Source organism: Adiantum capillus-veneris, chromosome 8, assembly GCF_014529385.1.
Source record: "Adiantum capillus-veneris isolate H3 chromosome 8, ASM1452938v2, whole genome shotgun sequence".
NCBI lineage: Eukaryota > Viridiplantae > Streptophyta > Polypodiopsida > Polypodiales > Pteridaceae > Adiantum > Adiantum capillus-veneris.
In genome coordinates, this window is record NC_140938.1 from 4488654 (window position 1) to 4560742 (window position 72089).

The following is a 72089-nucleotide window of genomic DNA, read 5'->3' on the forward strand; positions in this document are numbered from 1 at the left end:
TGTCCACAGGATCTATGGAGTCCAGTAAATCACCATCAAAGAAGAAGAGGATGTCTGTAAAAGACATTATTGCGGCCAGTGAACCCTATACACTGCCAAAGGAAACACTCAAGCCCAACCAAGGCCTGGGTAGACACCCAAGGGCTGCAAAGATATGCAAACTCTACAACCAATACTTCCACGTTTGCAGCAAGAGGCCACAGAAATATACAACTCCTCCCCATGCAGTGGCAACAACTATAACCTAGGCTTTGAAAAGCAACATACCTAGAGAAGTGAACTACGACCAATACCTGCATGAAAAAGTGGTTGGCATGGGCATGGAAAATCCCAAGTACATTGGAGGAGGGGAAACCTTGACATAGATTGCATATGAGGAAATCGGAGCAAGAAGACATTGGCCAGAGACACCAACATAGAATGAGTGGTTCAAAGTGAAACTTGATATCAAAGATGAGCCGGTAAAAGCAATAGCTCCACCCATCACCACCAGTCTAAGAAGAAAGTTGAAAATAGTGCCTGAAGGCGAGCCTGTGGAGCCACCAAGGAAGAAAGGGAAAGCAACATTAGCCAGGGAATCCAGACCCAAGGAAACACACAGTCAAAAATCTTCTCGGATTGAAAGATTGATAGAAAATTTCATAGCAAAAAGAGCATTAAAAGGAGATTTTGAAGAATAGTGGGTGCCAGTCCCGGCCAAGGTTGGAGGAAGTTCCTCTAAACCACTAGAGGACCAGTTTGACCATTACATCTGGGCATATGAAGAGACGAAAAGGGTACTTGACATCAAAATTTAGAGCCTTTCACAATGGAGGAAGTGCAAAACATCAAACAAAAGTTGAAAGAAACATCAAAAACATAGGAGAAGAAGGATCAAGAGGAAGAGCAGAAGAAAGAGGAAACACCACCTTCTCCACCAAGTTCTCCCACACCTCCTCCGAGCCCAAAACCATCTACACCCAAACCCCAATCTTCACCAAAAACAACAGAATAGGCCACATCTACACACAGAGGTCAGGAAAAGGATGAAAGAAATACTTATGAAGATTTCATCCAACTGGATATACAATGGCAGAGGCTTCCACAGTGGTTTATGGTACTTCGAACCCACCATGGGCTGCAAGGAAAGAAGAAGAAAGACAAGAGCTCCCCGGAAACAAGGAAAGAGATGATGAAGCAGAAAACAAGAAGGTAGACAATGAGTCTCAACAAAGAACTCCAGATAGATACTCACAACAACCCGGAGTGCCGGGATGGTTCAAGTGCCCACAGTGCCTCAATGGAGACCCTTGGCTAACCCATTTCGAGCACCACCTGCAAGAGTATTTATTAGTGTGGGTTATCAGGCTCCATTGGTTGGTCCAATCAATAGACCCACAAATCGAAACCTTGTAATAGCAACTGAAGATGACATAATAGCCGCTTATCAAATACTGGATAGAGTCAGGACGCGGTCTCTTACCATTGCTGAAGAGAACAGCATGTTGCGTACCAGGGATGACAACATGCAAAGGGAGCACCAGAACCTCTCAGATTTGGTACAAGATACACACCTGCAGGCCCAAGAAGCAGAGAAAGAGCTCGACACTCTTACTGCAACACTAAGGAAATCTGAGCGCAAAAGAGACACCTCCTGCTAGAGATGAGTGAAGCCTCGAGAGTAATCAAGACTCTCCAAGAGCAAAAAGATAAAGTCTTGGATGACTTAGAAAGCGGCAAAAGATGAAGTCTTAGAGCTGAAGGAAAAGTTAGAGCTCCAGGACCAGACAATCAAAAGACTAAGGGCTACACCAAGGGCGGTAGGGGCAAGCGCATGAGCAGATGCCCAAGTTAGCCAAGCCCTAGAAGCACAAATCACCGCCCTCCAAAAGGAATTGCGGCTAGAGCAAAGATAGAGGATGCATATGGCAGAAGGATCTCTAGCCGTCGAGGAAAGAATAAGAGCAGAACACCAAGTTCTCCAGAAAGAACATGAAGAACTTCAAAAAATCTGAAAACAATGCAAGAAGAAATGGTTGACATGGCCAAGAAAGCTACTCAAAGAGACACATTGTCACAAGGACAGATCACTGACTTGCAAAAGGAGATAGAAGTTTTAAGGACACATGAACCAGAACCAGGGCCCAGTGAAACGGGGACAAATGCAAGACATGAGCCCATGGAAATTACCAAAGGTGCCGAAGACATACTGCACAAGGAAGAACACGAGGAGACAGTGGTCGAACAAACACAACCACTGACCGTAGAGGAGGAAACACGCCTCCAGATTCAGATAGAGAAGACAACAACAGAAGACCACAAGGTAGCCTTGGAATGGGAATCACGAATGCTCCATTTGGTAGGAGTCCAAGGGATGGCAGCAAATGTACTTAGGGAGGAATGGATGCAACCCACACTCCCATATCCTCTCCTAAAGTATGAGGTAATACTAATCAGGAAAATAGTCGAAGTAGAAGCCAGATAGCCGATCTTTGAAGGAGATGTCAAAAAGACAGAGGATATAGGTAGGGTGGGTGGACTCACAACCAAGATGGAGAAAAGCATGGCTCTTAAAGTACCTTGGATTTCTGAAATACTTGGTGGAGGCCCCGAAGATTATCATAGATGACCTCCTCTTTTGCCGAGTCCCTCGTTTTTGCACTTCAGCTAATCATTTCAGAATCCTGAAGGCTCATCCGAAATGGCTAAACTACCCATCTATGCCTGCACCCACGGAAGGAGAGAGAATATGTACCTCTTATATGGTGAAAATCCTGAAGGGCACCATTAAGATCTTCACGGGCTTTCCAGATTTTACGTGCATCATGATCAGGAAAATCTGCTGAACCTTGTTGGATGTCACTACAATGACATATGATCTGTAAAAACAACCATCTCCATAGGTTTTACATCTACTATATCAGAGAATCATGTTTCTGCCTAGCTATCACATGCAAGCTTTTGAAGAAGCTTTCCACACGGGGTTCTTTACTTATGATAGCAAGATATTTGGCCCAACGGTCACTTTGGGGAACATCCGATACGAATTGTACCTAAAGCTGCTAAAACCACCAAGCTTCCACTGACACAAGAGCAGCTCTCACTAAAGTAAGACCAATCATGTCAGGGACGACATGGACGCGGAAGGGGGGAGTGTTGACGGCGGAATACAAAAGGGGTTCCCCCCATTGTACTACTAGTTTTTGAAGCGAAATGCTACCTTTGTAATATTTGAGCTGCCATTAGACCTTGTGGGAACGAGCCTCTATGGAGAAATTTATATAAGTCGATTTTTGTAACCTAAGCCTAACTTTTGAATTAATCAAATCCGCCGGTTATCACTGTGCATGGTGTCTGAGAGAGAGAGAGAGAGAGAGAGAGAGAGAGAGAGAGAGAGAGAGAGAGAGAGAGAGAGAGAGAGAGAGAGTGAGTGAGAGTGTGACTTCTTCTCTTCCCTACACGCGCTACGGAAGGTCCATTGCTAAAGCGACACCACCATTGTTCTAGAAACGACAAGGGCTTCCATTCAACGCCAAGAGTATGTGATTCTGAGTACGACGTGAAGAGAGATCCTACAAGATTTTGGGTGAGTTTTCTTGCAAACCAGGTGTGCATTTGGTGAGTTCTTTGTACCTATGGGTTCACGACGAGAAGGACTACATATTAGGATCATATGCCACAAAAAATGGTAACTTTTATTTTGCTGCCTATCTTTATACGCGATTGTCGCAAGAGGTAGTTTGAGGTGGGTTATCAAGTCACAGTCAATAGGATATTGATCTCATGGCAAGGAGAGTGTATCTTGTGAGTCTCGTGACATTTTGAATGCATTTGACCTAGATTCGGTGAGCATTAGCGTTGTAGTGTGTTCTTGGATTCGATTTCCTTGATTAGAGATTATCTTAAAAGGTTGAGAAGTAGTTTCACAACCATCTTCTTGTTTCCATGTGCTTATGGGTTAAGCTTCGTCCTTGGCCGACATAGACTTATTGGTTTTGTTCTCGCTATGCTAGTGTCTGCTCACGACGTACTTGCCAAGGCACTCTATGGCCTCAAGCAGTTCAAGGTAGTGGTAAAATTCGACAAATTCATGCAGTCTCAGGGTTACATAAGAAGCCAAGAGGATCACTGCTTATACACAAAGAGGCTGAACAATGGTTCTTTAGTCATCTTGATCTTGTATGTAGATGATATGCTTATAGCAGGCAAATCAATTGATGAGATCAATCAGTTGAAAAAGATGCTAAGCACTCAATTTTCCATGAAAGATTTGGGAAATGTCAATCACTTTGCTGGTATGCAAATCAAGAGAGACAGGCAACGTGGAATTCTTGAATTATCTCAAGAAAATTTCATCCACAAACTTTTTAGTATGCAGGGAGGGAAGTCATTGAGTACCCCAATGCAAGCATACTCCAAACTTAGCAAGGATGATTCGCCCAAGACAGTTGCTGAGAAAGAGGAAATGGCGAAAGTGCCATATTCTTCAGCAGTTGGCAGTTTGATGTACGCTATGGTAGCCACAAGACCAGACATTGCACTTGCAGTGGGAGTGGTTAGTAGGTACATGGAAAACCCTGGCAAGAAGCATTGGGAAGCAGTGAAGAAAATCCTCAGATATTTGAAGGGTACAGCTAGCAAGTGTTTGCGCTTCAAAAACAACGATGCATTTATTGTAGGTTACACGGATGCAGATTATGCGGGTTGCGTGGATTGTAGAAGATCCGCATCTGGCTATGTGTTCATGTTTGATGGAGCAACTATCTCTTGGAGATTGTGTCTCCAAGATTGCACGTCTTCATCTACCACCACTGGGACAGAATATGTTGTTGCGGCTGATGCAAGCAAGGAAGCCATATGGTTAGCTTGTCTAGTGGGAGATTTGGGTATTCACGAGGTTCCAGTACTACATTGTGATAGTCAGAGTGCCATTACTTTGGCAAAGAATCCAGTGTTTCACTCAAAGCTGAAACACATAGAGGTCACATACCATGTCATAGGAGATGCATTGACTGGCAAAGTGCGTCGAGCTTGTCAAGGTTCACACTGACGACAACCCCGTTGATGCTCTCATGAAGAGCTAGCCTCGGAGAAATTTACACATTACATAGAACTGATGGATGTAGGATGAAGCCTAGGCGATGCTTCATCAACTTTGTATAGACTAACTATGTTGATGCCACTATTGGCCACCATGACCTTCAAGTGGGAGGTTGTTGGGGTGTAGGCCAGGTGGCCGTGGGAAACCACCCTGACTCACATTTTCTTCCTAATGAATATAGGGAGAGAAAGTGAGATAGTTAACTTCACTCTCTCACTTTCCTCTCCACTAACCCAACTCCCTATGCAGCTTTTGCTTCATCCCCTTCCCATTTCTCATTCCCTCTCTTGCACACTCCGCACACTCACACTCCGACCCCAATCATGTGTGTGTGTGTGTGTGTGTGTGTGTGTGTGTGTGTGTGTGTGTGTGTGTGTGTGTGTGTGTGTGAGAGAGAGAGAGAGAGAGAGAGAGAGAGAGAGAGAGAGAGCATCACACACACTCTCCCTCTCCATGCTCCTTGTAGCACTACAGAAGGCCTCAACCTGCTTTAAGCTCTCAATCACACACAGTGTTGAGCTTGCCCTTCAATTTCTCATTTCAATTGCGTGAGTTTCTTAGTCGATTACAAGTTTTTTTCAGCTTTGGCTTGCTCACATGCTCTGCAATACTAATCCTAGCACTTGCCGATTTTTGTTTGTCCTGATTCTGCAAGTGCAGTCGCTACTTTATTGCTTGAAAAATTCCACACTCTGAGGTTTCGATTTCAAGCTCTACCGTGCTTTATGAAAATGCTAGATGCCCCTTTTTCTCTCAAGCTTGGTCTATCTCCAGACTCTAGTGCTACCTAGGCTGCTTAGAAGATTCCAAGGCTCACTTCAGAGCTCCCCCTTTGCAATCAATTCATTAGATGGCCTTAATATAGGTGCTTTGTAGTTTTTGTGTGCTTCAAGATGTGAAGCAGTGATCCGAAACACGCGCTCGCTGCTGTTGTGAACTCCCTCCCCCTGCCCTCCCTCCCCCCCCCCCCCCCCCCCCCCCCCCAAGCGCTACCAGTTGCTGCCTTGCCATCCCGCTGGCTGCCTCCCCCCTCCCGCCTGCCCTCAGCCCCCGCTACCCCACCTCGCGCTGCCCCTGTCCCAGCCCTTCCGCACGCCCTCAGCCCCTGCTTTTTTTTGCTGCCTGCCCGCTTGCCCCAGCCCGCAAAATCCCCCCCCCCCCTCCCCCGCCCCTCGGCCCATTCGCCCGCCCGTTGGGTCCTTCTCCTCGGTTATTCCCTGCAGTTTGGCATTGTTTTAACCCCTTGGAGCAGTGTTGGTGCGCCCAATTGCAGCGCCCTCCCGTCGTCCCCTTCTTACGCCACAGCAGTAGACATAGATGGAGGCTTGAGCTTCACCACAGAGGGACTCACCAGAAGCCCCCTCGCCCGACCGCGCTGAGCCCACCATTCGACTTTCTCTCTCGCCTACAGAGCAAGCGAGCCTTGCCGCAGAGGTAGAGCGATTGCAGGCGACCGCGGTCATCTGCAAGATTCTCGGCACCCGACCTAGCAGAGGAGAGCTGCGAGACCTTCTCCAGGCCCGCCTTCTCGCAGAGGTGGGAAATATTTTGGATGTCCAGATTCTCGGACGGGTTTACTATCAGATCGAGTTTGAGTCCTCCGAGATGGCGTCCAAGGTCATAGCTATGAGTCCACTGGCCATCCGAGCATCACGTGCCTACTTTCGACAGTGGCGACATGGTTTTGACCCAGCTTCGGATGTTCTAGTAGAGGAGGCAGACATTCCCATCTCAGTCTGCTTTCCGGGTTTACGAAGGGAGTACCTACCACTTCTTTCCAAGATCGGTTCCGCCATTAGGACTGTCCTGGAGACACCTCGCACGGCAGCATCAGTAGCTGCCAAGGCGGCTGGCATTCCCTCAGTTCGAGTTTTGGTCAGAGATACCCACATGCTCCCGAAGGTTATCCTTTTACCTCGGGTTAGTGGGGGTTGGTTTCGACAGAGTGTGGAGTACTCGAGCCTCCCAAACTAGTGCTTCATTTGCCGACAGATGGGCCATCTAGAGAAGGCCTGTCCACGGAGGAGGCCGCGACCTGCACCACAGCCTCAGCCCCAGCCTGCCAGGGCTGGCCCGCAGCCACAGCCAGCGGCACAGCGTACAGATGCAGAGCCACCCTTCGAGCTTGGGGATCCAGCAAAGGAGGGGTGGGAGCAGGCCCGTGGCCGCCGACGCCAAGGGCCACAATGTCAGCCTGGCACTCAGAGTGGCCCTCAGGTGCCTACTCAGCAGCAGTGGGTTCCCACGGGGAACCGTTTTGGTCCTCTTGAGAAGGAGGAGATCCCTGCTTCAAGAAGGTCATGCCATAGCATATGAGAGCCGAAGGCTCAATATTGATGAACGAGTCTTGGGCATTTATGAGAAAGAGCTTTTAGCTGTTCTACATGCCCTAGACACATGGAAGCACTACCTATTGGGGACTCCATTTATCCTACGAACCGACCACCAAAGTCTCAAGTATTGTATGACGCAAACCAAGCTTTCCGACAAACAAATGAGGTGGGCAATTTTCTTTCGCAATTTAATTTCCATATTGCTCACATAGCTGGTAAGCACAATCAAGTGGCCGATGCACTTTCACGACGACCCAAAGTTAATGCGGTGTCTATAGCTACTCACAATGATCTATCCTCTATGATAGATGAGTATGCTACTGACCCTGACTTTAGAGACATAATGTCAGCCCTTGCTTTGGGAAAGAAACAGGAACCATTCACCTTGCAGGATGGTTATCTTCTCCACGGCAATAGGCTATGTGTTACCCATTCCATTCGTGAGAAAGTTATGTATGAATCCCATGCTCCTCCATATGCGGGGCATAGAGGTATTCAACCTACTCTCTGAGGAGTAGAGACGTACTTCTATTGGCCTACCATGAAAGTGGACATACAAGAGTATGTTTCAAAATGTGTAGTATGCCAAAAGACCAAGTATGATAGAGGGAAGCAACCTGGATTACTCCAGCCATTGCCTATCCCAAATTCACCATGGGAGAGTATATCGATGGATTTCATCTTTGTATTACCCAAGTCTATCCATGGGAATTCAGGAATATGGACAATAGTTGACAGGTTTAGCAAGCAAGCACATTTTATTCCTGTCAAAAAGACTATTAAGGCACATCAAATGGAAACTCTCTTCATATCTTAGATTTTCAAGCACCATGGATTACCCACATCCATCATGTCAGATAGAGATCCTAGAATGACCAGTAATTTTTGGAAAGGTCTCTTTGAAAATCTAGGAACAAGATTGAATTTCTCTTCGCCCTATCACCCACAAACGGATGGCCAAAGTGAGATAGCCAATCTTACGATACTCGATCTACTCAAGACTTATGTTACCGAAGTAGGTCAACGCTCACAATGGGAAAAGTATTTACCTCTTGTAGAGTATGCCTACAATAATATTGTACATACTTCTACGGGAAAAGCACCTTTTGAGATCATTGAGGGAAGACCTAAAAGTCCCTTGCTACTCAAAGTACATGGGAAGATCTTCGCCGCCGATGAGTATAGCCGTGACCTACAAGAATCTTTTCAAAAGATTAAGGAGGCTATATCCATCTCTCAACAAAGGCAAAAAGCTGCTGCTGATAAGCACAAAAGAGCCTTAATGTTCAAAGAAAATGATTGGGTCTTACTCAAGTTTCCTAAGGCTCGATTAAGGCAAACGACGGGCAAAAATCCTACGGGCCATCAAAAGTATTATGCTAAACTAGCAAAAAGATACTATGGTCCTTTCCAAATCTTGAAGCCCATCAATGAGACGGCTTATCAACTCAAGTTGCCCAACCATTGGCTCATACACAATGCCTTTCATGTAAGCCTACTTAAGCCCTATAAAGAAGATCCACCAACTGAACCAATTATTGAAGACCCTCCCAAAGTTGAAGACCAAGAAGAGGTGCTACAACCCGAAGCTGTCCTTCGGCATGAAGACAAGGTACTACGACATGGTAAGATTATCCGACGCTATCTTATTAAGTTCAAAAATTATCCTTTTGAAGATGCTAGTTGGATGCAAGGAATACAGCTTAAGGATAGTATGAACCTTGTCAATGCTTACAATGCTACATTAGAGTAAGCAAATGTACAAATTTCTTTTAAATGACTCATGTTTTTGTCTTATAAGACTAGTCCTCTTTTTAATTGTGCACAAATTTAACTAGTATGCATGCTTAGAATCATGTTTGTGATGACGACGTCTCTCAAACACCAAGTAGAATTTGTCACTCTACTTTGGGAGAATGAAATGGACTAAAGAGCAGACATGCTTGTGGCAGCTATGTCTCCCAAGCACCAAATGCATTAGTCATCCATCTTGGAAAGATGTCGTAGGGTAAAAAGGGATCCTCTACCCGCTAAGTAAAATTGACTAATGACTAAGGCTTTATCTCTTCTACCTCATAGTCAAGGACGACTATGATTTCAAGAGAGAGGTAATGTCATAAAATCTAATATCTAACCAACCCAAATGATTTTCTCATATTAAATTGATCACTTAATGTGGGAGAATAAACGGGAACAAGCGTTAAGATATAGACATGTGCTTATAGATCTATCTCAACACGGGGCCAATGGTAAAGGGGCCCAAATGAGAAATGATCTATCAAAGAGCAAGGCTAACAAATGGAGCATAAGACCTTAGGGTTAGCTTCATTGAAGACCTCCAATAATGTGTGTAAAAGGCCTTTGACCTTAGGTAAGCTAGGGCTGATCTTGAGGCGCAGGAACCCGACCCAGCTCGAGGTGCTTGTCCTGCTTGTTATGCTTGATGACTAAGGTGCTTGAGGTGCTTGAGATGCTTGAGGTGCTTAATTATTGAGATGCTTGAGGTGCTTGACATGCTTGAGATGCTAGGGTTGCACTTGAGGTGAGAACCCAGCCCAATCTTAAAGTGCTTATGAGCCAAGCTTGTGGTGGGAACTGGGCCTATGCATGGGGGGCTTGAGGTGTCAAAAAGTCAAAGATTCAATCCATACAAGGAGGGGGCGAGCTCTACATGAGGGGGGATGAGAGAGAACACCCACACACTCACAAAAGGTATGCATGGTACAAAGAAAGCAAAAGGGACACTTGTCAAGTTCCTCCTCATGTTGCCCTCATGGTGTGCCTGAAGCCTATTGGTTGGCTACCCAAGGGGTCCAATAATAATTTAGGAGATTTAATTAAATGATTTAGCATTTATCTAGCCCTGTCTCTCAAAGGGGAAAGGGGGACACTTGTCTCAAGGCTACCCTTGCTGCTTGTAATGCCTCCTGCTTGTGATTGGCTAGGCCTGGAGGGGTCCAATGAGCTTCAAGCATGAGCTACAAGGGGGGGTCGACCCAAGCAAGCTAGGGGGTTGCTTAGGGGGTATACTCACCCACACACACTCACAAAAACTCTCATTGTGTGCTATGCAAAGTGCAAGAGCTCCCTCTCCTTCTCCAAGCAAGTAGAGGTTGAGAGCCTACACCAACACTCTTGGATATGGAGCGCAAATCCAACCAAGAGCCATGCTTCAATGCTTAAGCTTGCCATCTCCTTCTTCTTCATTATTATGCTATTATGTATGCTAGCAACAAGAGTTATGATAAGTGAGGAACTAATTCTTTCTCCTACGAAATGTTTCTTCTTCCTCTTCCCTACCCTCATTCCCTGCTAGCTCTCTCCACCTTCGAAGGTGTTTGAGGTCTTGGGACTGAGGCTTGGGATAGTTAAAGCTTTCTTCAAGTTTATGTTATGTTCGTGATGCATGAAGCTTTCCATCTTCATTTCATCACCTATGTCACAAGGAACACAAAGATTGTATTGTAACAAGTCTCTCTTAATGGGATAAATCATAATACAAATGCCTATTGGAGGGGGGACCGGCTCCACATAAATCCGGTCCTCAATTGTTGTCATGTTCTCTAAATTCTCTCTCTTGCAAAAGTATTGTTCATGCCAAGTTAGCTAATTGCTATGATTATGTTGCTATCTTCAATTATGTTCACTCGCTATGCTCACAAAGTTATTTCTCAAAAGTACTCTCATTAATTTCCGCTACTCTCAAATTAAATAGGCCAAATCTATTACACAGCAGGTCCAGCGCTCTCTCTAGGTGACTGGCTAGAGTTCACAGGTTTGTCAGAGGAGGTGCAGGGTTTCCAACTGCAGGGCATGAGAGGTGTAGAGCATGTGTCAGGACATCTCAGAGTCACTTCTAGCAGAGTGGCTCACGCCTCTCGAGCTAGTAGCACCCCGGTGGATGGGAGGCTTCACACGACTGGAGGTTCTCATTTCAGTCACGGCCTGCTCAGAGACTGTCCCAGCATTGTTCTTCAAGCTTCAGGGTGGGGGACGATTACAACGACTTGCAGTAGAGGCCCCGCAGGTAGCAGAGTGCTGTTTTCAGAGGATCCGAGTTGTGGGCATCTGTGGGAGGACTTGCGTCATAGACCCTGACCCAGCAGCTCTTGAGACTGGACACTGGAGGCTATGGGCTTGGGAGTGTTGTCTACTCATACAAGTACAGTGGGATCCTGGTGAGTGGCTATGGAGGGACCCATTCTCTTCTGCAGACCACCCAGGAGTCCCCTTCTTTCAATACAGTGCTCGGCTTGGACGTCATATACTTGCAGCACAGAGAGAGGCCCGCCCCGCTGCTGCACGCCATTGGTAGGAGGAGGGCCTCACAGTCGAGTTCTTGGCAGCCTTTTGGCAGAGGCTGTGCGACTCCAGACAGCCGAGGCATGTCACTTTGTTTCAGTGGTCGGTTGCACACAGAGCTACAGCAGTAGGGAGCTGGCTTGTGCATAGTGGTCTCTCGGCCGCATGTGCAGCCTGTGAGGACCAGTTGGTGGAGAGTCAGCGTCATTTTCTTTGGGACTGTGCCTCGGCCCAGCAGGTGTGGCTAGTTCTTCGACTGATGCCTACTCTCTCCACGGCTAGACAATACACTTGGGGGATAGCGACTTGGTCCACTCTCACGGGCCCGACACTTCAGTTTGAGCTATCTTCCACCAGCAGGATGACATTGATACAGGGGGGGCGTCCTACACTCCAGCCCGCTACTACAGAGCTTACTCCACATGAGTGGTGCAATGAGAGAGAGGAGTGTTTGGAGCTCATCAGTGGCCTGAGACTGTGGTTCATCTGGCGGGCCCGCTGTTTCTGCATTTTTGAGGCCCGCTCTGTGCCGCCAGCAGAGACTGTTCGTGACTTTTGGCTAGAGCTGATCCATACTCTCAGAGGACAGCTTGAGGGACTACATGGCAGCTCCTACCGCATGCGGGAGCGCGCGAGGCTTTCCTTCGACTCTGGCACCCTGGGACTTTCTATACCATTGTCCAGAGTGTGCTCAGATGGCACTACTGACCACCTGTGTGTCTCTTCCCTCCTCCCATCCCTTGATTTAGCCTCATTGTATATATGTTGTTCTTTCATTGGGAGAGTCTCCCCATCATGTTTGGTGTAGCCCTCTCTTGCAGAGGTGGTTGTAGCCCTATGGGCAGCTTTCATTAACTAATAGAAGGATCTTTTCCTCGGAAAAAAAAAAGATGTGAAGTAGTGTGTGTGTGTGTGTGTGTGTGTGCACGTGCACACAACCACACACACTTGCTTCTTGGGAGCTCAATCGCCTTTTAAATAGTGCTCCCTGTTGCTCGACTCTAGCTACTAGTTGCTCCGATTTTGTCTTTAATGCTCGATTCTTCTCTACTTGACTCTCCCTATGTAGATCCTCGATTTCTCAACAGATACCATTCTTCTCTCAAGATTTCATCTCCTAAAGAGGGGGTGCACATGTCGAATCTCCGAGCTCCACCGATCTCCTCTGATCTGACTTGTCCTTAGCAGATCTGAGTTGAGCGCGATCTTGAAGCTCCCATAATTGTTGTCGAGGGCTCATCATGATTGCCACCACGGCTCTAATACGAGTTGAAAGAGTGCATGTGTGCGGATGCATGTGTGTGCAGTGCAGTGCAGTGCAGGAGAGGAGAAGAGTGCATTGTGTGGGTGGAGCACACCTCAAAGTGATGAGCTCCTTATTAGTGTATATAAAACTAATAAGGGGGTATGATGAGTGGGTGGCCGGATGACGGACATCCAGCCCCACACGAAGGCACAACGCCCTTACCCCAACATAAATGCATAGCTTTTACTATTGGCCAAATGTGGATCATCAACAAATGCATCCTTCTTCCACTCTAGCATGTCATGTATAGAAATTCCTACACCACGAAGTTCGTGAGTGAGATGCCGCTCTCCTTTTTCTAGGATGGGATCTTCCCAAGTTGATCTAGATGCTTTGTGATGGAACCGTGGTCCTTGATTGCTACCCTCACAACTCTCCTCTTTTTGGCTAAAGTGGATTGTGTCATTACAGCCCTTAAAATTGAACCATTTATATTTCTTACGATTTCCATAGGAGAAAAATCAATGGAGTACCTTGTTTTCCCTCTTAAGAAGGCTGGTTCATCTTCATTGAGCTCAATTTCCAGCTCCTTTTCAGTGCCTTCGTCTTGAAACATAAGTCTAGACCCATTAGCCATTTCTAAGGTGAACTCATCCTCTTGAGTAGTTCCCTAGAACATCCATTTTCATCCTCCTCTCTTATCATGATTCTAGAATGCTCTTCATCAAAATTCTACTACTTAAGCAATTGCTAGGTATGGATATTCTTTGAAGGAGAGATTTAGCAAAACGATGTGAGGATTTAGGAAGTAGCACACACATGCACGAAAGCATATGACAATTTGGTAGAAAATAGTGGAGAGAGAGAGAGAGAGAGAGAGAGAGAGAGAGAGAATTAGCAGATGTGCCCATACAACCATATACAACAATATATGCGAGCATGTAACTAATAGAACTTTCAAAATGTCAAAATCGTAGAGTATAGCCTACTTTTTTATATGAATATACTATTGTGCTTAGTTTTTGACTTGATTAACTTAAAGCTAACTTCTCCATTTTCCTCTTTGAGATGGATAGACCAGTACCTTCAACTACTAGTATGGCCGGCCGCCTCCGGCGGCCTCTCTCTCTCTCCCCCCCCCTTTATCACGTGTCTCCGCAACCTCTCTCTCTCTCTTGCCGCCAAGTGACTAAGGGGACCAAAATCCCTCTCTCCTAGTACAACAGCACCGTCTTCAGCATTGGGTTCAATGTAATCCCATATACAAATTCTAAGATTTACCTCTCAAATTTAAATTAAAATGTGAGGAAACCTACAAATTTTAGAGAAATTTAGTGCAAAAATTTTCAAATTTAGCCAAAGAAAATGAAAAAAAGTACTCTCTCTCTCTCTCTCTCTCTAGTGCGCTTTCATGTAATTTGGAAATGAACATTTAAAAAGATTTTGTTCAACCCTTTATGCAATGACTTATGTCCAAAACTATAGCATTACAAAGACCACTTCTTGCGTTTAAATTGCAAAGCTATATAACTGCAGCATTATGTTTCAAGTGCAAAACATACAATGCTATCACAATGTGATTTACACACTAACTATGCACTGACATATTCCAAATCGCTGCTATACCAAATTATTTATAGCATCCTTGAAAAGTTTGCATGGCAAGATATTGTTAATGATCTCTAAATACGCAATCAAAATGTCAAAATGTCCAAAATAATATCTATGCACAGTACATAGAGATGCAAGCTTTCTACATCCTAAAGCGCAACCTACGACATGCTCTACCACGGTATCGAACCACCCATGGTCCACGATGTAAGACACATCGACCAATCACTAGGGGGATAGACCCCAGAACAAAAATGCGTAGGGACCAACTACCATGGGTTAGACTTTGAGAAAACACAGCATTCATTGGGAGGGTTCTTCCGAGCTCTGCAATGGTGATACGTGCTCTGAATCCTCTACGGATAGAAATTTGTACGTAGCAGAGAAAACTTGGATCATATGAGGCCTCGAAAAATCCCACCAGCAAGAATTGTGGGTAATTTTGTAATCTATATCCAATCAAAAGTCTATTAGTATAAACAAAATAGAACCTGGTTACTTTACGACATCAACATTGTTACCTTACTACATCCAAAACCTCGAGCAGATGAATAACCTCCATGGCGCTGATAGGGCCCCTCCATAGTATTGGATCTAGAACATAATTGGTGATTGTGAGTTTCAAATTCTTGTGTGTGTGTGTGTGTGTGTGTGTGTGTGTGTGTGTGTGTGTGAGAGAGAGAGAGAGAGAGTAGCATCTTTTACCTTGGATGTGTCGAGGTCTCCTTCCTAGCGTATAGGTCACGGAGGCATTAGGATCCATCTTCATTCAAAAACAAAAAAAAAAATGAAGATCAAAGATTGGTGCTATGTATTTTGGGGAGAGAGAGAGAGAGAGAGAGAGAGAGAGAGAGAGAGAGAGAGAGAGAGAGAGAGACCAAAAATACATAGCACAATTATGGAGATCCCCTATCATGTCACTATATAAGGCCTCAAAATGTAATATTCCAAAGAAGACACCTCTCTGATATTTATGAGAAAATTGGTAAACTAAAAATGTACGTTTACAAAGCTTATAAATGAGATGGGTTCTTATATATTATATCTACATAGCTACTGCATAATCTAAATCTTGCAAGGCTGAATGGGTCTTTACACCTGCATTTCATTTCATAATGAGGTCAATTGCAACACTTCCTTGTAGACAATGTTAGAAGTGTATGTCCTTTGTTCTTCCCCTTCCCTCACACTTGTGTGGTGACCATCATCAACCACAACCTTGATGGCAGAAGACGATCTCACGCGAGACATTGCCACATACAATTGACCATGGGTGAAAACAGGTGCTGGGAGATACAATCCAAGCACTCCCAATGTTTGGCCTTGTGCTTTGTTGATCATCATCCCAAAAGCACATCTCAGGGGAAATTGTCGACGTTTCAACTCAAAAGGGAGGCCTTCTCTAGCTCCCATGAGAAAATAAATCCTTGGGATGAACACTGTATTTCCTGCATGTGACCCTGTAATGATTTCTGCTTCAATCACTTTGCTGTGGAATTGCTTACAAATCAAGCGTGTTCCATTACAAAGACCACTTCTTGGATCCAAATTGCGGAGCAACATAACTGGAGCATTTTGTTTCAAATGCAAAACATGCGGTGGAAAACCTCCTCCAAGATCTAAACTATTTAAGAACTCGGTTGTGAATCAAATGCTATCACAATCTGATTCACACACTAAGTCTGCACTGACATATTCCTTATAAGTACCAGGACATTTCTGCAATACCAAATTGTTTATAGCATCCACATCCTTGTTGCGAGGTGCCAAGATTCCCCTGTCCTTGAAAAAGGTTGCATGGCAAGAGAGTGTTTCAAGGTCTCCATATATGCAATCAATAAGACCTTGCAAACTATTTTGTGCTGGCATCATGCAGGGTGGCAAAGCTACATTATCATCTCTCTCCCCATCACAAACATTGCCATTCCCAATATCAAGTGTCCATTGCACAAATTCTCTTTCTCTAACATTATTGCAACAATTGACCACTCGCATGTTCTCTGTTAGACACAGAATTTCTGTACAACACCAAATGTATCAGCGGCACAAAGATGCATCAACAATGTCTGCCCTTCCACCTCTACGTACAACAGGCAAGATCTGTCTAAAATCACCACCAAGGAGGAAAACCTTTCCGCCAAACACCATGTTATTATGCATCACATCTCTTAGTGTCTTGTCAAGAGCCTCAAAAGCATGTCTATGAGTCATGGGAGCTTCATCCCATATGATCAATGAAGCCATTCGCAACAGCTCAGCAAGTTGGCTATTTACTTTAATAATGCATGTCGAGTCAGAAGTTATATCAATAGGGATCTTGAATCTAGAGTGTGCAGTCCTTCCATTGTCAAGAAGTTGTGCTGCAATACCAGATGATGCGCATGCCAAAGCAACTTTGCTCTCTCCACGTATGCGAGAGAGCAAGGCATTATAAAGATAGGTCTTTCCTGTTCCCCCTGGCCCATCCAAGAAGAACACAGTCCCACTATTCATGCCAATGGCTTCTAAAACTCGATTGTAAGCTTCCCTTTGTCCAGCATTCAAAGATGATTCATTTCGAGCAGATAGGCCTCTTTGTTCCTCCACATTATACATTAACTCTTCTGCAAGCACTCCATGATCACTCATTACTTGCAATGTGTGATCCACCTGGGGCATTCCAGAGTAATCTGAGAGCCTCTTTCCATATTGTTGAAGCATTGTCTCCAAGTTCGAAAATGCTTGGTTTTGTGCCATGCGTTCATAGATACGCTCATTAGTTGTGGAAGTCCTCATATGATATACATGGTCCTCAGAAAGCTCCTTACTGAAGTGATTCCATAATGCACCAGGACATATCGGCTCACAAAAAACCAAAATGATTATAAATAGTAGTCGTAATTGTTTTCCTGTTTGTTGAAATGAAGCTTCCTCTAAACAAAGAAACCATTCATCATCAACTTGCAATAATCCATGTGCATTGCATGCTTCTTTAAATGTTTCATATACTTGTCCATTGAAGGTCCGAATATCCTCAAAAGACCTACATCCTTTGCACTTGTTGAGTAACATGCGCAAATAGTATAACTCTCCGGCAGTGGGAACTATGTTGTACATTCTTCCAATCACGTCTCCTTTCTGTCTTGGAGTCCATGTTCTGCTTGTTGACTTCCACACCCACTTTGTTGGGAAGTCTATGTACAACAAATCATTGGCCTCTGGATATCTTTGATTTGCAACAAACCACTCAGTGAGTGTAGTCTTTCTGCTGGCCTCTCTCTCCACCACACTCTGTATAGTCGCTCTGTCATTAAAGAAGACTTGATTTTGATGAGGTAAATGAACATGGAGGCGTTGTATGTCAGGTTTCTCTTGATGCAAGTCAAACCCAAATATCCACCAGATAGTTTGTAACTTCATCTAAAATCCCTGCAATGTCTTGTAGAGCAATAGTCGCCCTCTCATGTCCCTTATACACATACTTGTAGAGATATTTCACAGCGGATAAAGTGGAGCAAACCTCGACATTGATATATGCATTGTACCTTACTGACAAAAATGGATTGTATGGAACAATCCATTTATTATTCATTTGTACATTCTTATAAATAGTGTGATTTCCATCATCCCTCCTCATGTATGTTGGGTATCCTTCCCTATCCACATTAGTCGATCCGTTGAAGCCTCGAGGGTATTTAAACCTGCACTTTCCCTCTACCATACATGGAGCATTTCTATTCAAGTTTCCACATGGACCATGTACATTACACCGACTGATAATGTCATACAATTGTGGAAACATCACCTTATTAGGAAGCTCCGCACACACCATCTTATCATAATGGGATGTCTCTGTTGGTTTGTGTTCAGGAGAAAGTATCAATAGAATGTGGGCATGGGGAAGGCCTCTCTTTTGGAACTCAATCACAGAAATGTGTCCAATGACCTTACCAAAAATCTCTCCCTTAATCAGCAAGCCCATCAAATCCTTGAACTTATGGTAGAAAACACGTGCAGTAAGGTCAGGACGATCGTTGGATGTTTGTCCAGGCAATAACGCGTCCTCTATCTCCTTCCAACCAGGATTGCATGTGAATGTTATGAAGAGATCAGGCTTCCCCCTTTTGCATCCAATTGCCATAGCATCCTGATAAAGTTGGTGCATATAGAGTGGACTACCAACATATGATGAAGGCAATACCACCCTCCTGCCAACATTAGCACCCAATAACTGTTCTCTGTCACCCCTTGTTCCATCTCTTGCTCCGATCATGTCAGCCAAACCTTGATACACCTCATTGCGTAGATCACTTTGATGATTGCGAACCCATAAAAGCCTCAACTCCTCCATACAACTGTATGCATCAACAATATATTGTTGCAGTAGCCTACCACCACGTAGAAGACATTGTGTTGTGTCATCCCTGATTTGCAATCTATACTTGTAGAAATCCATTGTAGAAATATACCTTGTATTCCCTCCCCCTTGCTCCCTGTTTTCCCGTGGCCTGTCTAATGCCTGTATGTAGGGATTCCAACCTTCTTCACCACTTGGAAATAGCAACACATATAAGAGAGGCATGCACGACCTGTGGCAATTTGAGATTCTTCTTAGACCACCACCAAAAAGATTCAACACAATATCTCAATGGCCAATGTTGCTCTCATCGCCTTGACCAGGCATGATTGCAGCAACTTCCGCACCTGTTGGAGCAAGGTACTGCCAGCCATTAGTACGTTTCTCAGTGATGACCATCCTTATGTCAGGAATATTGGAAGTTTGAACCATTGATGCAAACTGCCTGAAATCTTGAACGTACGGATTTACGCGATGCATCATTGATTGCAAGATTTCCAAAACATCTGGCCTGAGTTTAGAAACATGTTGCATCCTATTTTGCAACTCATTCTCAGTGTCAAAAAAATACAACTGAGCAAAGTGAGGGCTTTGAACTGGCTGTTCTTCAGGCATCAATGGACCAATTCTATGATAAACACACTATTGTATGCTCTAATATGTTTTAGAAATTTCTTGCTTCTAGTATTACCTCCGTGCATTAATTCTCTTTATTCTAAATGAGGTTCACATAATGGTGGCAAAGAAACACTCCCTGAGTTGCAACAACTTTTCCCCACAAATGTGCGAATGGTCTTCGCTTCTATCTTCCAAGCAAAAGCACCACAAAGGGAACATGAATGCTGGCAATCTTCCAAGCAAGCTACATTAATCAAATGTTGGAAATCTTCCAAGCAAGCTACATTAATCCCCCCTAGAGAGCGCCGAACTCTCTCTCTTGCTGCCTCACGTCGTGTAGCTCGAGAGGCTTGACAGATCCTACTACGCCTTGCATGTCCAGGAGACAACACCTTCGGACCAATAGCCATCTGTCCCAAAAAGAACTCTTATAAGTAATCTTAAATGTGGAGAATTAAGGAGAGAGTGGATCTTCTCTCATAGTCTCCATCCCTCACGTTTCATGTATGGAAACTATGAGAGAGAGAGAGAGAGAGAGAGAGAGAGAGAGAGAGAGAGAGATTACAGAGGGGGGAGGAGCTTGTGCACCAGATTAGAATGAATACTATGGAACAATAGTTGAGAGAGAGAGAGAGAGAGAGAGAGAGAGAGAGAGAGAGAGAGCTGGTGCATAACACAACTTTGGAGAACACCTCATTTAACATGTTATGGCCACAATTTTATAGAAGTAGAGAGAGGGGGGGGAGGGGGCTACTTCTCTTGCAAAGACCACTCCGAAAAGTAGCTGAGAGAGAGAGAGAGAGAGAGAGAGAGAGAGAGAGAGAGAGAGAGAGAGAGAGAGAGAGAGAGAGAGAGAGAGAGAGGATCTAAAAGAAAAGATAGAGAGAGAGAGCTCGTGCATAACACAACTTTCGATCACTTCTTTCAACATGTTATGGCCACAATTTTAGAGCGAGAGAGAGAGAGAGAGAGAGAGAGAGAGAGAGAGAGAGAGAGAGAGAGAGAGAGAGAGAGAGAGAGATCTTGAAAGAGGCGAATCTATACACCTTGAAAGAGGCGAGAGAGAGAAGGGGAGAGGAGTTTGTGCACCAAATTAACATGACCATTTAGAGAGAGAGAGAGAGAGAGAGAGAGAGAGAGAGAGAGAGAGAGAGAGAGAGAGAGAGAGAGAGAGAGAGAGAGAGAGATCTTGAAAGGGGCGAATCTATACACCTTGAAAGAGATGAGAGAGAGGAGGGAAGAGGACTCTGTGCACCAAATTAGCCTGACCACTTAGAGAGAGAGAGAGAGAGAGAGAGAGAGAGAGAGAGAGAGAGAGAGAGAGAGAGAGAGAGAGAGAGAGAGAAGGGGGGGGGGGGGTGACTCAAGAGACATAATGGCAAAAACACTTAGAAAAGAGAGCTCATCATCCATCCACTACATACATAAGATAGACCTTCCTCACGTAGATCCCCATAGTAGCCTAAAAATGAGAGAGAAGAACATGTAGATTCGCAAAGCCTATAAATGAGGAAGATGTGAGTATTATTACTCATCATCCATCCACTACAAAACGTAAATCCCCATAGTAGCCTATAAATGAGAGATAAGAACATGTAGATGTGCAAAGCATATAAATGAGGGAGACGTGAGTATTATCATCCACTACGTACTTCACTTCCTATGAGGGGCCCCCTGCTTTGAACTCGATGGAATATCTCCAGTCACATTAAGCCCCTTCTTGGGCCAATGGGTCGACACCAATGCATTGAGCTTGTTTGTGATAGACCTGACTTCAGATACACCTGTATTATGTTGTATTGCTACGGAAGTCAATTTGTTGGTGGTGCTTCTCAATTCAGACACAATGCTTTTTAAATCAATGCCATCCTTGTCAGGTTTGTTCTCAAGAAGAGACATTTCCAAGAGGCTCATGATTTTGTCCTGGTTGCTTTTTATCTCAGAAAGTTGTACTTGCACTATGTTTTGTTGCTGCAAAACATCATTGATCTGTACTTGCATCTGCACCTCTAAGCGGCGAAGATAAACCCCTTGCTGATGTTGTAAATGGCTCAACCCGTGAATGCTCTCTTTGTGTGATGCCTCCACTCTCTCACATGAGGCTTGAATGTTGGAGTACATTGTGCGGATGGCACCTAGCTCATCTGCAATCTGCCTCTTTGATGATCCATTTGTTATTTGCCTTTTTGAAGGTCCATTCCCCCCTCGTGCAACACGCTTGGCAGTTCGCACATTGTTGATTTGGTCTCTCTCTGGGGTAGAAAAGACCACCTCCAATGAATCTCCTCCAGAGGCAAGGGCTTGCTCCATTACTCTGAGAAAGTTAGGATAGGTTTTTAGGATAAGTTAGGACAGAGCGTGGAGCAAGATTGGCTCGATACTCTCTATCTCTCTCTCTCTCTCTCTCTCTCTCTCTCTCTCTCTCTCTCTCTCTACCTATCTCTCGATTTCCGTCTTTCTCTCCATTTCTCTCCCTATCCCTATTTGCGTCGGCTACTTCTCTCTCTATCCGCTATCCCCCCTTTTCTCTCCACCTATCTCTCGATTTTTTTAAACCACCGTTGTAAAGAATTTCCTCCCTCTCTCTCTCTCTCTCTAACTCTCTAGTGGGTGCAGTTATTGGGTGCCTATCTCTCTATCCCTACAAATCTCCACACCGGCTACTTCTCTCTCTATCCCTCTTTCTCTCCATTTCTCTCTCTATCCATATCACAATTTTTCATCTCTACCAATCTCTTGATTTCCCTCCTTCTCTCCTTATCCCTATCCGCGCCATTCTATAATGTCATTTTGACATTTTGGAGACGCCAATATTTCATTTCATTACATATCTCCCTCTCTCTCTCTCTCTTTCTCTCTCTCTCTCTCTCTCTAAATATTTTCCTCATCCTCTCTCTCCATCTCTATAAATCTCCGCGTCGGCTACTTCTCTATCTATCCTTCTTTCTCCATTTCTCTCCCTATCCCTATCGCGCTTCCTCCTTCTCTACCGATCTCTTGATTTCCCTCCTTCTCTCCTTATCCCTATCCGCACCATTTTATAATGCCATATTCACCTTTTGAAGACGTCAATATTTCATTTCATTACATATCTCTCCCCTCTCTCTCTCTCTCTCTCTCTCTCTCACACACACACACACACACACACACACACACACACACACACACACACACACACACACACACGCATAAAAAAACACACTCATAGGTCATTTTGACCTTTTGAAGACGTCAATATTTCATTTCATTACATCTATCTCTCTCTCTCTCTCTCTCTCTCTCTCTCTCTCACACACACACACACACACACACAAATTAACTCATAGGTGATTTTGACCTTTTGATGAAGACGTCAATATTTCATTACCTCTCTCTCTCTCTCTCTCTCTCTCTCACTCACACACACACACACATAAAAAAACACATGTCATTAATATATCATTTCCCCTCTCTCTCTCTCTCTCTCTCACACACACACACACACACACACACACACACACAAACCTAGGATAAATATATCATTTCCTTTCTCTCTCTCTCTCTCTCTCTCTCTCTCTCTCTCTCTCTCTCTTTGCCAGTTTGGTCCCACAGGTCATTTTTTACTTTTATTCCTCTCTTATGTGTGTGGACACGTGTTTCCTCTCTCTCTCTCTCTCTCTCTCTCTCTCTCTCTCTCTCTCTCTCTCTCTCTCTCTCTCTCTCTCTCTCTCTCTCTCTCTCTCTCGCGCGCGCGATGGGTTGACAGAGGGTGAGGAGAGTGTCTGCGGCTCGTCTGCAGCTCACGCACGGCGGGGCGACTGTACAGCGGATAGAAATGGGCGATTGCACAGCGGACAGAGAGGGTGCAACGACGGTGCAGCGAGGGTGGGGCAGGGGGGTCAGTGGCTGTTGGTTGATGACAACGCGTGTGCAACGAGGTGGCGACAGCGCGGGTGCAGCGAGGTGGCGACAGGGGGGTCAGGGGCTGCTGGGTGGCGACAGCGTGAGGGCGGGTTTGGAGTGCAGCCGGTTGACGACAACGCGGGCGGGCGACTGCACAGCATGCAGCGAGCTTTGTCAGCGGCTGCAGGTTGATGACAGCGAGGGTGGGGGAGGTTGGGTTGACAGAGGAGGGTGCAGCGAGGTGGCGACAAGGGGGTGAGCGGCTGCTGGGTGGCGACAGTGCGAGGGCGGGTTTGGAGTGCAGCCGGTTGACGACAGTGCGGGCGGGCGACTACACAGCATGCAGCGGGTTGACGACAGCGAGGGTGGGGGAGGTTGGGTTGACAGAGGAGGGTGCAGGTCAGGAGTAACTTGAACAACCACGAGAAGAAGTACCTGAGCCTGTGAGCAGCAGCCGACAAAGCCCGTAGAAGCAGGCGAGGAGGCCGTAGAATCAGCAACAGCGGCAGTCGAGGAGCCGTGTCTGCTTCTCTCTCTCTCTCTCTCTCTCTCTCACAGTCGAGCTGCCGGGTCTGCTCTCTCTCTCTCTCTCTCTCTCTCTCTCTCTCCCGCTCTTGCAGTTGTCTCTCTCTCTCTCACCCGCTCTCACAGGTGGCCGCTGTAGCAGTCTCTCCCTCTCTCTCTCTCTCGCAGGCAATGGACTTTCTCTCCCTCTTTCTCTTCCAGCGCTGACTCTCTCCCCCTCTTTCTCTTCCGGCACTGGTACCTCCTTCATTCAAGCTACTCGCGCACGACGTGAATGGGGCGGCTTCGGCTGTCAACTCCAAAGTTCAAATCCATCCGGCGGACCTCCAACCGGAGGCATGAGCTTGCGCCACATGGAAAGGGGGGGGGGGGCCTGAATCCCTCCCCGCTTTATATTAGTATAGATATACTATTGTGCTTAGTTTTTGACTTGATTAACTTAAAGCTAACTTCTCCATTTTCCTCTTCGAGATGGATAGACCAGTACCTTCAACTACATTGTTCCCATTAAGTGTGTAAGAGGCATCATTGGGCAATATTAGCACACACGAAAATCAAAGCTTCTCAATATAAGCCGTAAGCACTCATCTCGTCTCTTCTATATACAAACCCGCTTCCAACACTAGAAGCCCCAACCTGGCTCCTAACACTAGGAGTCCCCCTCACTAATGGAAAGAAGGGCACATCTTTCTGTGGTTAATTTACTAGGGGAGACGAGCACTACCTCCCCCGCACATTTGTCTAACAATTGTTTGTGCAGTATGTCCAATGTATGATCATTCGTAGTCTAAAATGTCCACAACTGCGACTTTCATTAGTGTCTTTTGATGGAAATGTTTACATTCATAAGTGCGTCATCTCCTTCTCTCTACTTATTTCCAAAATGTTGAATCGTTGAAGTGTTCGATGTTACCATGTTTACATGTAACTCTTACTTTCAAAACAACCACCCCATACATTTATATATAAATACTATATATTGCCTTCGATAAGGTTTTCACGTTATAGTATTTTGGGACAATAACTAATGTGTAACAAACATCTTGGCGAAGTTAAAGCAGCTTGCACGCTCTCGTCCTTGCTGCGAGGCATTGTTGTAATACTCTACTCTTTTAATACCAATTCCTGTTTTCTCAGAGAAAAAAAAAAAAAAGCCCGGGCGACAAACGATACTCAACATGTTTGCAGATAGTTTTATCGACACATGTCTTTTCTCCATTGGCCTCCCTCCAAGGCTTTACTAGTTTCTGTTGTATGAGAGTGATAGAAAGTTTCAATTGTAAAATTGTTCACTTTACAATGCAGTTGGAAAAGCCTTGGGCAGCAGGCCTCGATTTAAATGGACAGGGAAAAGGTTAAATTGTTTATGGAGGACTCTGGCTTTTGACCTTTATGTGTAAGAAGGCACGTCGCCTTTGACAGAATGTGTGCTAGTTAGTTTGGCTCTTTGTAAGAATAATAAAGTGTGAGGATGAGGAATCCGGGCACTTAGGTAATATGAAATGATTCCCAATACCATGAAAGATAAGAATAGATTATAGAACTTAGAAGCTATTTCATGCCGTGACGTCTCGACTCTGCGCACGCTTTTGACGTTGTTCTAGTTCTAGGAATCTAGGCTATACAATACACTCTGATGAAACTCAGAGAGAGAGAGAGAGAGAGAGAGAGGAGGCTGAGAAGGCGCCCATTAAGGCGGTGCTTTGCACTGTTTGCAGATCCCTCGCTGCTTTGGGGTTGGCAGCAAATTAGCATGTGTGTGAACTACACTAGAGTGCTTTTAGGCCTCGTTTGTGCGCTTACGTACGAGAAAGACTCTGTGATAGAGGGAGAGAGAGAGGGGGAGAGAGCGCTTGAGAGAGACAGATAAAAAGCGCGCGGGAGTCGGAGAGAGAGAGCGGGGTGTCGCGGGTGTTTCCTTACCATAACAGTTCAGTTGCGCGCCTTTATGGGCATCCAGACACCCTCATAGATACGGAATCTGATGTGCCCAAGCCCCGCCCCCCTGCTGCTGGCCTGCTAATTTGTTGTCTCCCCTCTTCTGCTCATGAGATACATTGGTCCAAGCTGGGCTTCCCCTTCAATCCGCCCCCCTCTCTGTTTCTCCTGCCATGGTCTCCTCCGAACAGAGGCTCGAACACACTGTCTTCGCCCGCCGATGGGTCGGCTTTGTTTCGGCCATCTGGCTCATGGCATTATCTGGCTCCTATGGGTTCGCCAACTATTCAACAGCTCTCAAGGATGTGCTCGGGCTTAATCAGAAGCAGCTGAATCGCCTCAGCGTAGGTAAGGACCTGGGTGACTCCAGCGGCATCCTGGCTGGCATCCTCTGTAACTATGTCTCTGCGTCCACCCTCCTCTGCATCGGTGCGGCAGTTAGCCTGGTCGGCAATGGCACTCAATGGCTCGTGGTCTCCCAAATAATCAGTCCTCCACCATACTGGATTGTAAGGTTCAAATCTCTCATCTTTCGTATGCCATCATGAGATTTGTGTAGTGCAAATCCTATTTGCAAATTTTACTAGGTGTTTGCCTCGACAATACCTGCTGCTCATGTTGTTCACAAGGAGCTTCCTATGTTGTTTGTTGTGTATCTAGGATGAAATGTTCCCATTTTTTTTGCATGACGAATGCCGCCTTCACTTGCGGCGGATGTCACTGTAACTGCTTATATTTTTTATCCTCTTTCTTTGAGATCCTTGGCACTGCGACATATGAATTTGTTCTTAATGACTCTTGGGCATGTGCCCTGCAGATGTTTATAGTGGCAGCAGTAGCAGGCAATACAATGTCATGGATGAATACATCTGTCTTCACTTTGTCAGTGCGCAATTTCCCTCGCAACCGTGGACCGGTGGCGGGACTCTTCAAGGCCTACATGGGATTATCAGCTGCAATATATTCTCATTGTTGCGATTATTTTTTTTCCAGCTCAGCCTCCAAGTACTTGCTGATGTTGGCGACAGTTCCCCCCACATTCTGCCTTATCACAGCTGTCTTCTTCCGGCCAGTACCGGCTTCAGAAACCGCTGAGGATGACAAGGTGGAGCAGCAGAGCCTTTTTATCTTCACCATAATGTCAATTGCCTTAGCGCTGTTGCTTGTTGTGAAAAGCCTTGTGCCCGGTCTTCAGGAAGGAATAGCCCAACCAGTGGTCACAGCCCTCCTCTTTGTTTTGCTAGCAGCACCAGCTCTTGTCCCAATAGTGCTGTTTTTTAAGGTAAAAAAGAAGGCTGCCGGTGCGTCATACCTGGATGAAGGTGGAGTTTCAGACAATAGCAACGAAACGTTAGATGTGAGTGTAAAGCCTATTGCAGAGGATGAATTGACAAAACCTTTACTGGATCAATCAGAAATTGATGTTGAGGGAGACATGAGCAGCCCTGCTGACCAGGAGAGTGGATGGCTATCGCGGTCTGTGCTTCGTCTCGGAGAAGATTGGTCCACACTCTCGCTTTTCAAGACCTGGCATTCTTATGTGCTCTATGCCACGCTGTTCTTCGGTACGGGCTCAGGCATGTCCTTTGCTAACAATCTTGGGCAAGTGGGCCAGTCGTTCGGGTTCAGTACAGTTACTCTCTTCACCTCCCTCTTCAGTCTCGGAAATTTCTTTGGCAGGATCACCTCTGGCAATGTTTCTGAGTATTTTCTGAAGTAAGTATTCCATTAATTTTCTCTTTCTTTTCAACATGCTACTCGCCTAGATATGTCATATGTTGATATGCTAGGTTCTAAATAAAAAGAAAAATCACGGTTTCACAATTGATTGATCATCTACTCAATGAATGCAGGACACTGAGCACACCAAGGCCAGCATGGATAGGGGTGGTAAAGCTCCCCATGATTGTGCTCTTCACATGGCTCTCTTTTGGATCAGGAGCATCCTTATATGCAGGCTCGTTGATCGTGGGCTTCTCGCATGGCTCCCTCATCACTCTCACGATTCCCACCATCTCGGAGTTCTATGGGCTCAAGTACTTTGGCACCAACTATATGGTTCTAAATACACATATTCTTGCAGGTTCCATCATTTTCTCGGGCATTATAGCTGGTTATTTATATGATCTACATGCCACCTATGAAGAGGGAGAGAGCTCACTAACCTGCTATGGGGCCTCCTGCTATGGCACCACCTTCCGCTTGTATGCGGGCTGCCTCGCTGTAGGTCTACTCCTTGATGTGCTTCTGAGTTTTGTAAGTAGGCATCTATATAGACGCTTCAAGGACATCAACACACATGTCAAAGACGGTGCAGTGCACAAACCCATCGAGAATGGGAAGTAGAAAATTTTTAAATTTTTTTTGGGGCCAGGAAGGACAGCTCCAGTTTATTCTTTGTTTGTTAAAATCTACAAAATTTCTATCAGGGTTTCAAGTGAAGGGGCTTAATCCATGATTGTCGTTGCACGGAAGAGAGCACAAAAGATTTACTCATTGCTGTTTGTATTCCCGTTTTTTGCTTTCTTGGAAAGACTGGGATTAATTATCCCATGTAGAGAGGGGAGTGTTTCTCATTATCTCAGGCAAGCCTATGGATGGGGTTGCCATGCATAGGCTTGTCAATGTTTTGAAGAATGTGGTTGATGAGGCCGGTTGCACAAATGCAGAGGGCATCTTGTTATGGGTTTACAATTGAAAATTGACAGAGCTACGGCAATGGCACATGATGTTGTGCATCTTCCTGGACAGATGCTATTGTCTTTGACAGATGGCAGAGTGAAGTACCTGGTTATCGTTGCTATTATGTAATTTTTGCTTGAGTTCTCAAGTCCTTATGTTTTCTTTTGGCATTGGTAACACGAGTTTAGTAACTGAACAGGACACGGAAGTGTGTTTTCAAGGTTTTGGAAATAAATCAGATACCCCTATCATATGTGTTTGTAGAAGGCCTTTCTTTAGCTCAAAGCTAATACCGCACTTTATGGGGGAAAAGTAAGTAACACCCGTATTATTTGGTTGTATGGTCATGAGGAGCTTTCAAAGCCAAAGGAGTGCTCAACTTGATCAAAGACGAGATATTTGCTAATTGAACCTTGTTCTACACAAGGTGCAAGAATCTCTAAATAGAGACCTTTTTAAAAAAAAACATGAATAAGTTCTTGACCAAAGACTATGCTCAAAATTTTTCTTTTGAACATAGAATTCAACTTTTAAAAGTGCATTTTGAACATTTTGTTGACCTATCGTTGGTGTCTATGCATATGCCTATCATTATCTTTATAAATGCTTCACTTTTCATACTTCCGTTTTTAATGGTCATGTTTAAGCACTAGAGGATCATAATGTGTCTACCTAAGACAATTTGGAACACACCTATGAAGTATTAAAATTACAGAAGTAAAAGAATTGGCTCCACAATGTGGCTTTCTGTGTGACACTTAAACCTATCAAGTTGCACCAAATTGAAATTGTACGTTTAAGTTTGGATCTAGGGCCCTTAGCTTGGTGTGGACAAGATGAGATGTGCCATAAGGATTCATAATTCTTATAATTCACTGCTTGATGGAGCCATCGCCTTGACTCAGCATGAGATACTTGTCGCGGCGAGTGGAAGGAACACTGTTTATTGAGTGAAATTGAGCAATTTGAAGACAACATAGTATTTGACTTAAAATGATTCTAATTTTGGTAGAATGGAAAATCATTGTGCATTTGTGTTGTTTGGTATTTTGGATATTAAGTGTCCCAAAAATCAAGGAAGAACAACGACAATGGGAACTCTTTAAACACACTCAAATTTTCCTTTTGCCTTTTGATTATGGAGACACTTTCAAAATGTTCATCAAAATGTAAATTTTATTAGCAAAATCAATACGGAGAAATTTTCCTAAGAAAGCCAGAGCTTCTAGCACATAACATAACCTTTCCTTTTATTAGAAGCATAACACCTTCTTGAGAACCACTTTAGAAGTCACTAAGCTATGTTTTAGGATGATCTAATCTAAAGTTCATGAAAATTGGTAAAAAACAACACATTCTTTTTTTAGTTAGGATTAAAAATGTTATTCACACCCAACTTTGAAGGTGGTATCACTAGCCCAAAAAAACTTCCGAGCTTTTTTCAGCTCATAAGCTAGTTTTGTGGATATAGAGCATTTTAGAACTACCTTGGCATCTAAGCAATACTTACTCTTTTTGCTTTTCCTTACTCTTTTCTTCTATATAGAACTACATTGGATTCTATTATGTGAATTGAATTAAATTTTGGGAAAGTCATTATTTCAAACCATCTTAAGAGAGAGAAATAAAAAACCTCATGACATTGGGCAGTCAAAAGACATTCTACTCTTTGAAGAGGTCTCTCACTTATATGCAATGTGCACATGTCTCTTTATATTGTACTATTTCTTTTTGTACCTTTCCCTAACGTTTTATTTTTGATAGATTTTTCGCTGTCTATGTATTCTTATTTCTTATATCTTACAAGTGCATACCAAGTTCTTGATAGAGTTTTCACTATCTATGTATTCATATATCTTACAAGTGCATACCAAGTCTAAAACAACAAGATGAAAATTCACATAAGACTATTGAGAAGAATTTCAATATAAAAGCCTTCTTTATGAAAAAGAAAAATAGAAAGTGACATTAGTATATTAAAACATTTGGTATCATAATAATTATTATGTTCTTTGAAAAAAAAAGTAGCAATGAACTATTTAGATTCCAATATATTCCAAAAACATAAAAAACTATGTTTGGCACAATATTCAGTGCCTCTCTCAAAAGACAGAGATACACAAATATCAACACCCTCTTACAAGGGCCTAACAAAATAATTTAAAAAAGTTTATTATCATTAGCTTTCCATGTGGCACTAATCCGCACGCTTTATCCAATGGTCCATAGATGCACCCAAAATCGAACCCTTTACTAAGGACTACTCATGTAGTCCAAAAAGCCCTAAGATTTGTATAAAGTTTTTCATTAATGGATATCTTACCAGATACCTCAGCTTGAAACATAAAACATACATAAAGCAAGTCAACCAGTGCAAGCATATGGTGGATAGAGGCAGTAGGGCAGAGGCGCAGAGGGGGAGCAGGACAAGGTTGGTGATGTCTGGCAGGCAACAACGAGAGACGGCACCAAACCTCTTTTTAAGTGCTCATCGCTCGCTCTGGGCACGTGTGTGTGTGTGTGTGGGGGGGGGGGGGGGGGGGGGGGGGGGGGGGGGGGGGGCAGAGAGAGAGAGAGAGAGAGAGAGAGAGAGAGAGAGAGAGAGATGGGAATGCCATGCATCGAGAGCAAGACGAAGAGAAAGGCATGCGCTCCAACTGGCCCATCTGGGAGAGAGAGAAAAATGGGGTGTAGAGCGTCACGAGCAATGCAGACAGAGAGCCAAAGTGCATAGCACATTCTAGGTGAACTTCGTGCGTTCGACAACTGTTGCAGCATGTTGATCATGAGTTTATTGATCTCCTGCTAACAACTCAATGCACAAACCAGTCTCAGGTCTGATTTGCAGCAGTGTCGCAACCTTCGACTGTCCTCTTCTCTCTCTCTCTGAGTACTTGGCCCCCTTCCCCCCGACACTTGATGGTCGGGAATAGTCCCTTGTAGACCATTCACCTGGAATCCATGCTCCCACACGGCTCCAAACCTCCCGCTAGTCTCCATGCAGTCGCTTGGACTCCTGGAAATGGTTAGCAAAGGACCAATCCTTTGCTCCTACCCTCTTGAGTTTTCTAAGCAGCTCAAATCTTGCCCCCATCCTTCATCTTTGCCAACAATCCCTCTTATTGCTCCAACCATTTGTATGAGCCCAATGCTCAACCTCACAACATCATCAAAGAGGGTAACATCCAGTTTGTCCTCAAAGACTCGAAGGTTCTTGGACTTCCATACCTGGTACATGTAGCAAAATCTGACCATTTTAGTGCACACCAATACACCCTAGGTTTGGATACCATGCCCTCCTAAGATGAAGTCATCCGTATAAAAGATTATCTTCCAAGTTCTTTGCACCCACTTGCAAAACCTAGCGGCAAGTCCCCGCGAAGTAGGGCACTTGTCGAACAGATGAAGGGGGTCTTCCGAGGCTGATTAGCAGCCAGAGCAAGTGTCAGATCCAATCCCTCTAGCTTGCACCTTAATCCCAGTGGGGAATGCTCCCCAGAGCACCTTCCAGATGAATACCTTTATGTAATCCGGCCCCATACTCTCCCATAAGGTAGTAACCCTCTTTTGCCAGCGTTCTTCTGACCAATCTTTCTTACAGATTCTGTTGAGTGGGGCAAAACCAATCCGCTTTGTATACCAGCACATTGTAGGTACTCCGGGTCTTGGAAAGCGAGAACACTTTGTCTTTTGGGCAATGCCACGCTCTCCAATCCATTTTTTATCCCTAGACCATCTTATTACTTTCCTTCACTTTTGCATTTCAAATTAATTTGTCTTAAAGTTTTCTTTGAAAATAACCAAAGTGTGACATGTGGATGCCTTCGCCTTTCTAAATTTTTTAAAGCTGCATTATATATAGTATACTAAACCATCTTACTACTTTTTGCATTTCAAATTAACCGTTTCTTAAACTTTTCTTTGAAAAACACCGAAGTCTGGCACGTGGATGCCTTCTCCTTCTCAAAAATTTTAAGCTGCATTCAAATTAAATGTTTCTTAAATTTTCTTTGAAAAAAACCAGAGTGTGACATGTGGATGCCTTCCCCTTTCTCAAAACATCTAAGTTGCATTATATATACTATAGTAGACCATCTTACTACTTTCCTTTCACTTTTTCATTTCAAATTAAATGTTTCTTAAAGTTTTCTTTGAAAAAAACCAGAGTGTGACACGTGGGTGCCTTTTCCTTTCTTAAAATTTTAAAGCTGCATTATATATAGTATAGATAGAAGAGGTTAGTCTTTAAAGAAGACATCTCTCGTGCATGCAACGTGCACGTGTCTTTATATTTTACTATGTGTTTCTTTATTGTTCTTGACATTTTCTTCTTGCTAGAGTTCTCATTATGAGGAGATACGTCTTACAAGTGCGTATCAAGTTTTTTTAGAAAGATCTTCTCCAAAAACTTTAAAGATGGAATTTAAAGTTTTTATCGCTGAAGTTTTTAACTCGGTATGAGTAATGAGTGCCTTTGGGATATAAAGATTACTCCAAAAATTTAAAGATGAATCTGCAGGTAAATTCATTCGTTGTCAGTACTGAATGCCATTGGGATATAAAGATTAGTTAACATTGTTTCTGATTTGTTTTATTTTTTTAAAGCCATACTCACAAATGTGAGTGATTAAATATTTCCCCTCGTCCACTAGACCTCAATGAATTGCATTGAGCACACAAGAAAAGGTAAAGGGGTGCCCTCACCTTCCATTGAAAATAGTCCAGTGCTTCCTCAACATACCCTTAGTAGTGCATTCCAAAAGACTGTACTATGGAGTATACCTTTCTTTGCATTCATTTAAGAGCTTCTTCATACCACCGTCTATGTTGGGCATATTGGGAAAGTTGTGAAGATCAACAGATTGCACTCCAATCAAGAATCTCATGAAGAATCTATTGTGATTTTGTCAACAGACCAAATATAGTATACATACCAACCAAAGAAGTGTCGAGCATGACATCCTTTCCCGGTAGCCTCTAATTGACAATTTCGTCGCAAATCTCTCTTCGTGTGTCAATTGCTTTTGCAATTCCACAAGCCTTCAAGGAAGAATCACTCTTCCCATGTCAATCACTCTCGCAATTGCACAAGCCTTTTGAGAGCAATTGTAAGTGATTGCAGTTGGGGAGAGTTGCTCTCTTCACATCCACCAAGGATTTACTATTTACGTTATTACCTAAAATTTTGTGTGATCACAAGGTCTTATTAACATATTTACATAATCACACTTAGCATGATCACGCTTAACATGATCACAAACAAACCAGTTGAGAGCAACCTGGAAACCCACAAAAAGCCTACCTATAAGATCCCCAATTTTGGGTCTCTTCTAAAAATAAGAAAAATAACTTTCAATATCTATTTCACCAAATTTTGATTAAAGATGCTTGATTGACAGTATTGGAAGGTTCTAAGTGAAAAGCAAGGTCGTTTCCATATTTCAGTAGGTTAGATGGATGTTTGGTTCAGTTTTGGAAAAATCCGCTATTTTTAGCTTTTTCATGCTTTTCGGCGTTTTTGAAAAACAATGTGCTTTTTATATGTTTTATAGTTTGTTTTGGTGAGTTGATTTAAATTATTAGATGGCCATAAACTTATGTGGGAGTATGTGGTTAAACATCCAGAACCGCATAGGCAGATATGAATAAAGTGACTTCCTTTTCGGGTTAACGTTTGTTGTGTGAGAACCATATAGTCAAAGTGATATGATGGAGTGAAAGTCTATATTATGGAGCTAAACTTGATGCATTGGTTTGAAGTTAAATACTTTCATTTTCATGTTTTGCATGCTCTCAAAAATGTCCAAACATTATTTTTGCATATGTGTGAAGTTATGGTTTATGGTTGACCTAAAGGTTAGAGTTGTTTTGTATCATTTTTATGGTGTTGGAATGTTATCATATGATGTATGGGAACTCATGGATTGATGTAGATGCCTCATATGCATGGTTATGACTGCTTTCCACCTTTTTAGGTCAAAACTAGCTCTATGTGCTAAAGAGGTGAAGTGCAGATGTGATGCATCAACTTTGCATGGTTGGATGTTGTCAAAATTGGATTTTTATATCATGATTAGTTGTTGGTAGTACTCTTTTTATGAATGAAAGAATCACTTCTTAAGGGTCACATGTGTGTAGACTCTGATTGATTGCAGGAGATGTATCAAACTCCAAGTGTGGGAGTTGGTTCAATGTGATTATGATTTATGGTTAAGGGCTGAGATTCCCTCATGGATTATGGTTGAAATTTTATGTGGCTTATGGTTTTTTTTCTAGATTTGGTTATGCTGCGAAATTTCTGCAGCCATGTTATGTTCTAAAGTGGTTATGCAGGATTGGTCGTGCCTCACCCAAGTAGGGTGGAGTGCTCACCCGTGTGATGTGATTAGATTATGGTTTATGGTTTTTTTTCATTGGATCATGAAGTGATCAAGATAGTTTATGGTAGACGTGTAAGGGTAGAGAAATTGTTTGGAAAAGGATTTTTTGTGCATCTGGGAAGTGCTATTGTGATTGGACTCATGTGTTATGTTTCTCATGGTAGCGTCGCTACAAGACTAGGATCACCTACATCGCTTAGCCTTAGACTAAAGGGTCACTGACCTGGGGCTTTGCTGGATCGGGGGTGTTGCCTAGGTCTTCTTCTTTTTGTTAGACTCATCTACACGGTTAGTGCATCGTGGGTTGAATGACCTACACGGCTAACGCATCGGGGATTTTGCCTTGGCTTTGCCTAAACACCCGGTGCTTGGCATCGAAGAGCTGTGGCGCCAAAATTGGTATGGTTGGTGTCGATACTCTACCACCTTCTGGTATTTGGGATCCCTCATCTTCCGCAGCATATCAAAACGTTGCCTCTGGGGGGCTAGGCCAGGTCGCAAGCTCAGCTTGTCAGCGAAAATAGCATTTCAAAACGCTCACTGTGGTGGCTGTTGCAAGGGCAATGGAGAACAACTTCTCAAAATGGTGGATGCTGCAAGGACAATGGAGAACAACTTCTCAAAACACAGGCATTTCTTGACAGTTTTCAACGAGCATTTCAAAATGCAATTACAAGGCAAGTTTTCCAAAAATTTGGTTGTGATGGTCATAGTTGTCAAGCTCCCATCAAAGGGTGAATTTGCTGGCAGTTTTTTGGCATGCTTATCAAAATGTTGTCTTGCAAAGACCATGGACAACACTCCTCATAGCATTTCAATATGCTATCCCCTTAGTCTCCTAGGTGATTTTGATGTCAACCCTTCACAGCACAGAGTATCAACGCACCGCAAAGACAATTGTTTGCAAATATTCTTGTTTCACGATGAGGATGTTGAAACTAACTTTAATCTACTGGTTAGCAACTTGGCCTTGGATGGTGATGCTAAAGAAAGCCTCGCAAAGACTCCAAAAATCAAAGCTTGTCGAGAAAGAAAGATAGTGGTGATTATTCAATGGTTTTACTTCAAGCTAGGTCTACGACATGCTCAAATACATCAACAAATGCTACACATCTCACAAGAAGATATCTTTCAGGTCAAAGACCAATACATGAAGAATTACTTCGAGATTGCAATACAAGTTTTCACAAATAATTTTACCCGTTAAGTGTCATAAGTTTTCTTTGTCAAATACTTTCCACTCAAAGCCTCTTTTTTATCTTTTGTCAGTTATTGTCATGCTTGTCAGTTGTCATCATGTCAAAATTGTATGGGTTATAGACACTGCCACACAAAAGTGGTAAGACCTCTGGATGCAGTCCGGCTCATGGCCTAAACTCCATGCTTGGTCAGGCGCTGAGAACTCCTCCCCTATGCAAATGCTTTCGCAACTTTGATGTATATTGAAAATTGTATAAAAGTATAAATTTTGTGCATAGACCCTGGGGAGGGTATCTCTCACCTGGTATCAGAGCCAATGCTGAAGGTTATGGGGTAGTCTAAAGCTTGATACTAGTCAGGTTAGTTATGCATCGTGCACGCATTCAATGCATGCTGTTTGAGAAGGATATTGTATTCATGGTGCATCTATAAGTAACATTGGTTGGTGGTACTTGTTTGACTTGTCTTCTTGCGTGGAAGTGTTGGATTGAGTTATGGTAAAGTGATTGAAGTGTTCAACAAGTGTATCAAGAATTTCTTTGAATGTTTGTTTTAGTAATGACCTTTGAGGGTGACTTCTAACGTCTCGTAACTAGATCTTGTCTTTCAATTGAGTGTAAATGACTACCCATTCCTTAGAAAATTATGGTTAAAAAATTTTCCCTCCCGCCCATCCTTTTTGACTCATAATGCGGGAAGATTAATATAATATATTGTTAATAAGATTTTGGATTTGACATGATGCAAAAATAGATTATGCCTCCTAGAGGAAATGGAGTTCCTGCTAAGCCAATATCCCTATTGCACCTCAATCGACTATCATTGATCGTGACATTGATGCTATGCTTTGAAAGTCACACCCTGGGAACTTTAATGAAGAAGACAAAGATGTAGACAAGGTTCTTCAGGACTGGATTGAGCGCATGGATGATTACTTTGATTTATCCCATTCATACGCAGAGAACAAGGCTATAATTGCTAAGTTTATACTAGAGAAAATAGCCAAGCGCTAATGGAGATACCATTGCACACAATGTTGATCCTAATGCTACAACTTGGAATTATGTTAAGACCCAATTTAAGAAGAACTATCAGAACAAAGTTTATCATTTAGACCGTATGAATGAGTTTCTTGATTGTACTCAAGGAACTAGAGATCTAGAATCATACTATCAACATTTCTTAATCCTTGTCAAGTATGCTGCAGTCGGGATGACTCAAGAAGTCAAAGTAGCACGATTCGTATCAGGCCTCCATAATCCTTTGACTTTCAGAGCTTACACCTTACAAATTTTGCAGATGGTCTTGATGCGGGTAAACCGATTGAGCTCAAAATAGCAAATGGTAATAAAAGACCTCGACCAGAGGATGAGTCTAGATCTTTATATCCTTAGACTTGAGAAGCCATATTACGTAGGAGGGCAATAAGAGATCACCTTTGCTTCAATTGTTTTGAGCCTAACCATGTGTCTCGGAATTGTCCATTTAATGATCTAGAAAATTATGAACTTGCAAGACAAAATGATGCTAGAAGTACGGACACTAACGGGAACCTTAGAGATTCACAGTCTGGACCTAATACAAACTAGAGACCACCACAAAACCAAGGGAATTTCAGACATGGGAATCCAATCTTGACAAGAAATGGAAAATTCAATAGACCAGCTTGTTCACGAGGAAATCAATAGCTTCAAGGAGGAACCAAAGCTAGTAGAACTCAGAATGCTCGAGGTGGAGGAAAGACATTAAATGTTCATGTCCATGCAGCTACTACAAACGAAGGAGAAAATGAAGAACTTTCGATGCCATTGAGACTTGCAAATGCTCCAGCATTATCTAATATTATGGTAACCGAAATCTCTCCAAGAGAGGATAATAATTGTGAAATAGGATATTCAATTTAGCATATATCTAGAGAAAAGTTTAGACTTGCTCATTTGTTATTCATGTCCACGTGAAGACACCTCAAATTTTTCAAGTGTGGGAGGATATAAGATTCCCAATTTTTGGGTCTCTTCTAAAAATAAGAAAAATAACTTTCAATATCTATTTCACCAAATTTTGATTTAAGATGCTTGATTGACATTATTGGAAGGTTCTAAAGTGAAAAGCAAGGGCGTTTCCATATTCTAGTAGGTTAGACGAAGGTTTGGTTCAGTTTTGGAAAAATCAAAATTTTAAAGTTTTTTCATGCTTTTCGGCATTTTTGAAATACAATGTGCTTTTTATGATGACCTAAATATAAAAATATTAATTTTATTCTCTATCAAATTGTAAAAACAACCACTCAAAGCAAAAACAGGACCAAACGGGATTTACGGGAAATGTTATATAAAAAGCGATACCGTAAATACACCGGAGCAGTACGAGAAAGTTATAATTATGTCGGGATATTACGGTGTGGCATAGTTTAGCTACGGTTTCCATTAGTTGGCCAAATACTGCTCCGATGGTCAATTTGCTGTAAAAATTGAATGGTAAGTGGGAGAGTTGATCACCAAAAAGCAAAGGCTTGTTTTTAGGAAAGAAAGAGTCTTCTTAAAAAAGAGAGGAGGAGTTTAGTTTAGAGCTCTTTTCTTGGAAGCCAAGCTTCTTCTTAGAGATTGAAATCACGCATTGAAATCCATGTCCGCAAGAAAGGAAAAATAAAAAATAAATAAAAAATCAAAAATAAAATTAAATAAATTGTTTTAATCAACCGCGAACGTGCGCGAGCTTATCTCTCTTTGCTCACTCTGTTCTTAGCTTGTGATTTTGGCCTTGAGAGCCTATAGAAAGAGCTCTCTTCCTTCACTTTGAATACACATAGATACACTCTTGGAGGCGGAAGCTCTCTTGCCTTGACGTCAGAATTACCTATTGGTGCAATTTCTTCATCACCATCTCCATAAGCTCTTCTCTCTCTCTCTCTCTCTCTCTCTCTCTCTCTCTCTCTCTCTCTCTTCAGGATACTCTCTCTCTCTCCTTGCTTATTACATTTTCTCTCGTTTCATGGTGTACGCACTCTCCAGAAGCTTTTGTCGTGGATATCTCTACATAGCTCTCATCACCGCTCTCTTGCGGCAAAGCAAGAATCCTTTCAACAACCCCAAATCGGTTCTAAAGCATGGTGAGAAACTCCATAGTCATCATCCCTCTCTCTCTCTCTCTCTCTCCCTCTCTCTCTCTCTCTCTCTCTCTCTCTCTCTCTCTCTCCCCCCCTCCCTATGTCGTTTTTCTGCGTAGTCACCCTCTCGATGATTGTGTTTTCGTATACGAGTGCATGTATGGATTAACCCAGTACATATGTTAACCCTCACGGCTCACGGACACCCATCACCTACGATGGACGCATATTATGTATTTGGTAGAGTCAGGTACCGGGCTTGTCGGTCCAATAGGGAAAGGTAGAGTGATCGTCGATGAGAGGCGCACTTTAACTTGGACATTCAAGGGATTAGTTGGCTAAGCATGGGCGCCCAAGTGTGAATGGGGTGAGCTCCTATAAAAGCCAACTAAACCTAATTTTTACTCATTCTCTCATTTGTGCAATTGAAGAGTGCTCTTGCTCCATCTCCATCTTCTTCTTCTTCACCTCCTTGTGTGTGTGTGTGTGTGAGAGAGAGAGAGAGAGAGAGAGGGAGAGTGTGTGTGCGATCGAGCATTACGAAGGCACGACGGCGGCGAAGCGGTTGAGCGCGGCACGACTGCAGCTTCTTCTTCATCGCGGCGAGGAATCCACCACGAAGGCGAGCGTAGAGCGGTGAGTGACACACCCTTTGTTTTCTTGAGCTTGCTAGTTTAGGCTTGTTGTGTGCTTGGAGCCGTTTGTGGCTCGCAAACGGTGTATTGGCAAGTCCCTTGCTTCGACAGTGCGGCAAGGAGCGCACATTTTTGGCGCCGCTGCCGGGGATATGCCCTACACTAAGCTCGGTTAGCACTTTACGCTTCCTTGTGGTGCAATTTCTATCATAGGAAAGGCAGGGAAGGAGTGTGTGGAGATTTCTGTTTTTTGCGTTTTCTGCATTTGCTGTCAAGTTTCAATTTCTGCTATTGTCTGCGTTTTTTCAATTTCTGCAATTTTTGCATTTTCAAGTTCGGCGTTTTCAATTTCTGCAATTTTCTGCATTTCTGCGTTTTTTTAGTTTTCTGCATTTTCTGCAATTTCTGCGTTTTTTTTGCAATCTCTGCAATTTCTGCAATTTCTGCATTTCTGCGTTTTTCAATTTTCTGCATATCTGCGTTTTCTGCAATTTTTGCATATCTGCGTTTTCAATTTCTGTATTTTCAGCACCAAAAAGGAAAAAATCTTAAATTTTTTTTTCTCCAAAAAAAAAATAAAAAATTTCTGGGAAAAAAAATATTTTCAAAAAAATATAAAATAAAAAATCGGAAATTAAAAACGCGAGTGAGCGGGCGGCGAAATTATTCGAAAATAAAAAACGTGACTCTTAAAACGGACGGGTTGGTTTGTATAAAAGATAGATCGGGATCGTTTCCCCAAGCCCAAGCCCAGCCCAGGCCCAGGCCTCAATCTTATGATATGTATTATACTCACTCTTATATATATACCCTACTCCCTCAAGAGAGAATGAGAGCATGTGGGACAAGTCCTTCACTCTCCTCCTTTCTCTTCCCACTTGCACCCTTAGACTTTCTAGTTTGGGCCTAGTTCCCTACTGGAAATTGACAGTTTTAGGGATTCCGAGGGCATAGAGTGACCAAACGGAGGGCTGTAAAGCACGGCACGACCCTCTGACCGATACGCTCATTTCGAGCTATCACACAGCCCATTCCACGACACGCTCTAAAAAATCTAGCAAAAAAACAAACAAAAAACACGCTAAAAACTAGTCACAAGACCTCTTAGAGCAGCTTTTTGACACCTTAGGGTATCAAAAGCACATGCACTTACGCTCTGGGCGGGTGCTAGAACACGAGCATATTGAGGGTGCCTCTGTTCATACGGACACCCATTACCCATCCACGATAAGCTCTAGACCCTCAGCGGGGACACAAGGTAGCACCACCCAAGACCCTAAAATAGCCGCTAGTGATTCCTCCTCCGACTCAGAAATCATGGAAGCATACCCTACCCAAAACACTGAGAGAGAAGGCCATGCACCTCCCGAAGCTCCACAGCCTAGTACTAGTATGTTTAGCCGTTTCATGGAAACATTAGGTAGAGCTACTCGCTCGGAACCTGATGCAAATGAAGCACACGAAGGGGGTGGGGAAGTGGAATCTCCTTTCACATCGCACGTGGACCCCACACCCCCAAAGAGTGTCCATGTGGATATCCTACCAACTTCTTACCAAGAAGGCCCTGTTGAGCTGCCTCCTTCAGAAGTTCCCTCTAGAGTACCGTTGGTGACAAGTAAAACCACGGGGAGCAATATTGCTTCTACCTCACGAGAAACCGTTAACACGTCGACTCTAGAAGGATGGTTCATTAATGATCATTGGACATACGACCTCCACACTGAGGTGTTGACGGATCTACACTCTGGCCACGCCTACCATGTAGGATGGATAGAGATTGTACAATCCACCTCTAGTGCCACGAGCATCGAAGATCAACAGAAAATGATCTGTAATGTTATCCATGGCATTATTCAATTAGAAAGGCAAAACCGAGGGGTAAATATACTCTCAACTGGCCCCATGAGATTTCTGGATACGAGCAAGGCTCAACAGCCTACTCTATCACAAATGGAGACTCCTCTAATGAGCCCCATGGACCCATCTTACGTCATTTCACCTGGGGTCTCTATGCAATCTGAGCCTCCGAGCGAAAACTTTAGCTTCCCTAACTTGGCTCAACCCTCTATCAAGGAAAACACAGTGCTCACTCCAGGGATAAGCCTGACAGAGAATGTACCGATGACATCTACGGTTAGCGCAGTGCCACTACCTAGTGTCGTAGTACCTAATATGGGGCCTCGACCATATGTGCCTCTAGCCCCTTATGCACACATGGCCCCCACACCTCCAATTGTACCACTTGCTTATGCTCCTCGAGTGCCGCTCCCTAGCTCTTATCCGAGTGGACCTATGCCCGGTTATGTTCCATATCCTGCATCATCCACACATATGCCAAGACCGGTACCCGTTCCTCTCCCACATATGATTCCAAGAGTACCTCCACCGGCCCTACCTCCTCACATAGGTGACTTGGCAGCGTTTGCTCAAACCATAGGTCGATCTATCGCGGAAAATATGCGTCACGCATCTGATAGAGAGCCTAGAAGTAAGGCAGTACAAATTGCCAAACTCACGCAAAAATTCAATGGGGACGAAGATGCTAGGAAACACATTGATGTGTTTGAACAAGTATGTGATTCCTTAGGGGAACGCAACGAACTACATAAGTGCAATGCCTTAAGCTTGACATTAAGTGGGAAGGCTGGAGATTGGTATAGAACCCTAAGGGTGGACGAGAAAACAATCTACCCTACCCTTCGAAGGTTGTTTCTAAAGGAGTACATACGAGAAGGTGTGCTTTGGAGTGTAGCATCTCAGCTACAGAAGGCCGAACGTAAGGAAGGAGAGTCAGTAAGGGACTTCATTAGTCATCTAAAGCACTTAAACTCTCGTTGCCCTGTAAATGAGCGCTTCAACAATAACCAACTGCTTGATCGATTCATTCGAGGGTTGAGGAATGAAGGAATCTATAATGGACTAGTGATTAGAGGTATCACAACCTGGGAAGATGTCACTGCCAATGCAATCCAATTAGAGGACAACTTGATGATAGCAGGCATGAGGGTGTCTACTGACACGAGATCCACTAGCTCACAAGCCATTGAGTATGAACCCATGACTGCAAAGCCCATTGCCAATGAGCCAAAGGTATTTGAGACATTCTTGACAGACCTCACCAAGGCAATCCAAGAGTCTCTTAAGGATAATCGACCCCCTCAAAATAGTCACATGTATCCAAGAAGGGAGCAACAATGGTGTTCCATTTGCTTAGGTCCACATAGCATTAGTGAGTGCCCTACGTTTAGAGTAAAATTTAATGGAACTTGCAACGCATGTGGTAGGTATGGTCACCAAGCTAAGGATTGTTTAATGATCAAACGTATGATGGCAAATAGACCACCTGTAGCCTGGACGGATGCACCTCGAGCTCCTGTATTGATGCCTACTCCACCTGTTGAGCAACTACCGCAACACATGGTCCCTAGACCTCAAAATGTTGTACAAGCTACACCGCTACCACCTCCTGTGCTAGGACCGCAGCCCCCGCATCCAAGAGTCGCCCCTATGAACCAAGTGGGTTGCGAGCCATCAAATGCTTATGCAGATGGCTGTGAGGAGGAAATAGACACTAGTATTGCCTACGGACTTGATACATTTGAAGAGTGTCCTATATACTACATGGAAGATTGTTGGGGGCAAGTCAAGCCGGTTTATCAAGCTGCTGCTTTCGCATCCAGAGGTCAAAATATCAACACCCAGGCTAGGAGGCCACCTCTTCAATGCTACGAGTGTGGTGGACCACATCGAGCAGCGGAGTGCCCTATTAGGCTGCAAAAGAATGCTGCACAGATGCAAATGAATCAAGGGAGCACGTCTGCAATGCCAATACTCACATGTAATCGTTGTGGCATAGATCACTTGATTGCCCAATGCCCCTATAACCCAAATGCGCCTAAAATCACACCCCTGAATTTGGTCGAAATTGCTAGTGTGACGTCGCCAATACCACCCGTCGCACCCGCTTATGCGATTACACGGTCCATGCTTCAAGGGCCAAGCCATATCCTCGAAGAGAGAGATACCGCGTCAGTTATCCAAGCAAAGAAAAAGAAGACACGAAGGAAGAAGTCGCAGAATACGGAAAATTCAAAGCCAAGTTCCAAAACAAACATAGGAACAGGAGATGACCCCGTGTATATGAATGACCTCGAGGATGATTCAGATTCAGTCGAGACAATGGAGACTAGAACCAATACCACAAAGGGAAAGACCGACAAAGAAAACCGTAACATGGAACCAAATGAAAACCGAATGAGAGAAAATCATAAAGAGCCTCTGAAAACACCACAAGTGTTTCCAAATCCAATCCAAGACCCCCAAGATAAACCGCAGGGGCAAAAAGGGAAGAATCGTAAAAAGAAGATTGGGACGTACCCAAACCCAGTAGACGAGATTGAGCAGGTGAAACATCTAAGAGGTTTAGTGGAGGAGACTCAAAGGAAACTAGAACCAGAACCCATGCAGGTCAAAATTCATGACACAGTGTTTCCCACGCAAGTTCATCCACCCCACATGAACCATAGACCGTTAGCCATATCTAGTATCATCCAAGAAGGGAGTGAGGACGGGACATCAGAAAGTGAGCATACACCCTTCTTGTTGGAAAGGATGTTTAATGAAGGAATACCTGATCCCATTGAGGAATATGAGATTCCATCCTCACCAGTTCCTAGTCAAGGACCTACACCCTGCAAAACGCCAATGAATGTTGCCAAACTAGTGGACTTCATGTCTTCTGAGGTCCGAACCACGATCATAGCAAAGCTGTATGGAGATCCTGAGTTATTCCTTGCACTTCGAGCATTCCTTAACGGAGAGCTACGAACGGGATTACCGCAGTTTGCGCAACCAAATAGGCCTGACTCGATTATGATTGATGAGGAAAATCATGTGCAATCACTTGACTTAGATGGACACGAGTCTGTGATTGAGGTACCCATTAACGAATTAGGGCAGTATTTTGAAGGCGACGAGTCTAATGCGACCCTACCCATCACTACCAAGGGATTAACTATAAAGGGAATTCTTGATGGTGGTGCGGGAGTTAGCATCGTTACAAAAGATTGTTGGGAATCCATGCGAAAACCCCGCCTCAGTGTTACTAACATTGTGGTAAAGATGGCAAATGGTACCATAGCCAAACCTATGGGGATGCTCAAGGATCTTAAGATCAAAGTTCTAGGACACAAGGTTCGACATACGTTCATTGTAATGGATTTCTCTAAACACCTTATGTCATATGAAATGATTTTAGGACGACCATTCATGAGGGAAGCACAAATGGTTCACGATTGGTCTAAAAATCATGTCTATTTGCAATTCCAAGACTCTGTCCTTAGAGTGGATTTGGTGACTGGTAAGGTACACCCCTTAGGGAGTAAAACCATTATTGATCATCGCTCTGACACCACCGTTCACTCGGCCCCACTACAATATTGTTACACTTGTAAGAAGGATACAGACATTGGCCAAGATTCTCCTTATATGGATATCCTACCTGGGATGACTGAGTCGGACAATGTGGATTGGGTCCACCTAGCATCAACCATAGACACTTGGGGAAATAGGGGGACGACCTGGGTAACACCTGAGGGGGATGAAATGCCTATACCCTTAAATATGCTACAAGCAATGCATATCGCTTCTGACAAGACTCATCCTAATGTAACGAAGAAAACATACAAGTGGGTCCCTAAAGCTTCTTTAGTGACCATAGCTAGTGCTAAAAAACGGAAACCTAGTAAGAACCGTACCACTCACTCCAAGAAATGTAAAGAAACGCTGCGTTGGATTCCTAAACGACTATTGGAAGCCCAAGGCTACTATCAAGGAAATGATCAAATCTGGGTGCCAAAACGTAGATTGTGCTCTTACCTATCACCTGGCCCATGTAAACCCAATCCTGTGGCTCCAAAACAAATTGAAAATCGCGGAAAGGAAAAAATCATGGAATGTTATACACCCGTTCTAGAGCTAGTTTGGGTACCAAAGAAAGAACAATTTGTTCCACCTAGCTCAGGAAGGGGGGAGTCCCATGAAGCTTCTAGCTCCTCATGTAATACATCCATAGAGGTAAAAGCTTCTACACAGCCTCCATCTATAGTAATGGACCTCAATGAAGCTACAAAAGAATCCACACCTCCCAGTGTTCAAGAATCACCTGATGAACCACTTCAAGTTCAATCCTGGGAGAGTACCTTACCACCCTTGCAACTTGACGAGGCACCTAGGGTAATAGAAAACTACTGGCAAAAATCCTCACCTATTACCAACTGGAATAATTGGTTTCAAAGGGTGACAAGCTCATTTCAAATGGTATGATCTACCCAAGGAAGGGGGGAGTGTTTGCTGACAGTCATCATTCATTTGTTCCCCTCTCAACCTTTTTCCCTGACCTCTCAATCTCCGATCTTAGGGAATGTACATATAAAGATTTATACTCACAAAAAAAAAAAAAAAAAAGAGCAAGAGCAATTAGCAAACGAGTATGCACATTAAAGTCAAAACATTGACTCAGACCTACACATGTCACATTTGGTACAGTGAAACAGAAACCTATGCCATAAAATACCTTTGATCCTCATCACTTGAGTGATGGAGGGTAGGTAAGATTAGTACGATAGGAGTGTTTCTATTTTAGAGTTGAGTGATTAGAAAAGTTCTCTTTTCCCACTGATGTGCCTCCTAGAGGTATTGTTTGTGTTTCATAGTGTGTACAGGAGCGTGTTGCTATTGATAGGATTTGGACCTTCATGGAACCTTCAAATCAAGCGCGACCATCAACACAAACAGGTGTTTCTTGTCCATTAGCATTGCCCTTATCTTTTTGCATCTATGTTTGTCTGCTTTGATTGTGATTGGTAGCATAATATTCAGTGCATTTGCTTAGTATCAAACATTTAATTCAATGTAATGTTTTGTCATAATCACTTGTTTAGGTGTAAAAATCAAGCAGTCCGACTAAGCTACTTTGACCAAGCTAGGTGTTAGAGATCTTCTCTTAATACCATGGGGAATGCCTTCCTAATAAGCAATGGTTACTTAGGTTCTTAATCCGATTTAGGCAGCATTGTGTGAAATGTACTAGGGCTTTCTAGTGGGCTTAACCCTAGTGACCTTTAGCTTAAGTATTATAAAGGGAGTTTACTAATGTGATGAGCCTGGGGAGTGTATCAGTGTTATATGACCCCCCAAAGTTACAAAATTAAAATGCTGAAAATGAACAAACAAAAAATCAAAGTGCCACAATGTAAAATTTTAAGCTGGAAGAGAAATCTCAGCTTGATTTGGTACTTCACTCACATGTATCGCCTATGGTACTAGAGCCCTAAAGGTTCCCAGTGTGGGCGCTTTTCCTTGAGAAGCAAAAAACCCAAGGCATACAAAATAAGCACACACATCATAATTGAATCAATGTGAAAAGACTTTGGGGGGTCAAAGAAAAAGTAATCAGTCAGGCGATGATTTCATGAGAAATTCCTTTTATGGTAGCTTAACTACAAAGTTTTCTAGATATAGCCTCTAGTCAGCCCTCGAACATGAATACTTGGCTCTCGCGATTAAACAACTTAATTGACCACAAAAAATTAAGAAGCTTACCCATGGTATTAATATTCGATCTCTAGTGCTTTTCGACCGTCAAATTAGTGACCCCAGACTTGTTTAATTTTCTACCTTTACATCTGTTTATGCATTTGATTACATTGCAATTTAATGTTCATTGCTGACAAATTGTTTGAAATTCTTTTACCAATCAATTTGTCTACCTAAAATTGCATATGCTTTTTAAGAGAATGCAATTACTGTGCCAATGTTGTTTGATTTTGCAGTGACTGAAGAAGGCTAAGGACATTCATCTCAAATGCTCTTCCACCTCGACGAACCAGCTTCAACTCAATAGCTTCCGAGGACGGAATCTACATCAGGAAGGGGGGCATGCTAACCCTCACGGCTCACGGACACCCATCACCTACGATGGACGCATATTATGTATTTGGTAGAGTCAGGTACCGGGCTTGTCGGTCCAATAGGGAAAGGTAAAGTGATCGTCGATGAGAGGCGCACTTTAAATTGGACATTCAAGGGATTAGTTGGCTAAGCATGGGCGCCCAAGTGTGAATGGGGTGAGCTCCTATAAAAGCCAACTAAACCTAATTTTTACTCATTCTCTCATTTGTGCAATTGAAGAGTGCTCTTGCTCCATCTCCATCTTCTTCTTCTTCACCTCCTTGTGTGTGTGTGTGTGTGAGAGAGAGAGAGAGGGAGAGTGTGTGTGCGATCGAGCATTACGAAGGCATGACGGCGGCGAAGCGGTTGAGCGCGGCACGACTGCAGCTTCTTCTTCATCACGGCGAGGAATCCACCACGAAGGCGAGCGTAGAGCGGTGAGTGACACACCCTTTGTTTTCTTGAGCTTGCTAGTTTAGGCTTGTTGTGTGCTTGGAGCCGTTTGTGGCTCGCACACGGTGTATTGGCAAGTCCCTTGCTTCGACAGTGCGGCAAGGAGCGCACAACATACGAAGTTGTCCCATGATTATTTTATCATGTTTAAGACACTTATTTATGCACATGATATATTTATGATCATGTGCGTACATAAAAAGTGCTTTTTTTTGTTTCACGTCATAGAGACGGTAGGAAAACTGTTTTGGTCATAAATCACAAAGCGTTATGAGTCAGCCCGAACTCTTTACACCAAAGATAAAACACATCATTTAGAACATTTTTTCTCTTTGGTGTCATATGAAAATCTTGCACGATCTAGGAGATATGGCAAAAAAAAAGGTTTGCTGTCCACTACACTTAACCAAAACTTTTGACTACAGGCTCCTTGGAGAACCACTATATAGATTGACCGATGCGCAAAACCACTTAAACAATTGAAAATCTTGACAAAACTTGATGATAAATGAATTTAGGTCTCTGTTATCACTTCGGGAACGCGAGTTATTAATCATTGTATAACCGGTTTTTCTAGACGCGTAGGAGTGCTATCAAGGAGGGGATACCATATGACATCGTGAGTTAACCGAGCCGTTTTTATATGTTTTATGGTTTGTTTTGGTGAGTTGCTTTCAATTATTAGATGGCCATAAAATTATGTGAAAGTATATGGTTAAACATCTCGAACCGCATAGGTAGATATGAATAAAGTGGATTTCTTTTGGGGTTACCGTTTGTTGTGTGAGAACCATATGGTCAAAGTGATTTGATGGAGTGATAATTTATATTATGGAGCTGAACTTGATGCATTGGTTTGAGGTCAAATACTTTCATTTTCATGTTTTGCATGCTCCCAAAAATATCAAAAATTTATTTTTGCATATGTGTGAAGTTATGGTTTATGGGTGACCTAAAGGTCGGAGTTGTTTTGCATCATGGAATGTTACCATATGATGTATGGGAACTCATGGATTGATGTAGATGCCTCATATGCATGGTTCTGACTGCTTTCCACCTTTCTAGGTCAAAACTAGCTCTATGTGCTAGAGAGGTGAATTGCAGATGTGATGCATCAACTTTGCATGGTTGGATATTGTCAAAATTGGATTTTTATATCATGATTAGTTGATGATCGTACTCTTTTTATGCATGAAATAATCACTTCTTAAGGGTCACATGTGTGTAGACTTTGATTGATTGCAGGAGATGTGTCAAACTCCAAGTGTGGGAGTTGGTTCAGTGTGACTATGATTTATGGTTAAGGGATGATATTCCCTCATGGATTATGGTTGAAAATTTATGATGGAAGCCTGTGTGGCTTATGTTTTTTTTCTAGATTTGGTTATGCTGCCGAAATTTTTGCAGCCATGTTATGTTCTAAAGTGGTTATGTAGGATTGGTTGTGCCTCACTCAAGTAGGGTGGAGTGCTCACCTAGTTTATGGTTTTTTTTAATTGGATCAGGAAGTGATCAAGATGGTTTATGGTAGACATGTAAGGTACAGACCCTATATAGTCTAATTTTTTGAAAAAGGATTCTTTGTGCATCTGGGAAGTGCTATTGTGATTGGACTCATGTGTTATGTTTCTCATGGCAGCGTCGCTACAAGACTAGGATCACCTACATCGCTTAGTCTTAGACTAAAGGGTCACTGACCTGGATCAGGGGTGTTGCCTAGGTCTTCTTCTTTTTGTTAGGCTCATCTACACGGTAAGTGTGTCGGCGGTTGAATGACCTACATGGCTAACACGTCGGGGATTTTTCCTTGGCTTTGCCTAAACACCCGATGCTGGGCATCGAAGAGGCGTGGCGCCTAAACTGGTATGGTTGGTATCAATACCCTACCACCTGCTGGTATTTGGGATCCTTTCAGAGCTCGGGTTCATGGAGGGAGGCGAAGCGGCCTCAGCCTATGTCTGGCTCAGGTAGGTTCAAGGTGTTCTGGTTGGCTCTCGGCGAAGTGAAATTCTCTCTGTCCGTAGTAGAGCAGAAGTGGATGGGGGACCGGTCGATCCTTACACAGGGTCCAGTGCTCTGCTAGTTGTTTTGTCATAAACTTTTTGATATTATGGTATACCCAAATTTTTCATTGCATAAATACATGGTTGCCTATTCCATTTAGATTGGCATTTAAAGATTCTTTGTTGTCGTCTTCTCATGTCTCTGTGCACTCTTTATCACGCTCCACTATATTCTCTCTCTCTCTCTCTCTCTCTCTCTCTCTCTCTCTCTCTCTCTCTCTCTTTTCTCGCAATGCAGTGTACTTATATATTCACCCTCCACAATGTTATATTTTTCTTGAGTACGCTTTCATTCATAACACCCATTCACGGGTAACACTAGTCGCTAGGTACCTCTAGATGCAGTCTGGCTCATGGCCTAAACTCCTCCCCTATGCAAATGCTTCTGCAACTCTGATGTATATTGAAAATTTTATAAAAGTGTAAATTTTATATTTTGTGCATAGACCCCTGGGGAGGGGTATCTCTCACTGCCGAGCAATGCAATTTTCCCTGCGTGCCCACCGAGAAAAACCAGATGCACAGGGGCCCCGCAAGATAATATATATAGGGCCTCGATCGGGCCCGTTGGGTGTTATTCGTTGAGCCACTCAGTGTGTGTGTGTGTGTGTGTGTGTGTGTGTGTGAGAGAGAGAGAGAGAGAGAGAGAGAGAGAGAGAGAGAGAGAGAGAGAGAGAGAGAGAGAGAGAGAGAGAGAGAGAGAGAGAGAGAGAGAGAGAGAGAGAGAGACGATCACTTTCGTAGGTACATCGAGAGGAGAGAGGGAGTCATGTGGGAGCATGCTCTACATTGCAGTGCACGACAGCAACGGGGTACGTGACCACATGACCTGGGTATGTGTTGTGTGTGTAATGCGTGTTGTGTGGTAGCATGCCTTTTGTCGTATTGCACGAAAGGCAAAAGGTACCTTACCACACAATGTGAGTGTGTGCGTAAGCTGTCCTACGGAACTGTTCTTACCACGGGGGCATCACCTCGGTGACGTGGGGAATATGGTGTCCTTGTGGTAAGTATTGGCTCCCTGTATGGGTACTATGTCGGTAACGTGGTGATTCTAGTATCCTTATGGTGAGTCAACTTATCTTTCTCTTTTTAGAAAAAATCTATGGGCATCGATCAATAACACAACCATGATGCTCGTATGCAAGCCATTATTGCTCTTTAGATTCGAGCGTCACTTGATCGATAGTGCAACTAATTAAGTGTCGTTTGTTAGAAGCATTTTTTTTTGCATAAATGCGGCGTTCAAGTCATTAACCCGGTATAAATGTTTGAAAGAGAATGGTAGTTGCCACTTCTTATCTACTACAGACTATTTTAGCTCCTCAAGATTTTGAAGACTTTGTTGGACTGACCACCATGTCATCCACACTTTGCCCATATTTGGTGCCTTCTGATTAAGGTTCCAGATCACGAACATAACGGGCATCATTACATGGTATGCATACATTAGAATCCTCCACCAAGTAGCCTTGTTTATGGACCCACGTAGACATGTAATTTTCTCTATCACTTTTTCTTTCTGCTCAAGCTGCCATCCGTCAAAGGCCGTGCAATTGAAAGTGTCAATCACAACGCCTTTATTGCAGAGAAGTGATTCCAATGTATAAAAGTGCATGCAAAACTGAGGTTTAACAGGAAGTTTCTACCTCACTGGCACGCGTGTTGTGTCATTTAGTTTGGCGAGCCATGTGGTTTCTTCACTAGTGTACCAGTCCTTCAACACCAAGTTTAAATTGTGCGTATTACAACCATTGGCATAAATGTGTGAAAAACACTTTTTTTATCAATTTGCTAGAATTTTTATAGTTCTTTGCATTTTCCATTACTACTTGAACGACATGTTCAGCTCCGAATTCTTTAATTACAATAATTAAGACCTCAAAAATGTATTTTCCACTTTTAATTGCATCAAAATCGTCAATCGTTTTTATGAACGTTTCTCCCCTTGTACAAACCAGTATTACATTGATCAGTGGTCTTCTTTGAACATTAGACCGACCATCACTCACAATTGTGCATCCTGAAAGAGAAATATTCTCAAGTATTATTTTGGAAACATGCTCTTTGACTTCGATGTAACATTTTTCCAAGAGCATTTTGCATGGTGTGATACGAAGGGGCTGATAATCCTGGCTAAACTCACTAGTTTTCTTCTAGGGGGCCTTACAATGATTTTTGTCTACCATGACCAAAGCACTTCCAATGAATAAAATTGCCTTGGCGAGTGCGGTTTGTGCTTCTTCTAGAGCCTACATTCAAAAGCTTTGACGCAATGTTTTTTGACGCATTTGCCCAAGTCCACCTTCATTGTGACGCTTAAAAGGAACACTGCTTGACATTTCCTCTCCCTGTGCATGCTGTTCTGCAAGGTTAGTTGGTGTCACCATAGGATCAACAGAGTTAATATTTGGCTCTGACTGCTCTTCACTTGCATCCATAACAGAATGATGTATCTGCTGTCTCTTGCCACCCTTTTTGGTGAGCTCTTCTCTCAAACACTTTGCAATTGTAGTTTCCAGAGGATGTTTACATTTCTTATAATTCTTTTTAATGCTACCCAAAAAATGGTTCCTAATATGTAGTGCACCGCCTGATTTTGTAGTTAAGCAAAGTTTACATTGCCACACCATATATCGACCACATATGTTGTGAGCATAATCCCACTCTTTGCCAGGGGTTCTTTATGATTTGCCTTCTTCATACCGCTTGTGCTGACATTTTGCTCCACTGCTTTCAATTCAATACTGAAGGCATAAGAACTTGATGTTCAATTTTGAAAACAATTTTCTTCTTTTTGATATATATTATAAAAACATTCACTAAGAAAGTAATCAAATCTGCACAATATGAGATTTGCAATGCACTCTAGTCAATCCACATTCTATCACATATGTTGTGAGCAAACATACACATTGCAATGCAATCTCTACACGGCATTATGAATACAACAATGCTACAAATTTGTCAATGCAATTGTAAATATGATGATTATTTATACATCCTCTTCAATTTGCAAACAATAAGACACATCTATTTTTAAATGCTACAAAGAATAATCAACTTTTACACTGAAACGATGATAATTATTTGCAAAACACACACAAAAGAAATAATATCTATGATTTCTCATGTCGCACACTAAAAATCTTTCATAATACATAATGCACTCCCCATATACACCAATGCATAAAACAACGCAATGAAATATTCAATACAATTACACAATTGAGGACTACTTGTACTCAATCAAGGATTGTAGCCCCCTTATGCATCCAATTCAATATATAAAAGCTATTTCCACCCAATTAGGGATTATACCTCCTATATTGTGCAGTGATAATGTATATCAACTCAAATCTATGATGATGAAAAATGCAAGAATCCAAGGATCTTTAAATACTTAGTACACTAGTACAGGTCATCCGACCCTTGACTATCGACTCGTCATTTACATATGCTCATCTTCTAAAACCAACTTCAGCCCTTTTATGGACCAATGGCTTTGTCACAATGAGCATGACTCTCCAAATTCTCAATTGTTTTGATTTTGTACCTTTATGTTCAGTGAGCCGATCTACTGGTTCCGTATGTTGAGGATACAAGGATGGGAAGAATCTTGGCAGTTTCACCTCCTTGACAGGTAAAGCATATAGGAGTACTGAAGAATGAGGTACAAACTGTTACCATATACATGTGGTAGTGATGTGTGTGAACACACTAGGACCGTCGGGGCATTTTTTCCCTCTTTAGGAGGTTTTTTCCCCCGTGCATTGTATATACGCCCATCACTCTAGGGCTATCTATCTTTCCATTGCACACTAAGTAACACACTCTCTATTGTGTGCCTTGAGCTTCCTTCATCTTCTCCAAGCTGTGTGTGTTTCTCTGCAACCCTAATTCCAACAATTGGTATCAAAGCAGGTAATGCCCTCCCGGGCTTAGTCGCTAGCTGCTCCAGCACACGCCTGCTCACTTTCTCCGATTTCAGTGAGCTTTGGCGAGCGTTCGCAAGTCGAAATTTTTTTTGGGACAGCTCGAAAAGCTCGGTCTACTCAGAATTTTGATTTGGGTCATTTCGGCCTCCGTTTCCACTACAGGCAGTATTGCACAGGCTATGTCGTCATTTTGTGCAGAATTTCTGTCAATGCCTTTTTTTGCATAACAGGTGCCTTATAGTATTCTACGGTTTGTGCTATATAGCACAGGTTGTTCCCACTCCGTTTCTCCTATTTTTAGGCAGTTTTCACATCAGGTGTAGCATTTACCATGGCTGACAACAACAACACAGATGTGTTCAATATGTTTGCTGCTGAGGACAGGTTGGATGGGGACAACTACCCTATGTGGGCTTATATGATACAACATGTTCTTGTGTCAAAGGGTGTCTAGAACATTGTGCAGGGCATTGATGTACGTCCTGGTTCTGAGGATGTAGGCGATGTTGAGGATGTTGCACGTCTTGTTGCAAGGATTGCAGCTGTTAGAGTTGTTTTGCCTACGGCAGAACAAGCTCGTTGGGATGTTAAGGATGCGCAGGCTCATGCATTCATTGCGTTGTTTGTGAAGCGCACCATTGTTCCTCACATCTGTTCAACAAAATTTGCAAAACAGGCTTGGGATATTCTAGCAGGTCTTTATGCAAGCCGCAATGAGGCTAAAATTGCTTTGCTGCGTAAAGAGATGGAGTCGAAGATTATGCATGAGGAAGATGATATGGACACTTTCCTTGCTAGTGTCAAGGATATCAATAAGCAGCTTATTTCTGCAGGTGAAGTCATTTCAGACAGTTCCCTTGTGCAGACTGTTCTTGATGCCTTACTAGATTCCTACCAGACTTTTGCTAGTACTTGGAGACTTATGACCCAAGGAAATCCTGAAGTTGTCAAGTTTGATACATTATGCACATTGCTGTTGCAAGAGTCACTTTCCAGAAAAAATAGGACTAGGCAGTGTGCAGTTGAACAGGTTTTTATTGCTTCTCAAAGAAAGGGTGGTAACAGTAATGCAGCCACTTCTTATGGTTCTGCTGCGAGTGGAAAAAATTATGTTCCTAATGCTTCTGCTGGCAGCACTTCGTCTGGCAATTTTGGTGATAAGGGAAAAAAGAAGATGCATTGCCATTATTGTAAAGCCAATGATCACTTGATCAAGTCGTGTGCTAAGTTGAAGGCCAAAGAGGCTAAGAAGAAAGAGGGTGGTTCTACTGCAAATGCTGGTTCCACTACAAATGCAGCCATTGTTGAGTCTTCTGTGAAAGGAGACTGTAATGTTGATGTTGATGCAGAATGGGCTTTTAGCACAAAGTGCACTTACAATCCTGTTGTCCATGATGCATGATTGTCAGTTGCTGCAGATTCACATGTGTGGTATTTTGACAGTGGTGCTACAAAGCACATTACCTCACATCGTGACTTGTTTACCTCTCTTGAGTCTGTCCCTCATGGGAATTCAATCACTTGTGCCAACAACGCCTCTTATCCAGTTCAGGGAGTTGGAAAGATTGTGCTCACTGCTGCTAATGGTAGTTCCTTCACACTTGTTGATGCACTTTATGTACCTGGGATCAAGAAGAATCTCTTGTCTGTATCCGCACTTTCTAGACTTGGACTTGTAGTCAAATTTGTGGATGGCAGATGTACAGTTCATGATCTCAGTTTTGGTGATGAAATTGTTGCATCTGGCCTTTTGTGCCTTGGGCTGTATAAGCTCACTTTGTATGACAAGTGTGGACAAAATTTTGCAAATGCTGTTGCAGATTCAAGGGCTATTTCAGATGCAAAAGTTTGGCATGCACGTTTTGGTCATCTGAATTTTTCCAGTTTGCTACGTTTGCAAAAATCTGATATGGTTGCTTCTTTGCCGCCTCTTGAAGCACCTGTCAAACATGTTTGTGAAGGCTGTATTTTGGGTAAGATGCAGGATTCTAAATTTCCAATGGATGGTTCATTTCGGGCCACATGCAGGTTGCAGCTTGTGCATCGTGATGTTTGTGGGCCCATGCAAACTCCGTCCTTGGGAAATTACTTGTACTTCGTGACTTTCATTGATGATTACTTCAGGCATGCATGGGTATTTCCGCTTAAAGAGAAGTCCGAAGTTTTTATGTGCTTCAAACAATTTTTGGCTATGACTGAAAATGTCTCGAAATGTACTATGGGCACCCTCCGTCCCGATCGAGGGGGGGAGTATATGTCTCATGAATTTAATGCATTTCTGGCTAGTCGTGGGATAAAACACCAATGTACAGTGCCTTATACACCTCAACAACATGGTGTTGCTGAGAGGAAAAACAGGTCGCTGACGAAAATGGCACGATGTATGGTCAAAAGTCAAGCTTTGTCGCATTCTTTTTGGCTTGAGGCCATTATGTGTGCCACTTATGTACTTAACAGGTGTCCTACGAAAGCTTTGCAGTCTATTACTCCATATGAAGCATGGCATGATAGAAAACCTTCTATTGAGCACATGCGTGTTTTTGGCTGTTTGGCATATGCTTTGGTGCCACAAGTGCAGCGTAGAAAATTGGATGATAAGGCTGTCAAATGTATTTTTTTTGGTTATAGTGCTGAAAGCAAAGGTTACAGGTTGTATCATCCGCAAACAAAACGTATTCTGGTTTCTCGGGATGTAGTGTTTGTGGAAGATTCTGTTCAGCCCTTGTTGTCATGTACTAGAGACAGTAATGTAAGCTCATAGGACATTTATGACACTTTGTTGCCTCTTTTCAGTGGTGGAAATACGAATGTAATTTCCAATGCGGCAAATGTACAACCTATGGGGATTTCTGAAAATGTTTTAGATCAGCCTATTACTGATGCAGATGTACATGATGTACTTGATGAGGAAAGGGATGAAAATGAGCAGGCTAGAGGTATGCCAAAATGGCTAGTGCACACTTTGGGTGACAGTAAATTGGATGCACCTTTGTCTAGTCGTACTCGTTCAGGCTCTCGCCATGCATCTTATGCATCAGATTGTTATGCTTTGGCTGTGTCTAGCTTACATGATGTTGAGGAGCCTCTATCTTTTGATGAAGCACAGAATTCAGAAAATTGGATGGCTGCCATGCAATCAGAATATGATGCAATCAGAATAGGGTAGCCGCCCGGTTGTATGGGCAACTGGTTTTTGTGTATGGGCACCCGGAACCTTGGGTGGGGGTTTGTCCACTCCGGTTTTGAATAAGGAATGGGTGCCGTTTTTCACCCTTAGGTGGTCTTGAGACAGGAAGAGTATTGATCATGGTTATTATGGACAATTTTTTTGATTGACAATACCCTGTCTTAAGTTTAAAGATGTTTGTTTTCGAAAAGAATGCTTTCAATGCTATTTTCAAGGAATTATTGTGATGGAACGTTAAAAGAAACCATTATTTTAAATGTTGTAACAACCTGATAGCAATTAGAAATTAAATGAATCATGTGTGAGTGCGGGGTGGTAAGTGGGGATTGACTAAGGTTGTCAATCATGGACGGGTGGACCTGATTAGTCAGGTAACTATCCATCCTTCCGCACTAAAACTTTTAGAAAACTTCTTCACTTGGAAGAGGAGTCCACCAGCGGTTGTGCCCTCACATCTGTTAGGGGGGAAAAAGCGTTGGTTGAGGATACCTTAGCCCAATTGTGGCAGTTATAGGGCTGAAATAGTTTTTTGGACTTTAATACATTGTCCTGTTTCCGCTGCGAGACAGGACTAGGGCTTCTTCTAAGGCTATAGACCCAAGCCATTGTCAATGGTAAAGGTTTATTCCTTGGATTTTTCTTGTTTAGAGACTCTGATTTTTATCAGACCTAGAGACCTGTCAAGGATCCCATCCCGATCTCGATATAGGCGGGTTGGGGACCTTACATTGTTGGTCATCCCTTTTTGAAATTGATGAGATCCAAACCTGCTTCCATTACCACTTTCTGCAAACTCTTTTGATTGAATCAATCCTGCTAAGGGCCATTCCAAATGGGGTGGTTTTCCTTGGAATTTCTTTAATTTGAAACCATTAACAAGTTTCTCAACTCTAGTACCAAAAACATTAGCAACTATGAATGTTCCTTGTCCCAAATCTTGGAAAATCTTAAGTGGACCAATATATTTCAAAGTTAACTTGCCTTGATGTGGCCCTAATCTGGAGTTATACAAGATTACCCAATTTTGAACTAAAATTTTTTTAACTTCACATTCATACTCACCCAAGCTTTCCTCTTTCTCTGAATCATTTCAGATATATATGAACTTGTCAACCTGTCCTCTTCTAGCTGCATGAAATACCTGCTCATGTACCTGATTGACAATTTGGGACTCATTTTTCTGCAGTTACTCTAAGGCTTGGAGCCACAAATTCCATAGGGACCACAGCTTTTAGATCATACACCAATTTGAATGGAGTCATACCTGTAATGACTCTGAAAGCTGTCATAAAAGGACCACAATGTTGAATCAAGCTTCTGATCCCAGTCCTTCTTGTTGTCTTGAACAATTTTCTTCAATATCTTCACCAAGGTCTTATTTGTGCTTTTAGCATGTCCATTAGCTTGAGGATGATAAGCTATGGACTTTTTGTGCATAATCATATGAGTTTTTGTTAATTCAGAATCTTTCATTCAGAAAATGACTTCTTCTATTAGTCACCAACTCCACAAGACATCCAAACCTAGTCATGATGTTATTTTTAGAGAAATCTGGCTACACTCTGATTTTTATTTTCTTTGAGAGCAACAACTTCAATCCACTTGGTATAATAATTTGTAGCCACTAGGATATACTTACATCCTTTACTAATAGTGGGAATGACAGGTCCAACAAAGTCCATTCCCCACTTTTGAAAAGGTTATAGAGGTAATATAGGATGATCAAACATTCTATCCCTAGAATTTGGCTGACCCAACCTCTAACAAATCACACAGCTTTTGGCATGCTCATGGGAAATTTCAATACAGTGGGCCACCACAATCGAGCTTGCAACACTTTCTTACCTGTTATATTACCTGAAAGATGTCCTCCTACTGTTCCTGAATGAGCTTCTTGCAGAACAACCTTTTGTTCAAAATCTGGAACACACCTTCTAATGACTTGATCAATCCCTTTCATGTATAATGCTGCTGATATCACAAAAAATGGTCTACCTTTTAAAGCAAAATTCCTCCTATGGTCACCTATAAATCCCATTGGCATAGTACCATCTGTTAAAAAATGTTAACATCTAATCATACCATGATTTAGAGACTGTATTCTGAACTTCAAACAAATCAGCGTCAGGTAGATCGTCTTGAACACTTGTTGGTTCCGCACCACTATCAATTTCACTTAAATAATCAGCTACAGTGTGCTCTTTGCCAGGAGTATGAACAATTACGAAGTCAAATTCTTGTGACAATAACATCCATCTAGCTAATCTTCTAGTTAACAATGGCTTCTTAATCAAGTAAAGCAATTCCTGATGATCCACATGAAAAATAACTCTATTTCTCAACAAATAATATCTGAATTTGGTTAAAGCATATACCATGCCAAGAGCTTCTCTTTCTGTCATAGCATAATTCCTTTCAGCTGATGTTAACACCCTACTAGTATAGTAGACAGGTCTAAATCACCCCCTAACTCTTTCCTGCATGAGGACAGCACCAATAGCCATATCCGATGCATCAACAAATACATCAAAAGGTAATGACCAATCTCGAGGTTGTAATATTGGTGCTACTGACAACATCTTTTTTAACATCTGAAATGAGCTCTCCTGAGGTTCAACCCATATAAAAGGTACACTCTTCTTTGGTAGATGAGTAAGAGGTAAACAAACATTTGCCAAATATCTGACATATCTAGCATGCCATTTTGCCTGACCAACAAACCTACTAACTTTGTTCACATTCTCTTGGGCTTTTGCTCTTTTAATCACTTCAATCTTCTTCTCCTCAATGGACATCCCTTCATGAGAAACCACGTGACCTAAAAGTACTCCACTTGTGACAGCAATGACACTCTTAAAAGGATTAAGGCACATTATGAATTGTTTACACCTTTCAAAACATAACTCCAAATGCTGTAGATGAAGTTTCTTCTTTCCAAATACTAAAAATTCATCCACAAAAGCTCTCATGAAATCCTGCAAATAAGGTTCAAATGTCTTGTATGTTGTAAAATTGAATGATGGTGGTCCATTTTTGAGTCCAAAATTCATAACTATAGATGCAAAAGCACCCCACTTTGTGATAAAATTTGTCTTGTGTTGATCCTTTTCAACCACTTAAATCTGATTGTACCCTGAAAAACCATCCAAAAAGCTATACATTTCTTTCCCTACTACAACATCCAATATAGCATCACAAAATGGCATTGCAAAAGGATCTATAATAGTGGTTGCATTCAACTTTTTGTAATCAACACAAACTCTAATTTTTCCACTTTTCTTGGGCACCACAATGATTATTGACAATCATGTAACCTCATGAATTGGTTTGATAAACCCAACAGCCAATAGCTTATCAATATCTTGCTTAACCTATTCTGCAAAGTTTGGATTTATTATATACCTCTGTTGCAAAATCAAAACTGCCTTCTCCTTTAGATTAATGTGATGTTGATGTAAACCAGGATCTATACCTTTCACATCAGAATAGTCCCATGCAAAAACATCTTTGTACTCCTTCAACAACTAAAACAAGTCATGCAAAAAATCCCCATTTATATAAATACTGACCTTGAAAATTCTGGGATCCTCTTCTATACCCAATTGAGATCCTTTACCTCATTTTGATTCACGCTAGTTGATCCTCCAAATTTATTATTGTAAATCTTTTCAGCCAACGCTCTTGCTTCCTTTGGATTAGGATTTGAATTTCGATCCACCATCTGCACCAATTGTGATCCCTGTATTATCTACCCAAGGAATAAGTCAAAATCTACCTGTTCTTACTCTTCATCCTTTTGCAGGATACCTTCAACATCAACTTCAAATACTGGTATAATGGTTGGGTTTGCTTTGAAAAATGCTTCTTCATCATCATCCTCCACTTCTTCTGCTAAGTTAATTGTTTGATCATACAATGGTCTTTCCTTAAAAGGAATATTCTTTCTCCCAAGCATAGGAATTTGCAATTTCTTGTTTCTCTTTCTTTATGACAACTTCATTCTCACCCAAATCCAGCTTGACTTTAGCCAATCTAAACCAGGGCCTCCCCAATAACATATCATAGGAGGTATCACCTCTCTCCATCTTCAACACAACAAAATTCACCTGAAATTGAATTCCTGAAATATAAATAGATTTTTGTCTCAATATTCCTCATGGTTGAACTCTCCTCTCATCTGCCATCTTCACCATTCATAATAACTTATCCGAGGACATCTGCAATGGAGAGTTTGTTAATGCTTCAAACCAATCCTTGTCATCTTTTTTAATCAAGGGTCTCTCATAGTGTTGTTGCAATTGATCCCCCTGAACATCTAAAGTACTATCATCCACATCCTGATTCTTTTGGTCCTTCTACACCGGTTTCTGAACCTTGTCTCTGGTTCCTTTTTGTTCCTTCCAATCAATAGGACCTTTAGCGTTAGACCTTGTAGCAACCATTACATCTATCTCTTGGTTCTCCCCACATTGATTACAATCACAAGCCCATTCATCACAATGCTCTTGATATGGAAACTCCATATTCTTACCAAGGAAGACATCAATGTCAATTATGATGAAATTTTCTTGAGCTGGTGGTTGATGTTGGTGCTACTATTGTGGGTTAGCCTACTGATTATCTTGGTTGTAAGGTACAAATGGAATTCCTCTCCCCTCTCTATGTTTGACCCACAAAGCACAATTCAGACCAACCCAATGATCTGGTGCTGGACAATACACACATGGCACGATGCCTAGTGGTCTTCTATGATTATTATCCTGATTTCTCCAAGGTGGTCTTGGAGGTCTAGGAGGTCTCTGAAATGGTGTCCTCCCTCTAAATGGAGCTATTTGATTTGTTCCATCATCATTTCTCCCTCTACCTGCTTGTTGAGTTGATGTACTCCTATTATTAGGGGTGTACCAACACTAAGCTGTGTTATGGACTTCCCTTTCACAAATCTGATAGTACTGTTTTTCCTTTGGAGCTACAACAAAATATCCAATTTTCTTCAACTAACTAATCAAATCTTCTTCTTTATCCTTTTTCTTCTTGCCACTTTGCTTCTCCTTCTTCTGTTTTCCTTTGCTACTTTCAACCTCAGTATCAGCGGATACCTCGGAATCACTACCTTCATCAGTTCTAGACTCAACATCTGACTCTACTTCTGATTCAGAGCTATGGTTGCTTCTAGTTTTTGTCCTAGTCATACCAAGTTTTTTTCAACCTTTGCTGCAGTTGTGACCAAGTTGTTGAAGCCACCTACAATGTCTATGTTGGCCACAACATTCTTCAATCCCTTTATCAGACCTTTCAAAAAATAACCTCCTAACATCTCATCTGTGGGTCTCTCATTACCCTGTAATCTCTCTACCAAAATTTTGAATTTCTGAGCATAATCTTCCACCAACATACTTCCCTGTCTACTGTCCCTGATTTGCTTTAGAATATCAATCGGAGTTTTCTCTTTTCTAAATCTCTGTAAGAATGCTACTCTGAGTGCAGCATAAGTTGCAAACTTGCAATTCCATATTGGCTAAACCAATTCATTGCTTTACCCTCCAGTGTTGCTCCAAATTGTTGCAATTTCATATCATCACCATATACTGCCTAATGTCCACTAGCTTGCCACTTGGTCTCAAAGTGAGCCACATGACAATCTGCATCTTCACTTGACTTGCCTCTAAATTTTGTGCTTTAAACTTGGGATTAGGAGGTGGTTGAGCATAGGGGGAGGCTGAGGTACTCTCCTAGGTCTTTGCTTGGTAGATACCTATAGTGGGTCAAAGTGGAGTCTTCTTCTACTTCTTGCAGATCCTGTTGTCAAGAGTAGAGCCATAATATGCATTCTATAAAATCCCTTAGCTATGAATTATAAATAAACTCCTTTTTGTATGTAAAATGTGAGAAAATATAGAATAAAATAATCCCTACTATTGAAATCACATAATAGATTTTTTTATACTGTATTGACTCCCCCTCCCCCTTTGGTTCAATCTCTCAATGGCTCAAGTGTACACTGCTCTTTGTGTGACTATTGAGAGATACCCTCCCCAGGGTTCTATGCACAAAATACACAATTTACACTTTTATCCAGTTTTCCATATACAATTTCCTATACATCAGAGTTGTGAAAACATTTGCATAGGTAGGAGTTCTTAGTACCTAGCCTAGCATGGAGTTTAGGCCAAGAGCCAGGCTGTATCCAGAGGCACCTAGCGACTAGTGCTATCTATGAATGGGTGTTACGAATGAAAGCATACTCAAGGAAAAATAACATTGTGGAGGGTGAATACATGTGTACACCGCATTGCGAGAAATAAGAGAGAGATAGAATATAGTGGAGGGTGAAATAGAGTATGCAGAGACACAAGAGAATGATAACAAATAATATTTAATGCCCCATCTAAAATGAAACAAGAAACCATATATTAATGCAATAACAAAATCAGGGTATACCATAACATCAAAGAAAAGTATAACAAAATAACTAGCGCAGCACGGACCCTGTGTAGGGATCGACCAGTCCACCCACCCACTTACACTCTACTATGAACAGAGAGAATTTCACTTTGTTGGGAGTGATCCAGAACACCTCCAACCTACCTTAGCCATACATAGGCTCATGTCGCTTCGTCTCCCTCCATGAACCCGAGCTCTGAAAGGATCCCAAATACCAGTAGGTGGTAGGGTATCAACACCAACCATACCAGTTTAGGTGTCACGCCTCTTCGATGCCCAAGTTATGGTGTTCATGTAAATCCAAGGGAAGATCCATGATGTGTTAGCCATGTAAATCGTTCAACCCCCGACGCACTAATCGTGTAGATGAGCCTAACAAAAACAAGAAGACCTAGGCAACACGCCCAATCCTACAAAGCCCTAGGTCAACGACCCTTTTATTTAAGGCTAAGCGATGTAGGTGATCCTAGTCTTGTAGTGACTCTGCCATGAGAAACATAACACATGAGTCCAATCACAATAGCATCTTCCATATGCACAAACAATCTTTTCCAAGCGGTCCAGACTATACAGGGTCTCTACCCTTACACGTTAACCATAAACCATCCAAATCACTTCATGATCCAATCCCAAAACCATAAACCATAATCTAATCACATCACATGGGTGAGCATTCCACCCAACTCGGGGTGAGCCACAACCAATCATGCATAACCACTTTAGAACATAACATGGCTATAAAATTTTTGACAGCATAACCGTACACAGAAAAAAATATCCAAGAGTCACAGTGGCTTCCACAATCAATATCACAACCATAATCCATGAGGAGTCCCCGCCCTTAACCATAAACCATATTCACAGTGAACCAACTCCCACACTTACGGTTTGACTTATCTACTGCATCAAACCAAGACCATACACATGTCCCTTAAAGCATAAACCTTTTATGCATAAAATAAGTCCGATCAGCAAGTAAACCTGATATCAAATCCAATTTTGACAACATCCAATCATGCATAATTGATTCATCATATTTACACGTCACCCCTCTAGCACATAGAGCTAGTTTTGACCTAGAAAGGTGGAAAGCAACCATACACATGCATGTGAGGTATCTGCATCTATTCATGAGGTCCCATACATCATATGATTACATTCCATCAAGATGCAGAACAGCTCCAACATTTATGTCGACCATAAACTATAACTTCACACATATGTGACACTGAAAACTGAGGCTTGCAGGTGATTTTATAGGCACTCCAAAAAGCTAAAGTGAGCCCAAGCCAATAGCTAGTGCCCCCTTCTCAGCTTGGATTGGCTTCTTGCTTTTTGGAATTTTGCTAAAAACATGGCTTGGCTTTTGGTGGTGTACTTTCTCACTTACCATTCAATTTTTGTAGTAAAAATGGACTAACCGGCTAGTATCCCTGCAATTATTGAAACCGAGACTAGACTATGTTACACCGTATGTCCCAACATAATTATTAATTTTTAGTACTACCCTAATGTATTTACGGTGCTGCTTTTAATAAAAATAATTCTCGTAAAAATTTTGTTTAATTTTTTTTTTCTCTTGGTGGTCATTTTTAAATTTGACGGAGACTAAAAGTAATATTTTTATGTTTGGATCATCCTAAAAACCAGGTTGATTTTCAAAATTCCAAAAAGCACAAAAAGCTAAAAATAGCGTAAAAAGAAAAAGAACAAAATTTTCTAAAATTGAACCACAGGTTTCCCGCTGCCCGCAGACTCGCATTTCACTCAAAAGTTTTAAAAATCATGAAAAGCTAAAAATAGCGTGAAAAGCGCTCAAAAAGTAGATTTTTACAATATCAAATCATAGCTTTCCTACCTCGTAAATTATGGGTCCGTTAAGGATCCGGCCCTGGTTTTTTTGAGAAAAAACACCTAAAAGCATAAAAAGCATAAAAAATCTATTGAAAAAAGTGGATTTTCCAAAACTAAAACAAACATCTGTCCTACCTACTGGAACATGGAAATACCCTTGCTTTTCACTTTAGAACCTTACAATACCTTCAAACAAGAATTTTAAACCAAAATCTGGCAAAACGATCATTGGAATTTATTTTTCTTATTTCTAAAAGAGACCCAAATTTTGGAGATCTTGTATCCTCCCACACTTGAAAAATAAGAGGTGTCCTCACCTTGACATGAATTCTGGGTAATTTAATCTCATTACATCATCACATTCCCAAGTAGAATCTTCCTTAGAATATTTCAACCATTTAACAAGGGGCTCATCCGATTATGAAGAGGCTTATTCTTACTTTGAAGTATCACTTTAGGATATACTTTGAAAGTTCCATCAGAAGAGGTGGATAATAGAGAATCATCAAGAATGTGATGTTCATCAGGTACATACCACTTGAGCAAGCTACCATAAAAACATCATGGTCCTTTATGTGTGATGGTAACGAGGGTCTGTAAGCTTGATTATTGGTCCTCTCTGTGATTACCAAAGGTCCAAAATATCTGGCATTGAGCTTCTTACATTTACCCACTAATAAAAAGCTACATTTGGGTTTCACTCTAAAAAATACCATTATTTCTTCGTCAAAGAGTCTAGTAGATTTTTTAGAGTCAACATAACTTTTATGTCTATCTTGAGCAGTTAATATCTTGTCGTATAATATCCGTATGTGGTTGCATTTCATCCAACATTTCTTTGGATGCTTGAACCCGTATGAGAGAGTCTCTTCATTTAAGTGGAGTAAGACACTCTTGTCCATACAATGAGAAACTATATGCAAATTCAACCAAATACAAATATTTGGTCCATTTATCATGCTCATGCAAACAATAATCTATTATCATGTCTTCAATGATTTGATTGATCCTTTTTGTCTGTCCATCAAGTTGAGGATGATAAGAAGTACTAAAGGCCAACTGGGTTCCTGTAAATGAGAATAAATCTTCCCAAAAATTTGAGGTGAACTTTGCATCACGATAAAAATTATACCACGAGGTAAACCATGATACATGAAGACACCTTTCATGAAAACTTGACCTATATCCTTAGCCGTAAACGTTGTCTTTACTGGAAACAAATGGGTCTTTTTTGTAAGCATATCAACAACCACAAAAATAGAGTCATATCCAGAGATATAGGAAGTCTTGTAATGAAATCCATGGATATGCATTCCCATTTCATTTGTGGTACATCAATAATTAGAATCTTATCAGGATATCAAATTCGTTCAGCTTTAATACGTTGACGCATTAAAGATCTTGTAACATAGTTCAAACATCAAGCTTTAGTCCTACACCCAAAAAAAAAATCCTTGCAGTAGTGTAAGTCTTAATGTATCCTGGGTGTCTTGCAATAGGTATATCATGAGCTTACTATAGTACTTGAAGCTTGATCCCACCTTGTTTTGGGATACAAAGACGGTTATTGAAGTAAAGATCATTTTCTTCAATGTGGAAGCCTTTGATTTGCCTCTTTTGCTTCTTCATACAATTATTTTTCATCAAGTACTGGATTTTCATGTAATATGGGTCATGATGTATATCTTCTCAAATGAGGTATATTAAGGAGGTAGTAGGGGTTGTGACAACCACTAAAATTCTCTCCCTACTTAAAGCATTAGCCATGAGGTTTTCCTTTTTAGGCTTATATTCAATTCCAAAAGCATAATAACTCCATCCATCTTTGTTGCCGCATATTAAGGTCAAGTTGGCTGTAGATCCACTTTAGGATTTTATGATTGTTATATAGTTCAAATCTCCTTCTAAGAAAATAATGTTGCCATACTTTAAGAGCATGCACAATGGCCAATAGTTCCAAGTCATAAGCTATTGGCCTTCCTTCTTGAGATAGAACGCCATCGATTGCTTGTCCACTTGGATCAGTGAGCATAATGAATGTCTTTGAGAAGTTTGAAAGTTGTAATATTTGATCACTCACCAAAGATTCTTTTAGTTTCTCAAAACTAAGTTGATCACGTTCATTCATGTAAACATTTTAGCCTTCTTAAGTGTATTTGTCAATGGAGATGCAATCTTAGCATAACATTCAATAAAAGTACGATACCGTCCTATTAAACCAAGAAATCCACGTACTTCTTTTACAGATTTTGGTGAAGGCTAAGCTACAGCAGCTTGGATCTTAGTTAGATCAATAGAAACAACATCCTTGCATATAATAAATCCCAAGTAGTTCACCTTGTCAGTGAAGAAGGTGCATTTACTATGTTTATCATAAAGTTGATTTTGATGCAAAAGTTCAAGTACTCATCACACATGTTGTTTATGTTCTTCTCTATTTCTTGAGTTAACCAGGAAATCATCAAAGAAGACAAAAACAAAATCATCAAGATGCTCTCAAAACACATCGATCATGAGGCGATTAAAAGTTACAGGATCATTGGTAAGTCCAAAAGGCATAATTGTAAATTCATAATGTTTAAAACAAGTGTTGAATTCTATCTTTGGTAGATCCTCTTCCTTGATTCAAATTCGATAATACCTTGACTTAAGATCATTTTTTGTGAAGATAGAATCTCTATATAATCAATCAAGTAACTCATCAATCCTTGGTGTTGCATACTAATTCTTGATCATTACCTAATTCAATCCATGATAATCAACACAAAGACATAGAGTACCATCCTTCTTTTGATTAAAGAGAACAGTAGTACTCCATGGAGAAACACTAGTTCGAATGAAGCCTTGTTCATGAAGTTGAGTAAGTTACTCTTGAGTTGTGAAAATTCAGGTAGTACTGACATTTTGTATGGCCTACGATCAATTGGTTGAGCTATTGGCGTAAGCTCTATTGCATGATCAACTTTACGCTTAGGCAGTAACTGTGAAAGTTCTTTGAGAAATACATCATCAAATTTCGTTAGCCATTTGTGTTCAGTGAATATAGCTTTTTCTCCTTAGAATTAAGCTTTACTGCATAAATCATTTCATTATTCATATGACACTTCATAGGTTTATTAAAGTTCACTAGTTTGAGTTTAGGTTTTTTTTGTTTCCCAGTAACTAAAACTCTGGAGTGTTGATTATTTACAAAAGTCAATGAAGCATCTTTACAATGTATGTGAGAACCATTGGCCTTAAGCCAATCCATTCTCAAAATTTCATCATACACTCCTATGGATAAGACTCTAAACTTTGCAAAAAATAGAGGATTTAACCTTTCTACCCGTAGCTAATTCCAATGTAAGGTCTGAATCGGGTGTTTAGGAAAAATAAGGTTTCTAATGCACCTAGGAGATATGAAAGAAGGTGTACTCAAAGAATCAACCAATAAGGTAAAATGGTGACCTTGATACTCTACTGCATTTTGAATTACTAAAAATTGCTCATTCACTCCGTCATGTTCACTTGCAGCATGAACATACGCATTTGCTTGATTCCATTTGCCTCTAGCACCTTGAGCCTTGCTAACTTGAGGTCTTCCTTCAGGTCTCTGATTTCCTCCTCCTCCTCAATAATGTTGATGGTTAAAGTTATTCCCATTGTTGTTGTTGTTGTTATTGGTGGGCAGTCCATTTTGGACAAAAGGTGGATTGCTTGGTCTAAAGTTCCCTTGGTTTTGAGGTTGTCTCTAATTTTGATAAAGTTTTGCTAATTAAATTTCTGCTAAGCTTTAGGCGGTCTAGGTCTAAAATTTCCAAAATTTCGATTAGGGTTGAAAATCGTGGATTTATAATTGTCCACCAATCCTATGAATCTTGAATTGTTGAATGGAAAATCTCTAGACTCATGGTTGTGATCAAGAAAAGTATAACACAAATGATCTCGTCTAGCCTTCATACTACGTAATAAGCTCTCTCTTCTTTGCTCTGGATTTCCAGACCTTTGTTCCTCCTTGGAACGAGTTGTTTTTACTTCACGAACAGGAGCAGGTTCTGGTTTCGTGTTTGCTTGGAACTTTCTAAATAGGGTTGCCTCAAGGACAATTGAGCGATTTCCTCGTATCACAAGGCTCATGGATGACATGCAAGCGTTAAATGTGAAGGTGCGGTATTGCTAAGTTGTAAGTAATTGACCCATTTTGTTTGTGTAGCCTTCATTCCAAAAGGAGGCTTTCTCATGTGGATGGAGAGTGATAACAAATGCAAAGCTAGTGGTTGACTACACCTACTAAAACTCAAAAAAGACTATTAGAGTAAGCATTTGATAATATAAATAGGAAAATATATTGCTATTAGAGTATTGTTATGATAGTTTTGTTCTCTGCAGATGAATGAGCCAAATCAAAGTAATCATCCATGCGCTCAATCCAATCTTCAAGAACTTTGTCTATATATTTGCCTTCCCCCCTAAAGTTTCCAGGTTGAGACTTGTGAAGCATAGCATCAATGTCCTTATCAATGATGGTTTGTTGAGGAGAAATAGGTGCATTGGCGCTAGTAGGAGACATGGTAACTTACTACACCAATTAACCAAGGTCATTCTTAGTACAATATTCTAGTCCGCTCAAAGTCCTTTTAGCAAAATAAAATAGATGATTGAGAATAAGACAAGAGAGTAGGAGAAAGCATAACAAATAAATTATATCAATCTCTACATCACAAAAACTTTGGGGTCCAAAGAGGGTCCAAAGATCCGAAGATCCCTTGTGCACGGAGGCACTCCTTTCCAATATTTCTCCAGCAAGTTATTACCACCAGCAATGTTTTCCCGACACCCATTAGCGTCTCTTCCTTGCAAAATCATCAAAATGATTCACCTTGCAAGAATCAATGACGGTTTGCAAAATCTCAGGCAGATGTTGCCCTCATGGTGTGCTTGAAGCCTATTGGTTGGCCACCCAAGGGGTCCAATGATAAAAACGATATCCTATCTTATGTAGAAACATCAAGACATGACACGGAGTAGAAACTAATTGTTCATGGGGGTTTTAACCCTTTTATCTAAGGCTAAGAGATGTAGGATATCGTAGTCTTGTAGTGATTTTTCCATGAGAAACATAGCACATAAGTCCAATCACAATAGCATCTTCCATATGCCCAAACAATCTTTTTCAAGTAGACAGACTATACAGGGTCTCTACCCTTACACATCAACCATAAACCATCCAAATCACTTCATGATCCAATCCCAAAAACATAAGCCATTATCCAATCACATGACATGGGTGAGCACTCGACCCAAATCGGGGTGGAGGACAACCAATCCTACATAACCACTTTAGAACATAACATGGCTACAAAAAATTTGGCAGCATAACCATATACGGAAAAAAAAATCAAGTACCACATTGTCTTCCACAATCACAATCACAACCATAATCCATGAAGAATCCCCGCCCTTAACCATAAACCATATTCACACGGAACCAACTCCCACACTTGGAGTTATACATATCTACTACAATCCAACCAAGCCTACACACATGACACTTAAAGCATGAACCTTTTATGCATAAAATAAATCCAAATAGCAACTAAACATGATATCAAATCCAATTTTGACAACATATAATCATGCATAATTGATGCATCATATTTGCACTTCACCCCTCTAGCACATACAACTAGTTTTAACATAGAAAGGTGGAAAGCAATCATACACATGCATATGAGGCATCCGCATCAATCCATGAGGTTCCATACATCATATGATAACATTAAATCAACATAAGCATGATGCAAAACAGCTCCGACATTTAGGTCGACCATAAACCATAACTTCACACATATGCAAAAAATAACTTTGTACCTTTTTTTAGCGCATATATAGCATGAAAATACAAGTGTTTGACCTTAAACCAATGCATCAAGCTCATCCTGATAATATAAGCTAACACTTTATCACATCACTTTACCCATATGATACTCATGCAACAAATGGTAGCACAAAAAGAAAGCCACTTTATTCATATTTGTCTGTACGGTTCGAGTTGATTAACCATATACCCTCACATATTTTACGGACATCTAATACTTGAAATCAACTCACCAAAATAAACCATAAATCATATATAAACAACTCAGTCAACTCACGCCGCCATATGGTACTCCCCCTTGGTAGCACCCCTACACGCCTAGGTAGTCCCGGTTATGGAATAGTTAATACCTCACATTCCCAAAGTGATAACAGAGACCTAAATACATTTATCATCAAGTTTAATCAATATTTTTAATTGGTTAAGTGGATTTGCTCATCCATTGAATGTATATAACGGTCCTCCATGG

The 72089-nt window shown here is 42.0% G+C and overlaps 3 protein-coding genes and 1 pseudogene across 3 annotated transcripts; 1 reads left to right on the forward strand and 3 right to left on the reverse strand.

The window, feature by feature from the left end:
• Nucleotides 1–16219: 16219 nt before the first annotated feature.
• Nucleotides 16220–16567, reverse strand: LOC147451603 (uncharacterized). Its single transcript, XM_086518755.1, has one exon. It carries the CDS (start codon nt 16565–16567, stop codon nt 16220–16222), a length of 348 nt encoding a protein of 115 aa, XP_086374881.1.
• Nucleotides 16568–16609: 42 nt separating this feature from the next.
• LOC147451604 (uncharacterized) lies at nt 16610–19133 on the reverse strand. The gene is made up of 3 exons (XM_086518757.1): nt 18503–19133; nt 17940–18100; nt 16610–17842 (listed from the first exon to the last, which is right to left on the reverse strand). The coding sequence occupies exons 1-3, from the start codon at nt 19131–19133 to the stop codon at nt 16610–16612; spliced, it is 2025 nt and encodes a 674-aa protein (XP_086374883.1).
• Nucleotides 19134–21163: 2030 nt separating this feature from the next.
• LOC147451605 (uncharacterized) lies at nt 21164–21836 on the reverse strand (annotated as a pseudogene).
• A 3750-nt stretch (nt 21837–25586) lies between these two features.
• On the forward strand, nt 25587–28322 carry LOC147451606 (protein NUCLEAR FUSION DEFECTIVE 4-like). The gene is made up of 3 exons (XM_086517508.1): nt 25587–26380; nt 26689–27587; nt 27725–28322. The coding sequence occupies exons 1-3, from the start codon at nt 26045–26047 to the stop codon at nt 28215–28217; spliced, it is 1728 nt and encodes a 575-aa protein (XP_086373634.1). The 5' UTR covers nt 25587–26044; the 3' UTR covers nt 28218–28322.
• Nucleotides 28323–72089: the final 43767 nt, after the last annotated feature.

Excerpts from the sequence above, each read along its gene's own strand:
- LOC147451603 (XM_086518755.1), bottom strand. The coding sequence starts at position 16,567 with ATGCGAGTGGTCAATTGTTGCAATAATGTTAGAGAAAGAGAATTTGTG.
- LOC147451604 (XM_086518757.1), bottom strand. The coding sequence starts at position 19,133 with ATGCCTCTCTTATATGTGTTGCTATTTCCAAGTGGTGAAGAAGGTTGG. Across the intron at positions 18,101-18,502 it reads GATTAAGGGAGAGATTTTTG|TAAGGTACAATGCATATATC; the intron begins GTAAGGTCATTG and ends CATTTTTGTCAG. Across the intron at positions 17,843-17,939 it reads ACTATCTGGTGGATATTTGG|AGTGTGGTGGAGAGAGAGGC; the intron begins GTTTGACTTGCA and ends GCGACTATACAG.
- LOC147451606 (XM_086517508.1), top strand. The coding sequence starts at position 26,045 with ATGGTCTCCTCCGAACAGAGGCTCGAACACACTGTCTTCGCCCGCCGA. Across the intron at positions 26,381-26,688 it reads GTCCTCCACCATACTGGATT|ATGTTTATAGTGGCAGCAGT; the intron begins GTAAGGTTCAAA and ends TGTGCCCTGCAG. Across the intron at positions 27,588-27,724 it reads GTTTCTGAGTATTTTCTGAA|GACACTGAGCACACCAAGGC; the intron begins GTAAGTATTCCA and ends CAATGAATGCAG.